At 50.2% G+C, this 66420-nt stretch overlaps 10 protein-coding genes across 10 annotated transcripts; 3 read left to right on the top strand and 7 right to left on the bottom strand.

Moving 5' to 3' along the window:
• Positions 1-9119: 9119 nt before the first annotated feature.
• On the top strand, positions 9120-11537 carry GGS23DRAFT_600458 (dual specificity phosphatase; the record flags this gene model as incomplete). Its single annotated transcript, XM_051519069.1, has 1 exon — positions 9120-11537. One exon carries the CDS (start codon positions 9120-9122, stop codon positions 11535-11537), a length of 2418 nt encoding a protein of 805 aa, XP_051368039.1.
• A 1574-nt stretch (positions 11538-13111) lies between these two features.
• Positions 13112-14696, bottom strand: GGS23DRAFT_600457 (UAA transporter; the record flags this gene model as incomplete). The annotated part of the gene is made up of 3 exons (XM_051519068.1): positions 13112-13353; positions 13533-14335; positions 14458-14696. The coding sequence occupies 3 exons, from the start codon at positions 14694-14696 to the stop codon at positions 13112-13114; spliced, it is 1284 nt and encodes a 427-aa protein (XP_051368038.1).
• Positions 14697-16265: 1569 nt separating this feature from the next.
• Positions 16266-18000, bottom strand: GGS23DRAFT_322381 (uncharacterized protein). The gene is made up of 3 exons (XM_051512889.1): positions 17371-18000; positions 16735-17306; positions 16266-16661 (listed from the first exon to the last, which is right to left on the bottom strand). The coding sequence occupies exons 1-3, from the start codon at positions 17774-17776 to the stop codon at positions 16524-16526; spliced, it is 1116 nt and encodes a 371-aa protein (XP_051368037.1). The 5' UTR covers positions 17777-18000; the 3' UTR covers positions 16266-16523.
• A 4843-nt stretch (positions 18001-22843) lies between these two features.
• GGS23DRAFT_322121 (uncharacterized protein) lies at positions 22844-25229 on the bottom strand. The gene has a single exon (XM_051512888.1). It carries the CDS (start codon positions 24998-25000, stop codon positions 23084-23086), a length of 1917 nt encoding a protein of 638 aa, XP_051368036.1. The 5' UTR covers positions 25001-25229; the 3' UTR covers positions 22844-23083.
• A 517-nt stretch (positions 25230-25746) lies between these two features.
• On the top strand, positions 25747-27394 carry GGS23DRAFT_585880 (uncharacterized protein). The gene is made up of 3 exons (XM_051517408.1): positions 25747-26023; positions 26105-26198; positions 26270-27394. Exons 1-3 carry the CDS (start codon positions 26006-26008, stop codon positions 26962-26964), a joined length of 807 nt encoding a protein of 268 aa, XP_051368035.1. The 5' UTR covers positions 25747-26005; the 3' UTR covers positions 26965-27394.
• Positions 27395-27756: 362 nt separating this feature from the next.
• Positions 27757-30506, top strand: GGS23DRAFT_616228 (RabGAP/TBC; the record flags this gene model as incomplete). The annotated part of the gene is made up of 6 exons (XM_051520775.1): positions 27757-27779; positions 27893-28010; positions 28089-28250; positions 28304-28830; positions 28894-29036; positions 29088-30506. 6 exons carry the CDS (start codon positions 27757-27759, stop codon positions 30380-30382), a joined length of 2268 nt encoding a protein of 755 aa, XP_051368034.1. The 3' UTR covers positions 30383-30506.
• A 1196-nt stretch (positions 30507-31702) lies between these two features.
• On the bottom strand, positions 31703-36150 carry GGS23DRAFT_616224 (Pkinase-domain-containing protein; the record flags this gene model as incomplete). Its single annotated transcript, XM_051520774.1, has 4 exons — positions 35815-36150; positions 35440-35647; positions 32025-35104; positions 31703-31968 (listed from the first exon to the last, which is right to left on the bottom strand). Exons 1-4 carry the CDS (start codon positions 35846-35848, stop codon positions 31703-31705), a joined length of 3588 nt encoding a protein of 1195 aa, XP_051368033.1. The 5' UTR covers positions 35849-36150.
• A 1784-nt stretch (positions 36151-37934) lies between these two features.
• Positions 37935-38534, bottom strand: GGS23DRAFT_585843 (uncharacterized protein). Its single transcript, XM_051517407.1, has one exon. The coding sequence runs from the start codon at positions 38486-38488 to the stop codon at positions 38324-38326; it is 165 nt and encodes a 54-aa protein (XP_051368032.1). The 5' UTR covers positions 38489-38534; the 3' UTR covers positions 37935-38323.
• Positions 38535-39676: 1142 nt separating this feature from the next.
• On the bottom strand, positions 39677-42743 carry GGS23DRAFT_321845 (HD-domain/PDEase-like protein). The gene is made up of 4 exons (XM_051512887.1): positions 42369-42743; positions 41450-42313; positions 40778-41373; positions 39677-40710 (listed from the first exon to the last, which is right to left on the bottom strand). The coding sequence occupies exons 1-4, from the start codon at positions 42526-42528 to the stop codon at positions 39748-39750; spliced, it is 2583 nt and encodes an 860-aa protein (XP_051368031.1). The 5' UTR covers positions 42529-42743; the 3' UTR covers positions 39677-39747.
• Positions 42744-51924: 9181 nt separating this feature from the next.
• On the bottom strand, positions 51925-57400 carry GGS23DRAFT_600449 (UCH-domain-containing protein; the record flags this gene model as incomplete). The annotated part of the gene is made up of 6 exons (XM_051519067.1): positions 51925-52766; positions 52826-53597; positions 53672-54023; positions 54081-56451; positions 56505-57249; positions 57365-57400. 6 exons carry the CDS (start codon positions 57398-57400, stop codon positions 51925-51927), a joined length of 5118 nt encoding a protein of 1705 aa, XP_051368030.1.
• Between the last annotated feature and the right edge of the window lie 9020 nt (positions 57401-66420).

Genomic DNA, 66420 nt, shown 5'->3' with positions numbered 1-66420 from the left:
GACTACAAATAATCTGGAATGTCTAGACTAGCCTCATATTTCGTGCCTACTACATAGTTTGCGCTCGCAAGCTCATCAACACAGGATGCGCCTAAATGCCAACATAGGCGCCAACATACCTCTCTCATAGCAACATAGGCACTTCTAGACAACGGGTTGGGCTTTTGGCCAGTCATCTCGCACTCGCCCTCCCCCCTTTCTTTTCCCGCGCAAGGGGCGCACATCGCGAAGGCCAGGACCTCTCCGGCACCAACTTGCAGTTAGCCACTGCTAGTTACAACCGGCAAGGCCTGCCCTTACGCCAGCGAGTGCAGAAGACGCTAACCATCTTAACTTGGTGTGGGACGGAATGGCCTCTGGGAAGGAGGGGAGGAAGCCACAAGACTGCAACCGACGCATGTGTGGTGATCCGACAGAGGAGGTCCGTGAGCACGAGACGGTGCCCTTGTACATACGCAGTTATAGGGTACAGCTTATTGTCTCCAGCTATTAGTTCCTCTTCTGGTTCTCGCCCGTGTCCCGTCCCGAGTCCCATGTTGATTTTCAATGAAAGGATCTGCAAGCAAGGTTTAAGAATAGGTGCAGGATAAGTTCAGGGGCTTCTTTGGAGGGTGTGGTATGTGCTGGTATGTGCTTTAACACCAATTAGGGTGGCGATGGATACTTCTTATTATTGTTTACGAAGCGGGGAGAATATGTTCGCTCATAATGCCCAACTCAATAGGTACGAATAACGAGTGGCCCACATATAATGGGTATACGTACAATTTTTTTTCCTTCCTTTTTTTCCTCCCGCGAATACGCAGTACCTTATATGTGACCTACCTGCCTATATTTGAGCTATCTTCCCTAGAAAGCGGTGTGTAATTACTAGTAAGTCGGACAACGTTAGGTATCAATGAAGAGCGAAAGAAAAAAAACCTTGCAGTAGTTCATGCTCGGTAGCAAGACGGCAAGATATACCCAATCATTGCTATCAGCGAGATTTGGTGCGCTCGGAGACAGTACCGCATCGGACGGGAAAGTTGCTGCAGCCAACCAGAAGCGTTGATTGTTGGACCTGAAGGGGCGGGGCGCGAAGAGTGGGAGATGCGGGTCAATTGTTGACCGTCTCGAAGAGCCTGCCTTTACCCAAGTTTCGAAAACGAATAGGTGTGTAGATAGGTAGGTATGCAGGCGTGTACATGCATATCTAGGTATATATAGAGGGAGACTACCTGCCTTGTCAGGGACAATCGTTGGCCTGCGCTATATTATTGTGGACGGACCTCCCCGGCTTGTATTAAATAGATAGCGTTGTCGCATGGAATCTCCAGGGCGTTGGTACATATTACATAGGGAGAATGCGAAGCATGCGGATTATAATGTGTGTTTACTGTAGGCACGATAGGTAGGTGCCTACCATGCACCTGTAAGTACACGTCAGTTGTGTTTACTCGGAGGAGACTCGGCACCATACTCGGTGGGTTGTCGGTGGGCATTCGGCCTACATACCTGTACATGCATTTACGTATACCTTTGTAGGTGCGTTAGGTACCTACTAGGTCTCTTCGCAAAGTTGTCTTTGCATACCTAGGTACCTACCTTAGGTACATATACCTATTAATTGCCAACTCCCCAGGCTTTTTTGTTTCGTTGATTTGCCTGCTTATTTCCATCTCTTTTCCCCTTCTTCCCCCTCTCTACCCGCCCCTCCTTGACTATCACCACCCATTCAGGATGCGTATAATCAAGGGCACTCTGACTTGCGGGATACCTCAGTCACGTTGAATTTTAGTCTGCGGAGTCCTGCAAGGAATCAACGGTCGGCTGCAGGTAACGCCCCTCAAGCCCCCTACATGAGAAGGGCCCGGCACGATTTATGGACTACCAACGAAAAAAATTGCGAACCGGCGCAAGCACTGTCCAGGTGATGGTTGGCCGATAGGTCGTCGCGCCGTGTTCTGTGCATTGCATCTCATGCTTGGTGTTTAGTGTGTAAGCACTATCCGCGTACATATGTAGGTCCGACGTGGACCTCTATGATGATGTTCTTGATGCAAGGAATCGTCTCGCGAGTCATTGCGGAGTTTGCGATCTCCTTTCCATCGACTAGGCAGCGATTCATCCGAACTCGGGAACGTGTTTCTTCTCTCTCGTCATCACATATAGGCGGTTAGGCTATAATACATACGCATATGTGAGTACGGCCGTTGGCGCCTGAGTGTGACCTCTGCCCACGATCGGAATCGCACTTCACCCCAGCCTCATCAACCCCTTTTATCCGAGCCGCGTAGTCATAATCGCTCCCAGAATCCGGGTGCGCAGAATTTTGAGGGGCGCAATTTTGGGCATGTGTGAAGAGGACCCTCGGCCAATTTTACCACGGTCGATCAACGCCACCTCTTTAGCGAGGAGGCGTAGGGGGGCCCCGGGCTTCTCTGATCATAAATCGCAATCGCAGGCACCACAAGCGGAAATACCAGGATCTGGCCCCTGATCTTGGAGGAGATCAAACACTTAGCTAAAAGCCCCTCCGGGTCCGTGACAACAGCACCATCCCTCACCTCATCAAAACACGCGTTCTGATATGTTTCAGCAGAATACCGAGTTGAGCCTCATGCATCCCCTTTCTTATCTCCCCTGTGCTCGAAGAGGACTGATGAAACTCTGCATCAAATTGACCCATCACGTAGATAACGGACCCGTACCTATGCACAGTAAGTCATTGACCTACATTTGCTAGATGCTTCAACTATCTCCTACCTCGTACCAACGAGAGCATTGTACACGTGGATACCCGTAGGTGCCAGTTCAAGTGGATCAAGCGTCAAGCATAGCGTCGCTCCGTATTATGCGCATTGCACTGCATAAGAGCATGGGTTACGTAACACCTCTTACCAACGCAACAACTATGTAGGTGAGTATGTGAGTGTACCTACATATATATGCATGTACACGTATACCTAATATACATGCCTAAGTACATGACCTACTTCTATACGTCCATGCTGTACTACAAAATAGGCTAGGTACCTACTGACCAAATGCCCTATAGGAGGTACCTAAGGTAGCTTCAGTAGGCTCAGGTCTGAGAGTGCCAATATGCGATGAGATGGAGATGGACATACGCAAGAGAACTGATGCCGGATTTCAAACAGATCCTAGAGAGCCCGTCCCCGTCAGCAGGGGCAGATAACGTTGGAAGACCTAGAGGACACTGTTTCATTCTTTACCATAACCACAATGAACCGTAGGTTAGACGGGTTTAAATATATCCTAAACTCGTAGTCGGATCCTAAACTAAGGTAGGCACATACTATATGTAGGTTGATATGTAGGTACTTTTTAATCTAGTTAGCCCTTGTAAGGCTTACGATATACCTATATTTATATGAATCTGGCATACATACTTTCACATTCTTTTCTATTACACAGCCGTCATACGTAGATCACATACACATAGGCATACACTCGTTTATATACTTGATCGTTGAATTTGCCTTCTTTATCCTTACTATTTATCATTTCGCCCAACTGCAATTTGCAGCTGGCCGATCGCTAGATACAGCTGTTGTTCTTATTAATCAGCACCCTAAACTAGTTGCTGGCAGCTGTGGTCGTTTCTATATATAACTCTTCTAATAGCGAGTCCAAGCTGTCTTTCTTCAACATACAAAGATACTTTCTCCTCATATTACTACATACCTATGTATACCTAACTACCTAGGTACCTACATACTATAAAGGGGGGTGTCTATCGATAGCATGTCTACAGTAATGACACTATCGAATAAATATCACTAATAGGTAGCATTGCCCTATCTACCTAGATGTGTTTCGGGCATACAGGGCCTTTAATGGGCGTGATAAACTAGGATCGTCCCATTGGGAAATTCCAAGGCATTCACCAAGGTTACAATGTCAAGTTGGCTAAGTGATTGAACTCGCCAAGTCGGCGATGATTTCTAGGGTTCTGGAAGGTCGAAGCATAAACGCATACCTACATAGTATAAGCATGACCTGCACTGCATATTATAACGTGCTAGGTAATAATGACGTAGTGTAAGGCGTGCCCTTTTTCTCTTTGTTCCAAAAAAAGGAACCAATCACCTCGTCGGCTAGCAAACAACCAGTCGAGGGATCTCTTTCCCAAAGTCTTGATGGCTAAAAGTTCCACCGCTTTTGCAGGGCCGCTTCCACAAGGTATTAGTATTGATCCCGTGCGGGTTGATGTCCTTCTCGCTAGGAACTGGATGTGTCTTCCCTGGACTCCTTCCTGTGCCGGCGCTGTACGGTGGGATGTGTTGAGAGGGCGTCTGCGAGAGATCAGCTTCGATGCGTCGTGGTCCGCTACGCCGAGCGAAGTGTGCGCAGGAAGACATGTTTGCCTTGGCTGTTATATATGGTGTAACATCCCAACGCCGTGGAGAGTGGTTGCTAAGAACTTAAGTTAGAGAATGGAATCTACAAAGCCTCGAAATATATACGGAGCGAAGCTCGTCTCGGGCATGCCTCATGAGGAGCCATGTGCGCTTCAACACATGATACGCTAGGCGCTTTCTCATCGATGATTCCCCAGAAAGTTCACCTGTAATAGCTTCCTGTAATCTCGGAACGATGTTTCAGAAACCCAATTGCAAGAAACAAAGAGCCGGGTGTTAACAAACGAACTCTGCAGGGGAAATCCCTCTTCTCCAGGGAAACTCGAACGCCAGATGCCTATAGAGAAGCCGGGAGGATCTAGGTTTCTAACTATGTGTCACGTAATAGGCATGCGCCTCTAGTGAATCCTCCGTAGAGAGCAATCTGACTTACCTGAGCTACTTGAGCATGTATAGAGGCCGCTGCTAGATTCGCACTCTTTTCCTTTCGTTTCTAGCCAGTTAATACAACACTTCTCACCTACGTCCCATTGCCTCCTCTGCCCGCAAACCTATTGAGCCATGCGTTGCTTGGGGATGGCCACGTCACACTGTGTGTACGTTAATGCATAGGTGTTAAGAAGTTGCTCCCTCAAAATGGGTATATATATAGCCGGGTTGGTGTTCAGGAGCGAAATCCATAGATGAGAAAGACATGTGATGGCACGGCAACCACTATGGGCACGCCTAGGTTCCTAGATAAACAGTCCGACCTAATAAGTCCTAGCGCCATGGCCTAGGGACCGCATGGGTCTCCTATCCATAGCGAGGTTTGTGTGTACTAGGTAGTATGTACCTACGTAAATATCAGGTATTTCTCGCGTCGGTTATTAGAGAAGAACTAATACATAAACTCGGGCGTTTCAAGTGCGGCAGGGGTATAGCCATCTGAATACCTACCGACATATGGACAAAGCGCAACACAATACTACGTTTCTAATGCTCTCTATGGTGTGGACATATATTTGCCGGCTAACCTGCCGAGTTAGGTATGTGTATAACGTATACATTCGTCAGATACCTACGACTTAACATGAGTGTGCGTGCTTGAATTAAGGGCATCTTCCTTAGCCACTTACGGAGGAGGTACCTCTGGGATGCAGGCAACGCAGTTGAGATGTAGCACATATACAGGTACATGTATATAAGCGTCAGGGTTGAGCCTGCCAGCGCGTAACGGGCACTTGTAATTTCCCGTGTATGGCGACAATCCCTATTTCAGATCATCTCCGTATCTCGCTAGCCTCCTACCCAGAGTACATCCCCGAGCGGACCACCCGCTGGCTATTGGAGGTTACACCTAATAAGCGCGCCTCGTGGAAAACGAGCCAACCTCGTGTCGCGCGTGTCGATAAAATCAAGAGGGTATGGGGGCAGACAGGCAACATCCCTTACATATCGAGATCGACCTCCCGGCCTGGGTCGGTGCCGCGTTGTCGGTCAACGTGGGGGTGAGCGATCTTTGAAAACATCTATGTAGCACGCGGGATACCCCCCATAATCTCTATCTTAGCGCCAAGTGATGTCGACTGTAGGGAGATATTAGTCCCCAGAACGACGTGGCGATCCGTTGTTGTACATGCGCCGTGAGATCATGGCCGAGCTTGGGCGCCTATGTCGCAACCGGCTCTCGTAGCGATTTCTCTCATCGCTCTTTGGGCAAGCAAATCTGCCAACAATAGATACTCCCCTAAGTCTGGTACGGTATGAGCCATCGTTTGGCGGCTTGGGCCGGAAACTCCTGTCAAACTCGACAAGCTGGCCGAATAGGCTTGTCTAGGGTGCCCTCGATATGCTACTGAGTATACTTGAAATGCAGAAAAAATAATTGGGAGTTGGCATGAGACAACCCCTCGGTAAGTATAGATCCCACGTGTCAAGACGTGAAGCGCAAGCAATTTAGGCGAAGAGAAAATTCCGCGGCACCATCGTCGTTATATATAGGTATAGCATGCGGGAGTTCCTGGTAGGTAGCTGTTTTGTGGGTTGATTTCAAGGAGACGCTGAATCTGCTGAACACTAGGTCCGGCAGCTTGGGTCTGGTCATTGGTCTCGTTTCTTTGTTTCTCGCCTTGGGGGTCGTTATCTGCGTATGTATATGTACGCTGCTAGCGCCCATCTTGTCGCGCCTTTGTGGGTTAAGAGGATTGACGAGAAAGGCGAGCCAGCTTTGGTCCGGCAATATCCAGTTACCGAAGCATCATTCTCCGGGTCCAAGGTAGGGAGGCCCGTCGGCTGCGAGGGGTTGAGGGAGGGAATGGATTTCCTAATAAAACGGCATGCTTCAAGGGCAGGCATCCGTTGCAACTACGCTCACATTGTACCCGTGCGGACGTAGGTACATAGGAAGACATATAATCTTGGACATCCCTAGGTACACGTAAAAAGACCAGCTCTTCATCACGACGACCTCGAAGAGAGAGAAGGCAAGGTCAAAAAAAAAAATCGACGCATCCTACATGCGTTCGATCTGGCTTAAGGCCTCACCTGGAGCTATCGCCACTGGACTGCGCAGCGTCCGTGATAATGCTGCATTTCGAGCAGAGTCCTCGACAGCCACCGAGAAGCCAATTCCCGGCTTATGCTTGGCATGACCAGATGTGATTGGCCCAGCGAAATTATCAGCTGCAAGACCAAATTTGGCACGGGGCCTTGATTGGCTGGTCATTGGCGCCTACCTGCTGCAAGGTAACTGCAGATGGCTATTAATAGAATCACCACCACCCCTGTCGCGCTGTCTCGGCCACCGTCTCTCGTTTCGCAAACGCCGCAAACGCAGAGCGCCCCCCCTCCCCAGGCCCTGCCACGACGGACCAGTCAGATGTCCGCACACATCAAACCGTCAGTAGCGCAGCGAAAGCCACCCGACGTTCGCGTCCCCGTTTGTGGGCATAGAGCAGATGTTGGTATCGCGGTCAAAACTGCGCAAGCGGAAGGGAGAGTTCACGTATGAGTACTCCTGGTTGCCGCAGTCGGTTTCTTCCGTCTCGTCCATTCCCTGCTATTGCCGGGCAGGCATCTTGGGAAATGTAAAGTATGAGCAGGAACCTACGTACTATACGTATATTGCCTTGTCACCTTACATACCTGCTACGTAGGGGTCACGTTAGGGACCTAAAGTTAGTGTTAATGTTCGGCATTATGGCTAGGGATCCGATGTATCGGACGTGTATCGCGCCGCGAAACCGCGCGTGCGAAGATACCGAGCGGTACTTGGAGCCATATAGTACCGACGAACATGAAGCTGAGGGAGCCCCACCGGGTCGAGGTTTGTTAGGTAGCGCCTCAGGCCGAGGGCAAGTAGCGAACTTGTTTCAAACACTGCCATCGGCCATAGTGGCTGTACCCCAGCTCTACCGCTTTCGCCGGGTCCTGCGCTAGAGAGGCAGGCCCGTGATGCAGGTTTGTCGGTCGCCCCTACCTGCCTAGGCATGTATGAGAGGTTAGGTAGGCATGCACTGAGCAGGCAAGTACCTGCCTACCTGCCTGCCTTCCTACCTACCTACACTCATACGTACGTGCCTGCCGTCCTTGTTATGAGTATAATAGTTCTGTGTACGAAGTACCTGCCTTAGGTACCATGCCCTCTTAGCGCAATCTCAAATCCCAATCCCATTCCCTTCTTTCTCCTCCCTCCAAATTCGCCCATTCACCAGTCAACACACTCGCAATCCCACAACCCAGATCCCGCCCTCCACCGCAGCTTGTCGGTCTCCTCCTCCCTCCTACCTACCCAACCGAAACCTCCTCTTCTTCTTCTTCTTGCGCTCACCCCCAGATTTTCTCTCCGGCCTTCTTCTTCCTGTTTCCGCTGTCAGCCGACTGACTGACAGTGACTGTGTGCGTGAGAGACAAGATATCGAGTGCAGAGAGTGTACAGGTGCTGGTGTCTGTGTTTCTCTCCCTCAACAACTCTCCTGTCCCGATTCGTTCTATCCGAACGCTTCCCTTTTCACCTCCCTTCCCGTCTCGCATTGCCGCAGCCTCCAGTTGTATCGCCAACCGCTGCACTGCCTACCTCACACGGGGCAGCCGGCCAATTCTCCTCCTACGCCCATATATCCGTTGACCCTAGGTGGTTGGTAGGATGCGCTGACCCTCCGATGGCTGCCACTTTCTAGCGATCTGTTCCGGGAAAACAAAACAAAAACTACATCCTCTCACACTCTCTTCTCGACCCTCTTCTCTTTTCGTCGTACACCCCCTCCGTCTTGCACACGCTTCGTTAATTATTAAGCACTTGGTTCCCCTCTCGTCTGCCGGTGCTGCCCTACACACTCATACACGCACCCACCCACCTGGCTACGACGTACGACTTCCATTCCTCCCTCCCCCCCCTCTCCCTCTCCTCCTGTGGTTGTCGGTCGCTGCGGAATAGGTTATGGGTGTGATTGCTTCGGATTGAAGGAGGAAGTATACCGAGGCGTTGACGTTGAAAGAAGAAAGAGAAGGAATTTAAGAGGAGGATAAAGGATTCAGCAGCGCTGTCCAGTACTACGAGGCCTCAATTGTCGAGCCACATCGTCGCTCATTACCAAGGTCCCCTCATCGTGGAGTTACTCGCTCTTCTTCCGACCGATTGATTGACGGCGCGACGCCAATCGAGCAACCGGACCTCACTTCGACGCGGGAGGAGGCAATTCGCACTTCGTTAGGTCTGGTGGTGAAGAGCGGGAGTAGGACGACTCGGGCTGCTGGGTGGCTTTGGTGGTAAACATGCCGTCCGCCACAGCCAGGCGACACTACGAGGATCAGATACCCTCGTTCATGTCCATATTCGATCCCGACGCAGACGGCAATATCGATGCTAGGGGGTTGGTGACTATGGTCGATACCAAGATGATGGGGATGGAGCCGTCGTGTGCTCCGGCACAACTCCCAAATGGACATGGGTTATCGCCGCAGCACGCGTTGCGATCTCTACCTGGAGATCCTGCGCATCGCCACCACGATAGCACCTCGACACACAATTCGGAATCCGCCGATTCCTCTCCCACAACCACCCTAACCACGGACACCTCGTCGCTGTCAGACCCTTCCCCGTCATCTTCTCCAGATTCGCCCGTTAACTTGATACCCCTAAATTCTTTTCCGGCCACCACTTTTGGAGGCCTACCTTCGACGATGAACAATCTCACCGTAAACGATTCCGCCATCCGGGAGCGCCCCATGACGTCGCCTTCCCCGAGGAGGGCGAGAAACATGAAGGGCTTATCGATACAACCGCCGTTTGCTACTTCGTTATCGACGAGTCTGATCTCGGAGCCTTCGTCGCCTTCTTTCATCAAACCTAAGATTCCAGCGATGAAGCGGAAACCTAGCCAGCTGAGTCTCAAGACCGATTCAACGGGTTTAAACATACGCCCAGCCATTCTCGAGGTCCCATGCTCACCTGCTCTGCCACCGATCTTACAGCGACGATCTCTGAAGCACTCGACTTCGTCCCCACACATGCTTTCGGGATTGAAATCCGCAACGTTCGGCCCGGCTGGCGGCATGACTTTCCCTACGGTTCTTGAGCGTGGTACTTCGGGTCTGTCGGAGTTATTACGCCCATCGAAGCATGGAAACAATGGCATGGGCTTCGATACCACGATTTTGGAGGAGGACTCGCCCATAAAAACCCAGCTTGCCAATCGCGCTGCGATGGATTTCGAGCCCTTTATTGAACCTGAGAATAACGAAGACCAGAAATCGCCGGGGTATCCCGATGGGCCTATCGCGATCTATGGGGACAACGTGTACCTCTACCTGGAGCCTACCGCGGAGGAAGCCTCCAAATTCGATGTGGTAATCAACGTTGCGCGCGAGGTACATAACCCGTTTGAGGCGACAACCAAGGAGAAGAGCCCAGCGGGTACCAATATCGTTCAAGGTTCGTCACCGATACCAGATACTGCCATGACAAATGACAGCTTTGCGACGGCCTTCGAATTTCCACTTTCGGACGGCAACCGGATGGAGACTCCGACAACGCCGAAGCCAAACCCTATATCGGAACCCGAGTATATTCACATGCCGTGGGACCACAATACCAATATCGCGACGGACCTGATGATGCTTTGCGAGACAATAGAGAACCGAACCAAGGATGGGAAAAAGGTGCTCGTCCATTGCCAGCAGGGTGCGAGCCGCTCAGCTAGTTTGATCATCGCATACGGTCTCTACCAAAACCCCGGCTTGACTGTGAACGACGCCTATTACGCTGCTCAAGCGAAGAGCAGATGGGTCAGCCCAAACATGCGATTGATGTATTGCCTACAGGACTTCCAGAAAGAGGTGACGAAGAGAAAGATGCCCCTTCGATCCGCCGTAGGTCCCCGAAGCGGAAGAAGTCCTACCAAGCATCATCGTCTTACCCTTTCCGCAAACGCCATCGAAATCCAACCCAAAGAGCCGCTGACGGCGCCGTTGCCCGATGAGAAACAGGGGGCTACTCACAGCTCTAGTCCGGACCGCGGGCCAAGCCATTTTCGTGGGAAGTCTACTCCAAACTTGGAGTCTATATCGCCCGGGCCGTCGTCTGCCCCCTCGACCTTCTCCTGGTCTGAAAAGGAGGATGAGAAGGACCCGGGAAAGCCCGGACGCTTCAATTTTGGCGATTCACTCGAGCCGCCCAGGTTCTTCGAGCCGCTACCGGAACCACAATCAGGCCACACCGCGTTACGTCCTCCCCCCTCGCCGGGATTTTTCCAACCGTGTCTATCGCCATCGTTCAGGCCTCCGCCGTCTCCAGGCTTTGCCCCTAAACATTTCGTTGAGGGGCACCAGAGCCTAGGCTTCTCTAGTATGGATCTCAGGACGGGCGGCTCTTTCTTAGAAAGGCGCAAGGGAGTAGAAGCAGAGAGGGAATTGGCAATGGCGCCCGCTTTGCCAGATGACGACGCTCTTATGTCGCCAAGGGCTGAGACCATGACTAACAATCCGCTGCGCGATTCGTACTCGGAATTGGCTGGCATGAAGTTTGTCGAGGTGCCACCGACGCCCAGCGAGGGGTTGTTTTCTCCGCGACAGACCATGTTCCCGAGAGACCCGTTTTATCCGTTCGGGCGGCCCCCTCATATGGCCGACCCGAGGAGCCCTCCAACCAAGGGAGAGACCCCCATCGTCCGATCAATTGATGACGTGTTATGATCCAGCGAGGCAGCCTAGAACCTGTCCACCTGTCGAGTCCGACGGCCATTACGCCCGTGACCGACATATAATTAATAGCTAGCTACCGATCCCCACGCAGACCCCGTCGCACGGCATCTAGCCTGCATTGCATGTCTCCTCACAGTACTGTTGGTCTCTGCGAGTCATAGAGCCACCCGTTATTGTGTTGCGGATTAGCTATCTGTAATTTGACTTGAATCAAATAACGCGATACACGACGAACGCAATCAAGATCTTCATACGCTACTATTCATACAAACAATCGTTTACAATGGGAGGACGTTAAAATAATCCCCTTTTCTTTCCCATTTGTATTTTTTTTCTCGAAAACAAACCATCAAAGCTCATCCCATCGTTTTCTCTTTTTTTTTGTCCTCTCTTACATCACACGCCGAACTGTTTATCCATCATCGTGGCGGCTTCAGGGGGTTGTCACAGGACGGCGGAACCGAATACCCGGACGGCACAAATCGCGACGCGCCTATCCAGAAAAAGGGGTGTTTTGGAAGGCACGCGCGGTCGGATTCTTGTCTTTCTTTGTTTTTACGGTTTTACTTCGTCTTAAAGCCGGCTGGAATTTGCAATGTATAATTTTGTTGGGAGGCGGAAGAGGGCCGGAGAGGTACGGGAAGAGAGAGAGAGAGAGAGAGAGAGAGAGAGGAAGAGGGAGGCGTGGAGGTGACATAGTAGAGATAGAGAGTAGTTATTCTCTAGAAGAAGAAAAGGGTGACAGAAGGAGAGAGGAGAGGGGTGAAACCGAGGCGGGGGTATGTCAATGGAGAGAAGTTTATACATACATTACCTACATTACATGTACCTAACCTACCTACCTTACCTTGCTCGAGAGAAAGGGTGTACCATCGTACTACTATGGATACCGGGAGGGAATCACACAATTTTGTTTTTTCGGTTAAGGCGGCGATAAATCGAGAGAGCATATATGCCTGTGAACATCGGAATGCGACACCCTAGACGATAGCAAGCAGGGCTCCGAACCTTCGTCTCTCGCGCTGGTGGCGCGTACACGTTAGAACTCGCGAGACCCTTACACTAGCGGGCAGGCCAGCCGTCCTCGAGCGAGAGCGTCAAGAGCAAGTCGGGAATACATCTCTCTCTCTCTCTCTCTCTCTCTATATATATATATATGCCTGTGTTTTCATACTGCTCACGCAGTATGCAAGACGAACCAATTTGTGGTTAATCCCGTTCTATAGCTATAAATCCTCCTCTACCCAGCCGCGAAACTCCCAACCCTACCTACGCTTGCTCCAAACACCCCGACGGAGAGGAAGCCAACACTTGACGGGAGAAGAAGGAGAGGTCGGTTGCGAGTGAATGGTAAGCCCACCCACGTGGACATGGACAGAAAAGGTTACCTACCCGAGTTTTGCTTCCTCGTCCGTAAAATTTCAATCAAAATTTTCTCTTTTTTTCTTTTGTCTATCCCGTTTTTTCCCCATATCATCATCGCGCCCCCAAACTACCGCACGAATAAGGAGGAAAAGGCCAGGGAGGAATCAACCCCCAGATGGCATAGAAGAAAAAAAAAAAGCTTACTGTCCCTTCTTCTCCGCCTCCCTCCTCGCTCGCTGCTTCGCCTCCTCCTTGGCTATCTTCTCGCGGCGCGCGATCGCCGCCTCTACGCCGATGCCGCCGAACACGAGGCCCACGCCGAGCACCTGCATGCGACTGAGGCGGTGGCCGAACGCGACCACCGATAGGATCATGGTAAACATCTTGCGAGTCACCGTAACCGTCACGAGTAGCACCGAGGAGAAGGTGGACAGAGTGTAAACTTTTTTTCCCACCGAAAATCCCTCGTTAGCCGATCCTATCTTTGATACGTCTGTAGCTTGAGGGGGAACAGATGTAGCGTTGGGGACGCGTAGCTCCGCAGCTTCCTAAGGAGAAAGGGGGCCTACGAAAGGAGAGGGAGACGCGCCCTGGAAAGAAAAGGAAGACAGAGGAACTCACAGATGAAAACCTGCCCGACGGCGCCGCACGCCGAGAACCCCAGCACGTCGGCCCATACGGCGGGGTGTCTGCGCATAAAGGCGAGTGCGGCCTCGAGCTCGCCAGCACTCCCTGCAACGTCGACACCCATACCGAACCACTCGCCGACGCCGGTGCGCGCGAGCCAGGGACTCAGCACGAGGTAGGCCGCCGTCACGGCGGTGCTCATGAGGTTATTGGCGCACATCATCTGGGGACCGGAGTAGGGCTGAAAGGTGCCGAAGATGTAGTCCTGGGTGCTGTTGGTGAGGCCGTCGAACAGCAGGTTGATGCCCAGCAGCAGCAGGCCCCAGGCGCTGTTGCCGGCAGGGCCGCCTCTCCTGCCCTTCTTGCCGGCCGCGCCCGAGTGCAGCGTGAAGACGGCGACGCCGGCCGTCACGGCCGCGACGACGAGGTACTTGTAGAGCGGGTAGCGGCGGCGGAAGACGGCGACGTGCAGCAGCATGACGGGCAGGAGCTTGCAGCTCTTGGCGAGGAGGAAGGTGATGTAGTCGATGTGTGCGAGGCTCGCGTAGCCGAAGGGCGAGGCGAGCGAGCTCGTGAGCGCGACAAGCAGCAGCGGGCCGAGGATGCCGCGCGACGGGATCACGGGGGGCACCGCGGCCCCGCGCGGCGCGCTCGCGTACAGGTACAGGAATCCCGTCGTCGCCGCGAACAAGGACTGGATTGTGTTCAGGAACACCGGGTACTTGAAGACTTCGGTTGCACCCGCAGGGCCGTGTGGCGTTGTCGTGAGCTTCTCCTGCAGGTACGCCCACGTGAGGCTATGCCGATGATGTAAGGTCAGCGATCCGGCCCGCTACATCAATGTTATCGCTTTCTTCCTCGCGACCCAGGAGAATATGAAGGAGGTAGAGGCCAACTCATCGTCACCATATAAACGTACAAGGACCCATAAATCCCGGCGACGGCGACGACTAGTTGAGTCACGCCCGCGTCCCCCTTCGCTGCCGGCGGCCGCGTCGTCGCCGGCTTGCTACCCGCAGCTCCTCCATCGAACTGAAGCGCCACCTCGTCCTTCGTCTGCTCGCGGACAATCTGGGGGTCCGTCTGATGCTGACCCGCGACGACGTACTCTGATGAGGTTTGGCGCTCAATGGGTACCGCTTGCTTCACTCGCGCCATGACGAATATGCCTATCGAAACATAAATATAGAGACGGGGTGGGAAGTTGAAGAAGAGGGGGGTGACTTGAAGGGAGGCGAGTTGGTTATCTTCGATTGAAACTATCTGTCGAGCTCAATGGGCTGGAATAGGGGAACGAAGGAAAGAATGAAGTCGTCTACAACACCCATGGCGGATGGCAGATTGCACACGAGACCCTGGAAATGCAGGGCCAGTCCAGGTGGGTGACGTCCTGAGGCTAGTATTATGTACGGCTTCGCAACTGATGACAGGTTGGCCATTCAGTCCCGCTCACCTCTCATCCCCCACACACATTCGGCAGAATTATCCCCTGTAGTTAGGCGGTGAGACATACGAAGGCACATACTAGGTACCCACCTACCTAACGTAGTGACCCAACGTACCTAGGTACTTGAATGTGTGAGTATCACATCGGCAGGTTGGCCGTTACCTACCTTGGGTACTTGGTACCGATACTTCGGAGGCAGGCGCCTTTAGGCCAGATATGCTGAATGGTCAGATACATAGGTACAATTACACGAACAGGTGGCTATCTTAGGTACCTAGGTAGGTACCTACCTGATGTATTCGGAAAAAAGCACTGAACGTACTGGGTACGTAGCATGTACCTGCCTTCAATAGTTGAGGAGGGACCATCGGAGGTCTACGTCAGAATGCTCCGACTTTGCCACAACGCCATACCTAGGTACCTCTACTGCATTTTCTGGTCGACCTAATCGCGACGCAGCCACAAGCGAAAGAGAACTAAAACAACCCTGATGGTCATGCGCGTGATTTTTTTTTTCTTCCTTTTACTTTCCTCCCGTCTACTGCTAGATACTCCTTCTCTAGACATCTCTTTTAGAAGATTGGACCCATTTCCCATTAGTTAAGTTTCAAGGGAATGATTTGTGACTAAGCGGAATGCTAGTAACTAGGTTCCAATGCCTCTTCTTCGATATCAGGAAAGAATATACCTCCTAAACCTGGCTGCCGTCATCACTGCTTCCTAAGCCGTTCACGCCACTCTCTCATGGAGTCCCTCATCTTTGGCTGGAGCCTCCTCGAGAGTAAATTCCACAGCTTAATTGGCGACATGGCGTCGCATGAGGGTGTGTGTGATCTGGGCACAAGAGATGTTGAGAGCCATTTTCTGCTTGCGGCATTAGGAAAATGAGATATACTCGAGGGTATCCCGGGCCGCGGGCAGGATGATAGACGGAGAGTAGTTTTTGCATCATGACAAGGAGAAAGGCTGATGGCTCGTAAGAAATGGAGGATATTGATTATGATAGGAGCGTGTGAAAGCATGATGATTAGGCCGTATCTTGCATCTTCGAGGCAAGTCGATACAGCGAGGGTGTTGACACATGGGGGCGGATGTGTCAAGTGGATTAGAGCTGTTCGAGGTCCCGCGCAGCGCTCAGCTTACGTATCGAAGTTGACATTTCGAGCCGCCAGCGGTAGTCTGCCATGCATCATGGGTGGTCTGCCTGTGTGTTGGTGTATGAGCGGGTGTTGTGAAGGACTCACATGTCCATAACTTGTTGGTTTTGTCAAGAGGAAAATATTAAGGAAAAGGGGGGTTTTAGCGAGGCGATAATGAGATTTGCCTGAGAGCGAAGGAGGGGGGAGGGGGAATCGTCATGTCGTGGGGAAACCGCCCAAACCGAGGGGGGTCAGCCTTGCGGCCAGTCAAATCTGAAGTGCCCCTGAGCGTAGGGGTACGTCACCAAATCAGACCCAGCAGTAAAAATACTCCGAACAAATATGGGGAGCCCTAGCCCCTTCGTGATAGCCGTGCAGTTCGAGCGGGACGGTATTGGACTACTCCGGTGGTTGCGCCTGGCTACGACGCATCTTCTCGGCCTCGAGGTTTTCGTACAGCAGGAAGAGGGCGGATTCGTTCGCCTTGGCGGTCCCCATGATGGTGAACATTCGCTCACCGGTGTCGTCATGCGGAGCCTATGGAGCCCTATTAGTCGTCGTGTCGCAAAACACATCAAGAACAGCAATCGATGTCTGGGAAATGACTTACTTTGGCAATAGATATGCGAGCGCCGGAGGTCTTACGAATCTCGCTAATCTTGCTCCCCGCACGGCCAATGATGCATCCGACCATATCTGCAGGAATGCTGATGTTTTGAGTCTGAATTTCCTCGCCGTTCTCGTCGTGCGTGGGTGGGCCGCGGGTGCCGGCATCGGAATCCGAACGGCGATTATACGGGCGCGAACTACCGTTACTGAAATCGGCACCATTTCCTGTTCGCATCACACGGGTGCTGGAGTAGTCGGTCCTGTTGGACGAGCCGTAGCCCACCCCGCTAACAGACCCCGCACCGCCAGGCGCGGTTCGGACAGCAGGATTATAGAGGACCGTGCCTGTACCACGCTGCCAGTCATCTACCAGGCACTTGCAAATCTCCCAAATAGCTCGTTGGATGCCATCTGGAGTTCCCTGGACTTCGACAACCCGTTCGGTTGATTGCGGTAACATATCCTTCTGCGCAACCATGCGTACGCCCGAGACGTCCTGGATATGCTTGATCTTAAGACCTTGCCGGCCGATGATGGTGCCCATCTGATTGTGGGAGATGAGGAGTTTGATTTCTAGATGTTGGGAGTGTATGTTAGCGTCGCGTGGCGAAAATGAAATGTTTGAGAAAAAGCTCACGATGCGTGCCGCTAGTCTGGATGACGCCTCCCATTCCCACCGCAGGAGCGCCCTCCAACAGCGCTCGGGCGACAATGGCATACGCTCTCGAGATGGGATCGCAGCCGCCCGAGATGGTCAGGACTCGATCATGGACACCTTGCACGACCTTGCTCACTCCAGCCCTGACTCCAGTTTCATCTCGCAAGTCTGCGACATTCTTGCCACCCTTGCCGATGATGACACCGGCTTCCTTCGAGGAAACGATGGCACGAAGGGTCAATTGGGCAACAGCATATTCTTCGTCCGTCTTGGGCGCGGGCTCGCCGTCCGGACCCAAGCGGCCCTCGTCATCTAGTTTGAGCTGATCCATTGGAGGAATAGCGTCGTTGCCATTTTGCGGGATACCATCCTGAGAGACAGACATGTTGATGAATGTAAGGTTCGGCGGGAGAGAACGGGCAGGTGATATTATGAAGAGTAGGCGGCGAGGTGGCAGAGTTCCAGTTCACGGGACCAGAGATTAGGGAGAATCGCGCACGCAGGAATCTTGTTGGCCAACGTTTAATGGGTGGTGTGCGTAGAGTAGAGGGGAAAAGTGGTACGGGAATGGGTTGCTGTGAGCCTCAGATCTGGTGTTTGGGCGGACAGGCTGCACACTGATTAGCTTTGGTAGACTGCAGTGGCAGCGGGGAAGTTTTTCCGCAGAAGTAACGTATGGAGAGGGGGGGGGGTGAGTAATATGAAGCTCGTGACGGTAGAAGAAAAGAGAGTTGAGATGTTCAAGGCAGTCGACATTTACATACAAACTGATCTATCTCGTCAGAAGCTCTCGCATCTGCACGATTCCGACATATGGATGTAAAAAATAGAAACTAGCTGCCAATGCAGAAAAAAGCAGAAACTGCAGAGGGCTTTGGGTGGAAGAAAGAAAAAAGATAGAGGGCGATGCGAAAACGGGGGTTTGAGTCTGCGGGGCACCGCATACCACTCGAACTGACTGACCTTACGTCGTAGGTAGTACCTGTGCTTTGCACGCTATCGCGGTACGTGCTTTCAAAGCCTGGTCTTTCTCCCGCCCTTCAATGGCTGCCTTTTCGCAGTTGTGTTCCAGGAGGAAACCTTACTGGTCGGGGATGCGGGGTGGGGAGGAGGGGAGTTTTTTTTTTCTTCCCTCTCCTAGGTATCTTTTTTTTCCCCCTCTCTCTCTCTTCGCTTGCCTAGCCTAGGGCCCTGGTGTCAGGCAATCCACGCGAGAACGGGGACTTTTATGGGAAACAGGGGCCGGTGTTGTCGGCGGCTGGGTCTCGGCACAGGGTGGCCGGGCCAAGGTGGTCTAGGTTGCGTAGGCAAGGACTTGGGGCACACCCGAGTACTTGGCCAGGGTTAGATAAGCGGTGATGGAGAAAAGCCCCAATCGCCAGAATACTTACGTATTTGGCAGGCGGTGCTTGTTTTACTGTCCTGGTCAAGGGCAATTGGCGCCAACAAGACAAAGGGCGACGAGAGCGGATTGGCTTCTCGGGAGGAAAACAAACGGTTGGAGAGGGTGGAGATGGCGAGGTGAGGGATTGAAAAAGAGAAGCGATGAAGGTGAGGGAGAGGTTGGCGGGAAAGGAGAGCGGGCAGTCGGAGGAGCGAGAGGGGAGGAGGAGACTGTATGTAAGTGTGTGTCGGTGGTGGTGTGGCGGGTGGTAGAGGGTAGTGATGACGGGTGGTAGTAATGGGGGGCGGCGGGCGGTCGATGGTTGGTCGAGAGGAGTCGAGGAGCGGTAGATTCGAGTGGGCGGGAAGGTTTGTTAAGGGGGAAAGGTACGGGCGAAGGAGAAAAAAAAGAGGTGAGGGGGAGGGGGAGAGGGGGAAAAGATTCAGAGAGAGAGAGAGAGGGCGGGAGAGAAAGTTGAAGAGGGAATATGTGGTGTGTGCCTTGTGTCTGTGCCTGTGTCTGTGTCGACAATTATCACTGCGACTGGCCGGATGGAACCTGGGGCTACTCCTTCCTCTGCTACTATACGTACAAAGCTGCAGGTGGTCTTCGATGATTCGGGAAATGGTCAGGTGCGGCAGACATCTCCTCCTCCCTCCCCTCCCCCCTTCCCTCACCCCTTCCCTCGTCCCCTCCTTCCCTCATCCCCTCCTCATAAAAGTTACCTAGGTAAGTACCTAAGGTGTGCGTACATGCGTGGCGCGTGAGTAAGTATTTGTACGTGGAGCCGTGTCCTGCAGGCAAGTACCGTCCGGTGTAGGGCTGCCTACCTAGGTAGGTACCTATCTAGGTAGGTACCCAAGTCACAGCGAATGCTAATCGGATAGAGAGGGAGGCTATGTTTAGTAGGACGTGGAGCCGGATGAAAACAGGTACGCAACGCAATGCGACGCGGATAGCTGTAGATGGGGAAGTTGGAATGCGGGTAAGATGTACGCCTCCCACCAGTCCGTTGGTAAGGGCGTTTCTGAAGAGTTCGCTGTATACCTATCCTACCTAGCCTATATAGCCTACGAGGTAGCTACCTCCGGAGCCTATTGCACCCATCTTATATAGAAGTAGACGTCCCAAGGAGCGTGCTATATGTAGGTATATAATTATCTTATTCTATTTTAATAAGTTCTTTATATAAAGAAAGACGTTTATATAAAAAAAACCCCCTCTCTTTAAGTTTAAAATATATATAAAACAGATTTTAAATATAAAATAGATTTTAAATATTTTCCTTTATATATATTAATATACTTTATATATTTAATATATAAACTTTTATCATTTCTATATTATATATATATGTATATACATATATTATTTAAAGTATAGCTTGGTATTTTATATACTAAGTAGCTTTATTAATAAAGAAGTAAGATAGCATACATACTATTAGCCTTAGATCTTTTATAGAATCGAGCCTCGAAGTGTATTGAGCAAAACTAGGAGTCTCTCTATATGTGGGCAATAATTACCTAACCTCCGCATCCCGTGTGTCTATGCATATGTATCTAGAATGTAGCTTCCAATGCAAGTACCTTAGGTAGGTGGACTCCGAACCTGGGCACAGGTAGGTACCAGGTACCTACCTGCATACAAACCTACATTAAGTTAGGTAAACACATACATACATATGTAAAGCATGCAACTCCCTGGTTCCACCTTCCTACCACCCACTTTGCAGTGAACGCGTGGGTGTCTTTGGTTAAATCGTCCCCGCCGGCACGGAGGCAATGTGTAGATATATTTATACATATATACCGTTGGAGTGTTGTGCTCCAGTATGCTTTGTATATTTCCTATCCATACTGAAGTCTCTATTTCCTAGGACTCTTCGATATATGTGTATCCCGGTTGCCCACTATTGGAAACCCACAACATATTCTACTATTAGGCCTTCAGCTGCCTGACTTCGGCATGCCATTCGTAGTTTGTCATGTAAGTCATACAAATATCACCGATATCATGTCCCATTTTGCACTTATTCCCGTGGGGGCTTACGTCTTTCAACGTGTACGCGCGAGCACACACACATAGTGTGTACGTATCACACGGATACGCTGAAGCACTTATTTCCGTGCTACAACAATCTGAAAGGTCTATTATTCGCTGTCTGCCACGTGTAATATATTGTCCTGGTGGCGCAATGGTCTGGACTGGTGCTGATATCTGGTCCAGTCTCCTAGACAGGATAGTTAACTACCGCTCAACAACGTATACCTGACGAGCTCACGGGTTTGGTCTGCGTAGGATGTGGCCCAACTTCATACCCGAGGCTCCCCCTCGTCAACTGTTAGCTGGATTTCCTTTCTACGGTTGTACCCTGGGTTGCCTAGCTATTAGATTGAGAATAAGGCGAGCCTATTAGACAAATCTCTGCTTTACGTGTACCTATCTACCTTCTCTCTGCCCGCGATTTCCTCATCTCTACCATTACTAGGCACCAAATATTTTAGCAGCAGCTGAACATTTACAACCGCTATCAATATGTGCTACGTAGGGAGATTCGGTCATCTTGGATGCTTGCATTCGCTAGAGTGGTAGCGTTGTCGGTCTAGAAAGAAGATCTTGAGAACTGCTAACGTGGAAGTTTGGCCCTCTGTCATGACATTGTGAATAGCAATTTAGTGAGAAGGGTCTCAGTAGATTTTTATTTAAGAATAAGAAGGAAATATTAAGCAGATTCTCTTTATCCGTATACTTTTAATACGTCACGAGAAGGTTGCCTTCGGGAGAAAATTCGACTAAACGAGATCTTGGTCGTCACGAAAACCAACATTTAGCATACGCGATTCTCCCGGCCTGGCGTTTTGATATAACGCACTGTTAATTCTATGACTTAGAATACATCCTACGGGCGAGTAATTTAGATAGCTGTATGTCGGCTTTAAGGCTTCATTCCCGGGGTTGAGAGGGGACGCGTTGATTGAAGCCTACTGTTGTGTGGACCATATATTGGCCTGAGACCGATAAGAAGGGACGGTTAGCTGACAGCTTTGACCCGTTCCGATATGGCTCTACTGCTTGGGCTCATCATTTCTTCGCAACTTGATCCAACCTCCGCAATGAGGCCGTCAAAGTTCTCACTACCATCCAATAATCGAGACGTTGGCGTCGTATTGGTTGCATTCTCATAATTCAGGGGTAGTCCCAAGACCAATCCCAGCACGCATTCACTCTTGATATGCAAGTCAGGGCTCGCACCGCTTCACGACTGGTCCTCCATCCCAGTAGAGGTTGGAGGCCGTGTCGGGGCTTTGGAGGACCCTCGTGCTCTGTCTCTCGGGGGGCCAGCTACACAAACATAAGCGAGCTTGACGCGGTCAAATTATAGGAGTTTTAGCCTGGTCAAAGAGCGAGTTATCGTCTACCCGACCAAAAACGGGAGCAATGTTTGAGGTTCGCCGTCTGTGATATCGAGGGAGTACGTTGTTGCGCCTTCAAACCCACCACTGTGGCTCTGGGGAGCATGGTACTCGCCATAATGGACGACGTACCAAGCACTACGGGCCTCTTACTCGTAGACACCAGGGTTGAGAGAGCTATTCTTGGTGAGTTTATTTGGAATACCCTGCTTGATTCTTGCCTACAGGCTCGTGAACCGGCCAGGAGACACACATGTTGTGTGACCATCGATTCTGCATATTCCCTAGGGCGGCAAAGGCGGGTAGATAACGTAGATGTGGTGACCGGGGAGATATGTGCGTGCTTATCCCTGGGCCTCACCCATCGCCCCTCTAGGTTGCCAGTGTACTCGCACAGTGATTGGCGTCGATGAAAAGGGGGTGGGGCGTTTCCAAGATAGGTATTCGATACAATCCGTGTCGTCGTCAGAATCTATAGCATAAGCCCATTTGGCCCGGGAGCTATTATATAGTTAGTCCAGTCTGAGATCAATGAAGGCTACTATAATCAGGTGGTTGTGGGGTAACATGCTTGGGACCATTGGATTGTCCCTGCCAGGCTGAGGCATACAGTCCGGCTACGACACATCGGTAATCCTATGCAGTGCGGTCCCCATCCGCATTCTGACAAGGCACAGGGGGGCAACGGGCAAGGCCAATGATATATCTCATGGCACGTCGAGGATGCCTCAAGACCGACCACGTTTCCGACGCTCAGCTAGTGTAACCAAACTTGGCATCGACTACCTTGATGGAATGGTCAAACCCCATCTGATGGCCCTTCAAGGCCTGGTAAACAGCCACAATTCTTGTCTTGATAGGCGACTGCTCAGAGGCCGTTGGCTCACAAAATTCACCGCTGCGGCAGGGCGCTCTCATGTTGTAGCCAAAATCTCTTGCAGGTTAGGTGCCCCCAATGATCGACCCACCATTCGCCAAAGCTGTCCTCGACCTGGGAGTCTACCTTAGACACCCTCTCGTTGCGTTTTAGGCCGCACACAATGCATGCTTTAGACGCAGTTGGTGCCATCTTCTCGGTTTGTATCTGCATTGATCCAGAGATCTCGGGGATCACGAGCTGCTCCGCATTGTTCTTGATTGAAGAGTTCGCAGCAGCAACTGCGGATCGAAGACGACCTACGTGTTCTCTCCAACTAGTCACAACGTCAACGGCCTCTCGATCTTCACGGGCAGCTTGCGCCTTGTCCACACCAGCAAGCTTCATCCCCTTACTCCCTGCAGCCGATATAGACATTGCTTTCGAGAGAAATTTGTCTCTGTGCCATCTCAGCTTTCGCCCAGCGATGATATGGGCCGCAACCGTCGACAAGGCTAGGTACCCCTTGAGATATTCAATGGTCTTTGGATCTGACAGGATGCGGTTTTTTATGGAGAAAGGCTGTCCACTAACAGGTTTATACAATTTGATGTTTGCTTGTTCGAATAGCTGGGGGAACAAGGATAGTAGGACGGAAGGAGGGGGGATGTTGATAGGTGGTAAGTCTCCTTTTAGCTGACCGATATCCATTCCCGCTTTAGGGTCAACTAGGTCCCATTCCCACGAAGGATCATGGGGCTCTGGCCCTGTTCCTGCTGGCGGCCGAGGTTTTTTTTCTTTTCGTTGAGCCAGCTGTGACGAGTCCCAATCCCAATTCGAATCGGGGTTACTTGGTCCAGACTCAGTCTGCTCATCAAGAAAATCGTCGAACGGGCCCCAGTCGTCACCGGCCCCGTCACTCCTACTAGATTTTACGTCATCGATAGAAGGCCACGCGGTCTGCGGCGATGCGGCTGATTTCTTTATGACTTGCTGCTTGTCTTTCTTTTCAGGCGGGGCGACACCTAATCCGGGAAAAGGGTTCCTGTCTTGGAATGACGGAGATCGGGGTGCTTTTGGGTAAGGGTTCGGTTCACTTAGATTCAACCCCGAGAGCATCTGAGAGGCACGGGTCTCGGCGACCTTCGAAGAGCTCCCCTTCGGAGGGGATTGGGAGTCCAGCGTTACTAAAACAGCCGAAGCCACCTGCACTGGGGAGGCCACTGTCTCGAATTCTCCGAAATCGTCATCATCAATCCCTCCTTGCTCTCCCCCGAAGTCGTCCGCGTCGAAAAGGACGTTGGGGTTTGTACTCGGAGTGCGTTTTGACGTTTTTTCAGAAGTGATGTTGGGGGTGGGTATCTTGAACTGCGCCAGAGGTCTTTGCGTCTGTAGTGGCTTCCTCTCCCTATTCTCCAAGGTAGGCGAATTCCCTAGGTCGAGTAGATTGTTTGTCAGGAGATCTATTGTCGGCGCCCGCACAATCCTCGTTCGTCCCAACGACGGGTTCTGCGGGTCCACGGCAGTCGCTGGTTGTGGGTTAATTGTTGTTGGTATTGTAGATGTGAACACCTGCTTTGCGCTGGGTGCAACTTCAAAGTCACCCCAACCATCTTCCTCCTCCTCGTCCACGCCTTGATTAAACGAAGAGAAAGGCCACGGGGGTGTGGCGTTGCTCGGGGTTCCTACCCATCCTCTTCCACTCGACCACTGCTGTGTATTTGGCTGCTGACCGCTTTGGGAGCTTGCATGGGAATCATCGCCCCATTGTTGGTGAATGGGGAGTTCTTGAGGATGAATGTGGGAACGAAAGTTTGTATTATTGTTGCCCTCAAGGGAAAAGGGATCGGCGGAAAAGGGGGACGGCTTGGGGAGCGCCTTCGAAGGCTGGCCCTGTGATGGAGGAGGCGATCGGGAGGCGTCCTCGAAGGCGGCGAAGAGATCCGCAGACATGTTGATATGGCAAATTTGTTTGGCGGTCAGCCGATTTTCCACGGGTACTAGTAAGATATAATAGAATTGGACATTTTAGAACAGCCGTCTTCTATTCCGGCGAGGTAGGTTCGGACTAGCCTTGAGTGAAGCGTGGTAAGATGTGCGTGTGCACCGGACTGAAGAGGTAGGCAGCTGAAGTGTTAGATGAGGCTGAACTTGAGAGATGACAAAATATACATCAAACTACTCCACCTCGCTACTTTAAACCTAGTTTAAAACATGCTTTAGGGAAGCTTTAAGGGCTTTAACTAAACTCTTTAACTTGAAAATTTTAATACATATTTAAAAAAAACCCCCTACTTAAAATTATAAAAATAGATTAACTATTTATATAAAAAAAGTAATTAAAATTATATATTTATATAATTTCTTTATATTGAAATATTTTAAAAAAGGAAAAGTAAGAAAAATATATCTATAATAAACTATATATAATAATATAACTTAAATAAGTAATATAATATAAAATATATCTTTTTTATATAAATATAATATATTTTAATATATAGTTTAATAAAATATTATATATAAGATTAGCTATTATAAACTTATCTTTATTAGTCATAAGGTATAGGCGTTTATATTTTATACAATGTTATCATTTTATTATAAAATTTTATTTAATATTCTTTTTATGATATTTTAATATATATATAGTCTTCATTTTAGCTTCTAACTCTGTTAATCGCGTACGTGTTACGTGTTTATCAACCTTCAAGTTATAAAATATCTAGGTACCTAGGTAGGTGGGTAACCTGCCGTCTATAACCTGAAGCGACTAGTAACATAACCCTGCAGCTTACCTAGATAGCTTGTTAAGTAGCAACAACGGACCCGGGACATGGCTACGGACCATTGGATGACTCTATCGAATGACCCTATGTAAGCCACTTACATACACATCGTTCCGTCCAAAATTCAAGCTAGTTCTAGTCGTTTACCTATGAACCTGCAGAGGTAGCGATGCCTACACTACCGGAGGTTAGGTCGACCACGAGATATCTTTTCAAGGTATTTACAACGGTAGAATGTTGTCTAGTCACTAACACAGGAGAGGCACAGGCACAGGCACGTGGCCCAGATGAGGACTGGTCTGGTCTCAAGGATGCCAAAGCAAGACGCAGGTTGCAAACCCGACTGAATGTCCGCGCGTACCGTAAGCAACTCGGCCTGTCCCTGCGCGTCGAAGCCACTCCGAGCCTGAACACTCATGTTGGGTTACAATAGGGAGACGGAAAGCGTCACTTGGACGGGAGCACATTCGTACGGGGCACGGTCCACCCGGGCGACTCCATGGACCGTACCAACCAGAGAACCGGCATGAGCAGCATCGTGCCAATTCTCCAGTCGCTGCGTCTTCGGGTCCGCTACTTGCCGTCCACCCTCGCAATACAGACGGAGACCGGCTGCATTCCTTCCCCTTGAGCCTCGATCACTTGATACCTCTTGTACAATACAACTTCATCCGCGGTGTCCTTACCAACGTGGCTATCCTGGGTAGCCAAAACGCCTTTCCGCCGCCCTGTTCCCGGCGCTGGGCGAATGTGCCTCTCTTCCCGGCGCCGTCCACCATCCCCGAGTCGCTTGAGCCGACGGCCCTGCAGCTCAGTACGCCGCACGAGCCGTGGATGGACCTAATACCGGACAAGCAAATGCGTGATAACGCGATCCTGATGATGGGGGTATTTCAGCGCGAGGACGTCGAGGAAGACGTGACCCGTTCCCTGTATGAGAACGTGCAGCCACTCGAATTCAACGGGGTACTGGTCTGGAACCAGCCTTGGCGGCCTGAAGGCTGGGAGCTGACGGAAGGCTTTATAAAAAGGTGGCCTTTCCTCGTCAAGGGCTGCTGGGCCATGCTCGAGTCGACAAATCGGTGGAGGGCACTCCGGGGCGAAGACCCCTTGGTCGTCGAGCTGTGATGCGATAAGAACGACTAGGCAATAGGGACGGGTGTCATGGGACACGTGGGACTATTACGTAGAACGGGGTACATGTATGTGTCCAACCAATTACTTCCGGCCATATACATATCATACCAAAAAAGTAAATATATCCGCAGCTGTAATTGAGGCACTCGGAAACGCACACGAGTATGGTGAGGAGAGGTTTGCTGTGCATGGGCAGGGGGTAGTGAGATCCGCTGACAAGCGCAGCTTGATCGCTGCCAGCCTTTTACTTTGAACAACAAACCGGCAATTTGGGGGGTTATAAAGGGGGAATATAATTAGGCTAGAGGCTTATTAGGGAGTCAACAGGAACGAAGGAGGCGGAGGTTCTAAGTTGCTCTTATCATGACAGGTAAAGTCACTACCTTCGAGAGAGAAGAATCGTGTGAAAGGTTGTGGCTCCGATCTACCTAGTAGGTACCATCTAGATTGTGTCTATAGTTACCTTAGGTACCTATGGTATCTAGGTACATAAGGTAAGTACCTTGAGGGCTAGGCGCCCGGGGACCCAACTACGATCCTTTTTGTAGGTAATCGCCGACAAAAAGGCTGGCTTGCCAGCTGGCAGCCAGCCCTCTTCCAACTTCAGCCAAGTTCGTCGTACATACCTACACCTACCTACATTGGCGCTATCCCTCTACCTCCTAATCCTCCTCCAACTCACCATGTGCCTACCTACAAAGAACTCCATGCGTATGCGTATACAACTACGGCCATCCCACCACCAAAGCCTCTGCCTTCTCTAGGTAGAGTGACGCGATCATAATGAGATCTTTGGTTGACTCGAAGTGAGTCTAGCTAATTTCGCCATCCTTGGTGACCCTTGATCTAGGTGTCCCACCCCTTCTCGTATCCCGTCTCTTAACAACTGTCTCCTTAACTAACCCGTATACCCGCTCAGGACACGGTGGCAGGATACTCTCCAGCACAGCTCCAGTCTCTCGGACCTTCAACGGGCCGTCAAGGAAAACGGGCCCAACAGCCCCTGCATCTCAGGATGTAGATCTGTCTGCTGGAAAGTCGGTCGCCGTACCTAATGCAATAGATACCCTACCGGGAAGAGGCCCCCTAGTTAGCTAACTCGGATCGGCGCCTAGGCCTTCCTGCTGGGTCAAATCCCCGGCAACACGGATTGGCCTCCTGCCTTACTCGAGTCTCGGAGCACATACTCTGATCTGAGGGACCGCTACTTAAAATTCATCAATCACCCCGAGTATCTCACTGCCGCCTCGAGCGATCCCTTAGCTGATGATGCTGATGTGAGGTTGATGGCCCTATGGAGCCGTGCTTTCTGGGTACTGACTTAACCTAGTCCCCTTGGAGTACGCTTCGCAGTGATGAAGTGCTTAGAGCCGAGATTCTCCAAGATGTCCAGCGTCTGCCAGATGAGCCCTTCTATCACCAGTCTCATATCCAGACGCTCATCCTCGACGTGCTCTTCATCTATTGCAAGCTTAACCCGGCAATAGGGGGTTACCGACAGGGTATGCATGAACTCTTGGCTCCTATCGTATATGTCGTCGAGCAGGATGCTATCGATCCGGTTGAGGCCGCCTCGGACGTTTCGGCAGACCCGGGCATGATAGTGATGCTAGATGCCTCCTTTATCGAACACGACGCGTTCGCCCTCTTCTCAAGGGTGATGAACCACGCAAAGGCATTCTATGAAGCAAACGAGACCACCGCAAATACACCTCTGTCGACGTTGAGCCAGCTGCCCCCAACACCCTCCATCATTCAGAAGAGCCAATATATTCATGAAGTTTGCCTATTTAAAGTCGACCCCGAACTTTCAACTCACCTTAAGAATATTGAAATTCTCCCACAGGTCTTTCTAATGTGAGTTGCATCTTTTTGCCCCTGAAACCGAGCTACTAACAAACATGTCGCTATTCGTTGCAGCCGTTGGATCCGTCTTCTATTTAGCCGCGAATTCCCATTTCACCAGATGCTCGTTCTTTGGGATACCCTATTTTCTGTAGATCCGTCTTTTAATCTGATAGACCTGGTTTGCACAGCAATGATAATTAGGATTCGATGGGATCGTGAGAACTACCCACCCTGCAACATGCAGAGCCCTCTCTAATGTTTGACAGTTGTCGATGCGGATTATACCGCCGCATTGCAGCTACTGCTCAAGTACCCGCCCCCTCAACCGCAGTACGGTCCTCATACTTTCATCGACGACGCAGTTTATCTTAAGCGCCACCTAGACACGGCTGGGGGCTCTGCACTGATTCTTAAATACACCAAAAAAGCACCATCTCCACTGGGGTTCATCTCACGGCCAACCTCTTCTCGGATATCAGCCTCAACCATACAGAAAAAACTGGCTGGCTCCAGGTCGCCCATTTCCCCTCCTCGCGTAAAGTCGCCGCCTGCAAGCGTGGAGGCGTTGCTTCAAGGCGCGGCTAAGGGGGTTCTTGAGAGGGGAGAGAGGCTCGGTATCAACCAAGCGGTGCGCGACGCCATGGTGGAGATACGCCGCAACGTCCAGGAGGCTAGGAGCTCCATGAAGGCGGGCAGGGACCTCTTTGCCGAGCCGGGCCCGAGCCCGACGGCGCGGGCGTTTGCCGCGATGGACCGGAGGAACAGGCGGCTGGCGGCTATGCTGGACGAGTCTGTATCCGCACTGAAGAGTCTCGGGACCTCCGACCTGGATGACAAGGAGAGGCTCCAAAGCTCACTCGAGCTTGCCGCCGCCAAGATACAGTTCGTCAAGGTCCACCTCGAGGACTCCACTGTGGCGCTCCCAGAAGAAGAGGAGACGGTCTCCTCGCTACCGTCGGCGACCCCGCCCATTAGCGACGGCAAGGCCGACACGGGACCGCTGGGTGACGCCGCGGCGGCGGTGGCGCCCACCACGGCTAATGACGGCCCTCGCGATCCTACAGATGCGAAGTCGTCGTCCCCCTCCGGCTTGCCCAAGCCTAGCAGCAATCCCGATAGGACAGACCCGACGGACCAGCCACCCGAGATGACAAAGGCTACGGCCACTGCTGCAGCGTCGGCAGATAAGGCGTTCCCGCAGCGCCCGCGTGCACTAATCCCGACGCGGTCGTCCATCGCGCAGTCCTCGTTCTCGTGGATGCTGGAGCCCGACAGCACGAGCGCCAGCTCCGTCGTCGGCTCCTCTGCATCCCCCTCGTCCGCGCTGTCCCAGCAGCCGCTTATCTTCCCGCCCTCTAGCGTGCCGCTGACGGCGGCGACGGCTGCTGCGGGGACGCACGCGCACCGCAAGAGGCCGTCGGCGAACGCGAAGCGCGAGCGCACGGCGTTCCTGTTCGGTGAGGCGGCGGTCGATAGCGGCGGCCGCGCCGCCTTACCTGAGGGCATCTTCGGCCTCGAGGAGCTCAAGCGGAAAGGGGTTGGCGACGCCGGCGGACCTTAGCCAGGTTGAATCGGAGCTCGCCTAGCTCGGGGTCGTGGTGGTGTGGAAGGTCAGGGTGGATATTCATAGGGTATACGGCTAACTAATCGGGTTCCAACCCCGTCGAGTTGGGCTCAGGTTGGGTGAGAGTGTAGACATATCTGGCCACGGCGTAGTATATGCAGGATACAACGCGATATATATACACCTATCGCTACCGATCTACACCAAGCGTATAGTACTTTTCCGTTTTTGTTCTCTTCCGAGGGATGGGATGGGGGACCTCGGGGTGGTTCTTAGGTATCACATTTGTGCCGTCGAACAGGCCGCCCGGTAGAGGGATTTGCTTGTTTGCGGTAGCTTCGGGGATGGGAGGCGCATACGGCGGATCTCGCCCGGGTAGGTACCTACCTACTAGAACGCTCATCGCAACGAAGGCCCCGCCCGGCGCCCTGAGACATTCGGGGGTCGGCCATTCCCCCCCCTTCCCGCGGAGCGGAAACAGGGAGGAATAATAGCTTTCGATGGCGAGTTAGAGTCTGACGGATATTACGTGCCGTCCTCCCAGCCCCGGCCCAGCCCAACCCAGCCCAACCTGGTCCCCGGCCCAAAGGTCGACAACTCATGCTTAGTCCCAGCGACTACGGCGTGACATGGCCTGACGATGGGTTCCTGGTAATTCTCTCTCTCTCTCTTCCTAGCGTAAGAGTTAGACGAGAGAGAGAGAGAGAGGGGGAGGGGGGGGGGAGAAGAAAGAAGCAGGCAGCGGTTTCCTCGACTCTTTCCGTCCTCGTATATCTCTCCTCATCTCACTTCTCTTCCCCGGAATAACATCAAGCCTATAATAAGCGTGACAGTCTTTTGAAAAAAAAAAAAAAAAAAAAAAAGTTGGATTCATCCTATATTGTGTTGTTGGGTATCATATCGTGTAAGTTGTGGTAGGAGAGAGAGAGAGAGAGAGAGAAATACCAAGCAGTAGGTAGTAAATAACGAACATTCTCTGAACGAAATTTCTCTCCTCCCCTACCTCCCCCCCCCTCCTCTCAAATTTTTTTTCCTGCCGGTGTTTGTTCGTTTTCAGATGATTTAAAGACGAATAACCAAAACCGAATCCGCCCACGCCCCCTCCAAGTCAAAGTCAAGTCATTAATCCAGTCAAGTGTCTAGTTAGTCTAGTCCATCGCAACTGACTAAGCAGCTAGTCCAACCAACTCCAAATAAACTCATTTATATTCGTTATCACCTGTCCATGTACTTTGCATACTTCATATCTCGCTTCACTCACATTGTGTGGATAGATCAGTTGTCCTCGTCGTAGCCTTGTCTGCTTGTGTGACTGCTTTAATCCAACTGGCACCACGGATGCTGAATAACCTGCTCGATGTCGTAGCGACGGGAGACGTTACGGTCGAGCATGCAGCGGATGAGGTCGATGCTCTCCTCGCTGATCACGTAAGGAACCCTCAGGTCCCGATCCATGATCTCATCGATGCTGTAGAACGGATTCTCTTTGTAGATGATGGTGTAGAGGAGGATTCCTAGCGCCCACACGTCCTGCTCCTTGCCGCCGTACGGATTCCCTGCCAGCACCTCCGGCGCTGCATAGTCTACGGAGACATCGAGGTTAGTCGTAGAGGGAGAGGGAGGGGGGTGATCAACGTACCAATTGTGCCCACAAACACATCGAAGGGCCCGCTCTTGATATATGCCGCACTTCCGAAGTCGATAAGTTTAATATTTCCCTCGCCGTCCAAGATGACATTCTCGTCTTTGATGTCGCGATGGACCACCTTGGCCTTTATGTGCAGGTGATGTATAGCCCTTGCGACCTGGACAAATATGCTGCGACATTCATCTTCCTCCATATTGGTGCGGAGCTCGATATAATCAAACAGGTCCATCCCCGGGTACCCGTGGGGCACCATTTCGATGTAATAGTTGGTCTCGTCCTCGAAGAAATCTTCCATCTCTACGATATTAGGATGCTTGAGTCCGTCTCGTCGAAGATAATCCAAGACGTGTATCTCGAGGGGCACCGTGCCGAGGCGCCGATCCCGGGTCCACGTATCGACGAGAATTCGCCTTTTGGTCACGTACTTCAAGACGACTTTCTTGCCGCTGTCGTTATATTTATGCCGTGCTAGCTTTACCTGGCCGTAGGCACCCTGCCCCATATCTTCCAAGATGGTAAAGTCATCGATCGTTTTCTTCCGCGGCGGCGCTTCGGTTGGGGTGGCTAACGGGTTATAAGGGGTTGTTGGCGCTCCGGCAATTTTTGCGGCCGCATTTATCGCAGCTATCTTGAGCTGCTGTGACAATACGGATGCGGCAGAGGAGGGTCGAGACTTTCCTTCCTCGGAGTCGGAACCGATTTCCTGTGGCGTGTGCGCAGGGGTTTGGCCGGGAGAAGGCTGGTGTAGAGGCGACACGGCCCCGGAGAGCAACGGAGATTTGGGGTCGGCGCTGGCTGATAACTGGGCGTGAGATGCGTGTAAGTGCCGGGAATAGGTGACCCACAGCGCATAAACCATCTCCGACTCGGTGCTTTCGCTACCGTCTAAATCATGGTCGTCACCACTTCTGTTGGCATCGTACGCCGACTGCTTTTCGCTCTTAACTACCCTCATCTGGACGTCGATTTTCAATTCCGTTCCGTCGCGATGTTTTGCCGGGAGGCCATCGGGGTTCAGGAAGCTGGCAGCGGCGTCTGGCCGGCCGTTGTGGATAGCCAACAAGGCCGACGCCTTTCTAAAACTATGCTCGGGCACAACGATGCCCTCCCCAAGCAGAATCCCATCGTGATCAACCAAAATTTCGAGAACCTTATCGAAGTCCGGTATTAGGTCATTGATCGATTGCCCCTCGGGCTTCTCGTAGCCAAATAGAGCCCCGCAGAAGGCTGAATTCGAGCTCGTGATTTGGAGCGTCTCCGGAGACACCACAATGATTCCAGCAATATGCGGGAAGCTTGAAACGCGAAGCTCCGTCAAGCCCCTCGTCTGAGAGACGGAGGCCGGGATGTTGGTTTTCTTGCTATGTCGGCAAGTAAAAAATTTCCGTTTCGCGATTTGGGCGTAGTCGATAGCGCCGTACCTAGGATCGATTCCTTGACGCGGTATGCGGGTGATGAGTCTGCCAACGTCCATGCCCGGCCGCAAGTCCTCTTCTCCCCATATTGGGCCTGTAGCCCCCGATATTTTAGTAACGATTCCGTCTTCGTCGAGGCTAAGCAGGGCCACATCTTCGTGGATCTCCTCGAGTACCCAGATCAGGCCTGCCTTCTTCTCCTTGACCCATAGACTGGCGGATCCCGTTGCGCCGTTGCGCTTCTGTATGGGGACGACGTCGCCGCAGAGAAGGACCCCTCTTGATTTGGAACTGCGGTTATTCGTGCCCCGAGACTTAGATGGTATCGTGTCCCCACTATGAACGGTCTGCGCCCGTCGAGTCGGAGTCTTTGGGGGCTGTGATCTCGAATTAGGCTTACTTAGCAAGTGCGCCGTAATCCCCGTACGGCCGCCTAGGAATGATGAGCCGACGGAAGAGGGAGAAGGCTGGTGCACATCTTCTGTCGGTATCGGACCCAGATCGTCAGACTCCGCATGAAGGAGCTTGCCTTCAAGCCAAGCCCTCCTCTCCTCCTGCACGACCTCTAGAATACCTATCTTGCGAACTTCGGCTTTCGTTACCCCAAAGACCAGGCAAGCTAAATCATTTGCGGCTAAGATTGTCCACGGTGGCCTCGACTCGGTCGTGAAGATGGCCTGCGCCGCAGGAACCCATCGAGTTGCGTGGCCGTGTACTGCGGATCCGAGGGCCCCGGGAGGATTGAGCGACGAACCCAAAGCCAAGGACGGGAGGATCGGGGATATCAAAGCTTCAGGGTATATTTCGGACTGGCTATTGAGGAACGGCTGTGTCATGCTATCCATGAGCTTTTGTTGCATGGCGGTCGATGTTACATCTGTAAACGTCCTGCGTAGGCTCGGGCGCCTAGTCGGCGGCGGCGACGTCTTGGCGGTGGTACCGCTCTCGTTCGTCGGCGTCCTCGAGGAACTCTCGAAATCTGCCGGGTCGCCACCTTTGCGGTCTGCCGTCTGGGCAGGAGTAGGCGGTATCTCGTCTATAGTCGGTCCCTGGGGTGTCGTAGGGGATACGAGCGGGGCGACGAAGGGTTCAGGGCTGCTCGTCCGCGGTATGAAATCTTTATCGAAGACATTCTCGTGCGAGATTTCGGCAGGTCCGGTTAACGGACCGGAGGCCACGGAGGGGCCGGCGTTCGGCAGGGTCCCGCCCTCGACAAACTGTGCCCGGGCAAGTAGGTCGAGCACATTCTGGGGCTCGACGTTATCGGAGATGCGGCCTTGTGCGGAGGCTACGGTGGCGCTCGACGAAATAGACCATCCCATACGGTCCTTCATAAACTCTATAGATCGCTTCAGGACATTCTGGCGGTTACTTATATACTCCTCGGACTGGTGGGCGAAGGAGAAGGAATGTAGGGACTCGGAAGGAAATCTCGACAGGTCTTCGGAAAAATTGGGAGAGATAGAACCGGGGGCCAACGGGGTATGGTGCGGCGAAGGCAGCATCATGGACATGGAGCGAGGGAGGCCGGCCGACGAGCTTCGAGAGGAGACCGCACTTGAAGGGATGGTCGGGGTTCGCGGAGGCGGGTGTTGGCGGATGCGTCGGAGACCAGAGATGCCCAGCCCATGGTCATGTTCGGTGATGATGGGAGATCTGTAACGTCCAAGCGACTGCAGTATTAGTCGCTCGTAGCCCTAGCACTAGAACCTGGTGTTTCTGCCTGAAGGATTGGCCGTTTCTTTTCCTCTCTGCTCTCGCTCGGTCCCCCTTTGGCTTATAGGGATTTCCCTTCGGCGTGTGCGTAGGTACGTGTGATGAGGCGGCTGAGCATGCATGTGACGCGAGTTGTAGGCAATCCCGTCTCATCTCATCCCGTCCCGTGCCTTCCAACCCCCCCCCCCCCCCCCCCCCCCCCCGGCCTCCCCCTTTCCCCCATGATGGCGGCGTGTATGGTGCACATCTAGGGAGGACATAGAAAAGAGACGTACCTCGTGATCGGGTCAGACTCTGTCACCCCTGATCCGGTATCGAAGGAGAACCTCAGCCGCGTTCTTTCGGGAAACTCGGCGACCAGGGCGAGGTTCCCGGTGCTGCGGTTCTTGGGTATTCGCAGCGGTGCGCCGAGCTTGCTACTCCTGGTGGAGCCACGTCCGCGTTGGAGTTCGGGTTCTCCATCTTGAATAATATTTTCGGCGCCTGGTAGGTGAACAGTCGGATAAGCGGTCTTGAACGCTGATGTGTTTCCAAGTATGCGGGTGTCTCTCCCTTTGCCGTTTTTTTCTTTGTAAAATTTTTGGATCTCCTCACCCTCTGCCTCTCACTCCCCCTCTTTTCGGTCAGAACGGGGGCGGGATTAAACTTACCGTGGTCCTGGTTTCCACCATGGATATGTTTCATAATTGGCGGATAGGGATGGGATGCAATGCTACGGCCCGCGCGCAAAAGTTAGAGTGGAGAGAGAGAGAGAGAGGGAGGCAGGGAGGGAGTATGCGAGCGAAGTGGGAAGTGGACGAAGGGGGGAGAAGGGGAGAGGAGGAAAAAGAAGAGAAAAGAGAAGACGGTGAAGGAGAAGAGAATCAGAGGTCCTAAAAAAGAGTTGCAGTACTAGCTTCAGTCAGAGTCGCAACAAGTTTCGGTAGCGGTGGTAGTGGTGGTTAGCAGTCGTAGCAGCACCGGCGGCGGCACCAGCAGCAGTAGGAATAATTGGGAGTAACCGGCGGATGAGGAGCAAGAGAGGCGGGGGGTGGCAAGCAGCGGGTGGAGGAGGTAGGTAGGAGGTAGTACTGAGCTATTGTACGTATGTAGGAGGTATGTACTACTTAGGTACTACCGGGCCTCTCTCTGTCTCTCTGTCTCTCTGCTCTCTCTCTCTCTCTCTCTCTCTCTCTCTCTCTCCGCTATCTGCTCTCTGCTCTTCTGCACCGGAAGGATCCACGGGAGGCCAATTATCAGCCAAGGTCGGAGGGCGATAGGCCAATTACCAATCGATAGACACCAGTGTGGCCTGCCGGCCAGTCGGGTTAGGCGTGTGAGTAGTTAGGTGTCTAGGGTATCTATGTAGTGCCTGTAGGTAGGGAGGTAGGGGATTAGGTTAGGTGCCTAGATCAGGCTGGTTAGGTGCCCGTTAGGTGGTTAGGTAGGTAGGCAAGTACCTCGGTACCTAACTTCAGGCGCCTACGACACGGGTGTTAGGTATTGCCTAGGTACGTAGACACATGGAATGGGATGGGTGGGATGAAGGAAGGAAGGGAAGTGTGCGTGGGGGCAATGGAATTGGCGCGTGAGTGAAGGGAAGGAAAAGAGAGAGAAGGGGAGGAGAGGGGAGAGAAGAGAGAAGAGAAGAAAATGGATCGACACCGAGTCTGAGAAGCGCAGTCAGGGAAGAGAAATGATTTGATGCTGGGTCGGCGGGAACTCGAGTTGTCTGGGTCGTCCCGTCCGCCCTTTTCTTTTCTTTTCTTTTTCTTTTTACCTCTCCCTCTTAAGGCTGTCCCCTTCATATGGGTAACATACAGCCACACATGGACCACCTGACTTCCTTTCACAAGTTGGACTATTCACCTCCACCTGACAATGGCCTATTACCTTACCTCTGGCGGTAGTACCACCGGCAAGGTATGGACGTGCACATAGGGCATGTTTCACACTACCTAACTTCGGCGGAGCGGGTACCTTGGTCGGGCGCGTAGCACGCATGATTCGGCTGGTATTCCGGATAGAGAGGCACCGGGTATCTACAGTAAAGTAACGAGGGCATTCGGTACCTACCTAGGTACCTACCTACTGCTTAACCTGGATACCTCCTAACCTGCCTGTAAATGCCTTAAGTGCCCAATCCAGGTACCTACAGCCAACTGCAGCTTTTCATCGAAGGCAGAATCCGATGCACCTAACTTGGCCTAACCTGACCTAATGCTTTCATGATTCATTACGCTGGATTCGGGGGCGTTTAGGGGGAGGTACCTACATTTCGTCGACGGAGACCCGTCTTAGACACCAAATGTATGTATGTACTTATGTAGGTACTTAACCGCCCGCCTCTACCTAGAGGTATACCCTAGGAGGTACCTCAGGTAGTTCCCAAGATACCGTACATAATCTGCCCCGGTCGGCTACCTGGTGTATGGTGGGATCCTGCCCCGATTTGGCCGTGTCCTTTCGCTCCCTATGAGAGTGTGATCAAAGCCCGCCCCAGCGCGCACGCACGGTGGTCACGGACCAGAGAACTCAGATGAGATCCCTGGCCAAATCGAGTTGTGACAGACCGGCAACTGGCTCGAATTGTCACTGGCCCCCTGTTCGCAGCCCGTGTGGCGCACGTTGTTCGCGAAAGCTGGGGAACCCTTGGCCTAGAAACTCGTTGACGGTACTTACCTAGGTACCTCTTATAATGCCAACTCTCCCAGGTTAGGCCTCTTGAAGAACTAAGCAATCCCGCGTCGACCCCGAGCATTTCTTCCCCTTCTCCTCTCCACCTATATTTGCGAATTAAAAAACACGAGGAAAAATAGAAAAGAAGGAAACATCACTATCAATATCTGGGTATATCAGACAAGACCCTCGTTCCCATACTGGGGAAGGGAGGGTGGATAGTGGCATCTGCTCTCCTAAGTCGCCTTGCCTCGGACAAGTTACCTACATACTATAGCACACATACCTACGCCGTAGGTGAAATTCTCCCGACTGAGACGCCGTTACTTCGGCTGACAACTGACGAGCAAACGAGCTTCCGGGACCTCCTCACGTAGCACAGATTCCGCCTAATGGAACCCGTATTTCCACGCCCCCCAACGCCTCGACTTCTGATTTGAGGTAGTCTGCCTCATTCACCTCCACCGCTCCCCGCTTCTCATCACTACCAGGGTAATACATCTATATAGGTAAAGAGAGAGGGAGAGAGGCAGATGGTGGGGTGAGAAGGAGAAGAAGGAAAAAAAAGAGGACCGCACGTTTTCCACACCCCTGACACGGGGGAACGCATAAAACAGCCACCACCCACACCGTTGCGGAGCCGACTTGGGACCCGTGATCTAACATGGACCGACCGCTTATGATGTCAACCAGCAGGGGGAGCACACAGCCGCTTCGACTGCTGATTGGCAGCTCTGGCATAACGTACCCGCTCTTCCTCTCTTTTTTTTTTCCCTTCTCTTTTGCGGTCGAAGGATCCGTCTCCTGAACAGCCGCCAGAGGCGCTAAACCTGGTGACGACACACGCTCAGCAGGACCAACAGAAGTAATAGTGAAAGCGGCGGCGGCAACAAAATCACTAGTATTAGCGGTCCGAGTTCGATACCGATGCTAGGTAAACAAGACAAGAAGGAAGGTATCACAGCTAAGTTCTCACGCCGTGGCTCGTGTAAGCCAAGTGGCTGGATGCGGTCACTTGCATCAGTCGTGAACGCGCGGGGAGTCAGTCGGTTTCCCGCGAGCGGTTTCGTTGCACACGCCAAATCTTTCTCAAGAAATATAAATATTCCTGGAAAAGTAAAAGCTGGTAAGATATTGTAAAACTACTACCCGCATCCGTCTGCTTCTCTCGCCTCGCTGCTTGCCTCCCATCACCTGCTCGCGTGCTGATACACCGGAGTAGTAGGAGTTGGTAAATTTCACCCAAATCAGAGTGGTGAGGATCGGCCCACTTACTGGATTTCGGTATAGGAGACATCGTTATGGGCGCGCCTCTACCTCGTATCTGCTTCCCAAGAGCCTCTCTTGCAAGCCGTAAAGGCAGGCCACGGACCGCCCCCCTTCCCTTCCCTTCCCTAGTATATAACTCCCGTCCAAGAACGTAAACTCCGTGGTTTAACCCGTCCCACGTGTACACTTCCTCTCACCTGGAGGCTCCATGTCCTGGCCCCGCAACAAGCCCATTTTCCTGAACGCCGTGCATGCATGCATCTGCGGTGATGCAACCCCACCTGTCGCCGCCTCTGGGTTCCTATTACACAAAGCCTTCCCCCCCCCCCATCCGGCCGCTGCCCGAAAGAAAGAAAGAAAGAAACAAACCAAAAAAGAGGTACTGGCCCGCCGGGCCCCCGGGAGGTCTCCCCCTTCTTCGCTAGTGTACACTATGCGTATATTTATATATACATTTTTGCGGCGGGCGGGGAATTACTCTCGCCGTGGGCCGCCCAACTCATTTCGGAGTTGAAATATCAGTATGGCCGTCGCCAAGCTGATCGGGTATAAATAGCTCGTAAACGCCTTGTCGATGCTCTCGTGTCGTCGGATCTCATAGGATCGTGTGCCTTGTACCGTGTTGCCGTCTGATGACTGCCTCCTCGCGCCTGTCTTCAAGAACCGCCGGATGACGGTGAGCTTGCGCCCTTGTTCCGCCGGAAAAAAGTCGAAACGTTCATCCTAAATCTGCTAGTCTTCTTCTTGAGAACCTTCTCCGGCTTGAGAGTATTCCCATTGGAGTCCTCCTCTGAATTGGCCGAGTCGAAACTTGCCATCGGTGTTGCCATGTAGCATTCGGGGGCTGCTGTGACCGTGGTCACAGGAACGCTACCCGGACGGTCGAGAGACTCTTGACTAACGATACTGGTCCCTTGGGTGCTGGGCGAGAGAGGCATCTTTCCTGTAGTAGCACTAGTAGCTTGCGACTGCCAGTCTCCGGGTGGTACCGAGTTGCTGCCGTCGGTCGTCTCGCTAGATCGTTGTTTTCCGTTGTGCCCAATCGCCCGGTTCTCCGACTCATGCATGTTAAATGGATCGCTTGCTGAGAACTCCGCAACGCTATTCAAGGTAGACGGTGCCCCGTTCACCTCTTTGTATCGTCCTGGAAGACTAGAGACGTGATTTAGTTGATTGGGGGACGAGGGTCCGGCTTTCCTCAACTCAGAGTTATTCCGGGCTAGCTCGCGCTTTGTGTCGTCTGCGAAGTCGCTAACGTCGTCGGATCGGATGGCTAAGCTCAAAGAACGAGGGGAGAGTATGCCTTCAGTCAGCTTCCTTCTTCGCTCCTCGTCCATATTTGGAAATCCCTTCAACGTTAGTTCGAATAGGGTCTTGTTTATCTGGAGCTCGTCGACGGTGTATTGCATCGCAGGTAGCACTTCGGCAACACCTTGAAATAGGGGGATGGCGAATATGTTCATAAACCCCATTTGGGCCTTAGCTAGCGATACAAAATCCTTCTTCGGCGGCGAAATGAGAGAAGACGGGATGTTAACATCACTCTCCATTGCTGCTTGCCTCGAAAATTCTTCGTAGAGGATATACATCCATTGCAGCGCAGCTTCGTACTTTCGCGCCTATCGCTATGGTCAGCCTCAGTGGGACACTCAAGACAGGGGAGGAATTCACGAATATGCCACATACAACGTTGCTGATATCGGCGCACTTGATCAATAAGGAGCATAGGATCTCCCTCTTCTCTTCTAACATACGCCCGTGCCATCCGTCAGTCGAACCGTCCGCGCGCAAATTATCCTTGAGGTTACCGAGCTTGTCCATATAATTGGAGTGTACACCCATATCCGTTGCCAGGATCGAACTGATTATTAGGGTACGCATCTTGGTATCCTTGAAGACCTTCGGCCAGTATCTCCGAAGGATTTGCGAATACGCCGCGCAATGAAAAGACTCGAGGACGGATCGGTCGTTATATAGCTGTGCTAGCGGAGCATTTAGCACAACTAAAAATCCGTTGTTTACACCGGGGTGTCCGACATCGTGTCCGATTGCCCCTATAAGAAGAGCTAATGCCTCGAAGGGTCCAAGTATAGCCGCAAGCGGGGATTTCCGCGTCGACCCAGAGGGAGAACCCGGTACGTGAGGGTAGGGTGCCAAGGACCCGATTTGAACGAGGAAGTTAAAAGTAGCTTGAAGAACATCAACGGCATGCCGAAAATTATGGTAGGGCACAAAGGTATTATAGGCCGCTCGGGTTGCGACGAGGAATGTCGTTAGTTGGTCTAGATTTACGTGGCAGGTCAGCTCGGCGCTCGACGAAGACGGTGGTGAGCCGCGGGCACGAGTATGAGCACTCACCAGTTGGAATCCGCCAATGTTCCAGCTCAGGCATGGAGAAGGCGTGCCTAAACATGATGATAGCCGCGACGAGGAGGGAGTCGTCGCAAAAATCGGGAGCACAGAAGTGCCACTTGCCCACCGCCTCAGCGATCTCAGACCGACGTTCAGAGGGCACGGTAATTTTGACGCTCCCGATACGGTCTTCGGGTTCAGCTCCCGAAAGGCAGATTACCCTCATCAGCCCAGATACCATGGCCTCTCTAAGGTACGCGTAGGGTTGCTCCTCGTGCACCCCGACCCACGACCTCTTGCGGCCTCTCTGAATCTCTAGCACGGCCTGCTGTTCCCTAGCGGCTTCTTTGTGAGCTCGGTATGCGTGAACCTCTAGTGTCGTCAAGGTTTTGATATGCAGCGGACTGGCCATCACATCCACGGCGCCAGAGTCCAGGCATTTCCTGAGTAGGGCGCGGTTGGTTAACGAGTTACCATTTCCATTGGGCGCCTCTGAGAGATATCCAGCATAGGCCGATTGCATTGGATCATCGTTCGCACCGTCGCTAGCCGGCGGGCTACGCAGCAGGGGGAAGCTGATGACGGGAATGGGTACGACGAGTCTCGATAGGCTTCTAAGATGGGTCTCGTATACGATTCGTTGCAGGAGCTTTAATCCGTATAATTCGGCCTCGGGGTAGTCGTCGTTTTCCTCTGCTTCAGAGACCTCGGAGAAAGGGGAATAATCTCGTTCGCGTAGCGGCGATTCTACTACCCGTTCGTCGTGTGGTGTATCAATCAGTACAAGCGTCGGTTTCAGCTCTACCATAGAGGTATCATGGAGGCGAAACAGTCTGGATATACAAGCAGCACCACTGGCGCATACGTGCACTGTAAAGCGTGTTAGTCGTCCGTTGAACGCAGGACTCCGGTGCTATGAACTGACCGTCGCCGAAAGCGTCAAGCAAAAGTCCCAGATTAGCCCGAAGCTCACCAGACTCCGATAGCTTTGCGCTCGAAAGTCGCAGTATTCGGTCTTCGTGCACATTACGATCAACGTAGATCACATTACATGTCGCACTATCCATAACGGCGGGCAATGGCATCCAGTCTGGCGACCGGAGCGCTTCCGCCAAGGGTAGTTCTGTTGTCGCAATTGACGTCGCAACCGGAGTCGACTGCGGGAGGGGAACGATTGTATAGAAAAGAGACGTGATTGATAGGATTGCGAGGAGACGCCGAGCAATGTCCCGGCTAGCAGTTATACTAGTGTATCGTGTGTATGCGACAGTAAGGAAAACGATGATCGAGGCGCAAGGGCGGGACTCGAAACTCGAAGGGTGCTTCCACGGCTGGCCACTCAGGTCAGGACTGGGTCAACGGTCCAGGGATACCAAGCACACAAAAGGCGCATGTAACGGGCTGGGTGCGCTACAGCTATTGGCTACAGGTCGTCGAAGGAAGAAGTCGAGGAATGGTGGAACGGATTAGTAACATGGACTCGGGGCAGGCGAGAAAACGCATACGAGTGCTGCGATGGTAGTATGGGGAAACGAGTCGAAGGGGTTAGCTGGTCGCCTCACACGATCCTGTGCTTCTGGAGAAAGGAAGATGTTACACCGGGACGGGAATGACAATGGTTTCGCAACGTCTGTGATCGAGGGGCCTCGCGATAATGTTTGGTCTGTATGGGTTTGGTGTGGTCTCTGTACGTCAAGAAGATAGAGGAAGGATTCGGCCGTCGGGGTTGGTGGTGGTAGCGATGGGTGTTGGTGGGACCCAGAGAAATACTCGTCAATTTTGAGCATATATATATATCTCTCCTTTTCTTTTTCGGGAATTCGTCTCTCTTTTTTTTTTTCCCTGCTGCTCCCCGTAGGTGTTCTAACGATGAGATAGGTCGAGACTCTGTACAAGACACAAGGGAGGTTTGTCGATGAATGGAGGGAAAGGGATATGGTACAGTTGGATCGAACCAGACGGTTGGACAAAATAAAAGCTAGCGAGGAGATCAGATGTCTCGAGGGGGGGCAAAAGGATGACGAGAATACCAAATGATGGTGCGAAAAAAAGGGTGTAGTCTTCGAAAACCCCAACTGGGCTGTTAATAGGAGGAAGAGGGAGAAAAAGGGAAAGGGAATGAATTGGTGAAGTCGGCGAGTCTGCGATTGATCCAGTGTCACCTTTAGTGCGACGGCAATGAGCTTGCTAAGGTTGGAACTCAGGTGGAAGGCCCACTAACCTAGGCATGTACTCAACCTAACGGGCAATGGAGTCGAGCAGGTTAATGTACCCGTGTTGTGTATTGACGTAGGTAATTGTACAATGGATAGATACTGGAATTAGCTCAGGACCCCAACCAATGTGCTACATTCAGGTACTTCTATATATACATCAAGAACAGGCCAAGGAGGCTAGCTTCGATACCTCCTAGACATATACAGTACACACCTAGATATATACATTCAGCAGGTAATGTTACATACCTTAGGTACCTCCTACCTACCTATGGTTAGATGTTAGGTAGATAGGTACCCAAGTACCTAAGGTATCCACCCAGGCGATACATTATGTACCCGCCTAGAATACGTCTTATTAATTTGAATCAACCCACCTTTGAATGTTCCCTATGTGTTGTGTGCATATACACATCAGTACCTATTCTACCTACCCTCTACCCTGCAGCGCGCTCTTCTAGATGTCTTCGATGGCAGAGGCAAGGCTAGGGGATCCCGCCCGCTTCCGTGACATCCAGTTAAATCCATCAACTGCGAACCGTCTGGGTACAGGATAGAGGAGGCTATATGTACCTGCCTAAGCTAACAGCCCCTAGCCTATATGCATTAGGTACACACACATATCTGAGAATGAAACCAACCACGATGGTTTTACATTATCAAACCTGGATGGGCCTATCGAGGCAGTGGCCCCTCTCTTTGGTTGGGGAAGTGTGGCCAGGCATGTAGAATGATAGAATGATTCCATGACAAGGACATTCAGCAGATACAATCTCAATTGTATTTCTATCAGCCCATCGTCTATAACAGCTCCTTCAGCCATGTAGCGACCCAACTCAAGGTTCTTAATCGAACCTATACAAAATGTACCACGCATATGTTAAGCACCTTTAAATACCCACCTAGTTTGTATCTCTATTCCCCTTCGCTTTTCTCTTGATATATACCTGCCTAAGAGGTACATATAGCTGCCCACGATATATACCTAGGTCCTTAGGACCGTGGGTACCTACCTCTTCTATTTTGTTGCATGTGTTCAGTATCGAAGGCAGGTACCGACCTGGTAATCTAGCTTGATCTACCTCTTCACCGCGGAGCTTTACTTTCTTAAGCAAAGGCACCTTGGGCAGGTACTTCAATACATATGTACACTAGGTAGGTAAATACCCACACAGGTAGGTGCATGTGTACCTATGTATAGGTAAGTATGTTCAATCTACCCTAGGACCTACCTAGGTAGGTAGGTAGGTAGGTAGGTACCTACCTAGGTAGATGTAAACCTCATATCTACCTAAGATACCTCGGACGGCGCATCCAGTCAGCCCACCCACCTTCCTGCACTACGATCCTGCCGCTGGATTCTGACCGGATTCTTAAACCTTGCCTTGCAAGCGTACCCGTCTCAGATACCAGAATGCCTGCATTCTGGAATCGGATCTGCTCCCCCATGAAGACGATTAGGTACCCGGATACATCTCTATCTTTCTACCGCGCACGGAACGCCTGATAGCGGACATTAGGTCCGCAACCTCCACCTAACGTACGCGGCCCCATGCTAGCCCCTCTCTTGCTAGGTAGGTCCTACAACGTTGGAACCTTCCCGACCGAGCCTATGATGCTATAGCGGAAAGTTTCTACGAGCTCGCCATCCGAGGTGAACACTACCTCCAGGCAGTGTTGCACTTTGTAACGTGTGGATCTCGCCTAGCATTGGGTGCCTATATGAGGTAGACACCTAACATGTACTCGTAGGTTATCTTAACCAGCAAGATGTAGAGGCAGGCCGGTATCTCCCCAGGTATGTTAAGTACCTCCCACAGTAAGGTTCCCTTTCGCAAGAAGCAGAGGAGGAGGTACGCTAGGAAGGTAGGTACCGGTACGAATACCGGAGACATTGATTGTGTCGCAGGCCCCATCTAATTGGCCGCACGATGTGCATGTACACCCACGCCACACGAGGTTGCCGTACACGTGGAGTTCAATTCTTTCTCGTCACTGCTGAAGCATCCGTGCTGCTGATCGTAGGGTGGAACAACTTCCCTACGTGTACTGTACTTTGCTCAGTATCGCAACCCGCAAAGCCGATGGTGAAATAGATGGTGGAACTGGCGAGACCGCCTAAACCTCAATAGGAGGGAAGTGGAAAGCAAAGGGGAAAGCGGAAGAAGAAAAAAAAAAAAAAAACAAGGTCAAACAGCGCCTAGCTTAGGATTTCGGATTTTCGGAGCTGCCGTCCAGAATCCCTCGACTCAGGTTCACGGGCTGCTTACGTTTCTCTTAGTCCATGCATCGTAAGCAGGGGCTGTTAGAGAGACAAGCTTCAGGGAACAGGTGGATATGACTGGCTGCAGCACTGCAGTTCCCTGCGTGGTGGCCCGGGTGGCCCCTGCCTGACCGAGCAACCCTGCGCGGTCTTGGAGGGCTTCTAGCTGGCTTCGATGGCTTCGAGAAGGCTTATCGAAGACTGTGGCAACCATGCCTAGAAGGGCGAAGGAAAAAAAAAGATGGGTGGGTGAGTGGATAAAACGGGAAATGTAGATTCACCCAGCCAATGGGAGATGCATCGTACAGATTGCCTGCTCAAGGTAGGTATAATAGAGAGAGGTATGTATATACATCAGGCGCCCATGTACATAGATAGGTAGGTAGTACCTATAGGATGGAACACATAGAGCGCGTGGATGTATACACGTATATACTATCATATGCATTAGGTACCCCCAGGACATGTATGATTGCGTCCATAGATGGATGCCACATGTACTTATAGAGGCATGTTGAAGTACCTAAACAGGTACCTCCTACCTACCTAGGTACCTAGGTACCTACCTATGCATACGTGTATTGGGTCTGTGGATGCAATCTGCCTCTAGGTACGTGTTATGAAGCAGACACCTAACGGCAGGCATTAGAGTAAATGTAGATGTGTACCTACATATATACCTCCCAAACATATGCAACTCTCAATCCACTTTGCAACCGTCTGTGGGTGGATGGATGACTTAACTTGATAAATCTATTCGATTTTGATTTTCTGTTGCTTCCTCTATGCACGCAGGCATTCTACGAGGTACCTAAGGTAGATAGGTAGGTGCGTTACAGTATACCTACCTATGCAAGTCCCTATGGGATAGTCTAGATAGAAGTACCTCTATTTACGTAGGTACAATACCTCATACCCGTATATGTATGTGCCTAATGTACGTACAGGAGGTACCTAGGGCGGCGCCAGGACAGGTACGTACCCAAGGCCGAGGAAGGCAGGCAGACGACGGTCGGCCAAAATCCATTCACACTCGAACCCACACACCATCTAGATCCCATCAATCGCAATTCGATATGGCTCACGCTGCAGATCCGGGCCAACATAGTGTGGGTATAGCATCTCTGGCGGGTTACAGCAGGCGGTAGTGTACCAATGCCTAGGCAATCCATGACAAACATGTACTGTATTCGTTATCATTACCATGGTCTCTTTCCTATTCCCATTCGACTTGATCGTCCTCGTTTTTCCGCCCGAGGCGTGTCACCTCTCCGTCTGCCTGCCTACCTACCTACCTACCTGTCTACCACATCGACATGCCTGCTACATGGTCGGCTCCATCGCCTGGCCGCCTCCAAGCCTCCCAGGGAGAAGACCTACATGCATGCGGGGGCCATGGTATTCGACAGAGTTGGGCCTCGGAATGCGTGCCATGTCACGGCACTCTCTTGTCCCAACAGCCTGGCCGATCGAGACAAGAGATTGCTGTCAGAAAGAAACGGTGAGTCCTTGGGAAAGTAGATGAGAGGCCCCCGGTTCCTCCATCACTCCCTTACTACGAAGGACTCCAGTGAGGTCATACAGCCCGCTCATGGCCAGCGAATCCGGTGCCAAACGAGTCAGCAACAACTCGACGCGCCGTCTTCACCGATTAGCAGGTTCTGGCTAGGAAATCCCGCGAATCCTGCACTCACGTCCGTCTCTGCCCTTGTTGCGAAGACCTACGACGACGGAAACCACGACGACGGCGGTAGGAGTGGCGATGATGCGAATCTCTTGATCGATGCCCGGAGGCTTTGCCTACGGCCAATTCGCACCCAGCCTCAGACGTATAACCCCATTGGTGAATACCTCCCGGACTTGGCCATCGTATCGCCTCGCAAGAGGGAGGTCAGGACGATATCGCTTTCCGGCGGTATTAGTCAGTGGGCTGCGTCAACCCCAAACAGCAGCTCTGCCGCCGCTTCAACGACCTTCCTCTTCGAGCTTCTTCTTTCCAATAAAGACTCCCGCCGGATTTCTATCGACCCCACACAAGCGAAACATCACGAATCGAGGCCGCCGGATCTGTTTTTCCACGGCTTCGTTCCTGGCATCCAGGACCCTTGACCGAGCTTAAATGTCAACGATCTACCCATTTTCCCTGTCTACCTCCCTGCTCCTTTTTTTTTTCTCTTCACGCAGCTATTCCCACCCTCCCACCTGCCTCTCTCGGTCTACCTTGGTTTGCCTGGCTCGGGACCGCTGACAATTTGTCCATCATAAGGGGTTCCCCAAGCGACTCCTCGCATACATGCGCATTTCCTCCAGCTACCTTCTTCATCTGGTCGGGGGCTGCGGCCGGATTGCCGGAACGTGACGCGATTGACGAAGCAGCAAGGCTAAGCAAAACGAGATCCAGTTTGTCTATATCGGAAAATGCGACAGCCGCCCCAAAGTGCCACGGCCAAATACACGCAAGCGGGCCTACCTAGCGTGGGTGGTATTACTACCCGAGGTGTCGTGCACCCTCGCTCTTTTGTCTATATTGTGCTGTGCTGTACACCACGTTCCAGCCAGACAATTCCCCGGGTTTCACGAGTGAATACCATGCGGTAAGAGTATAGCACTTCTGGTCGCCGGGTTAGCCCATCCCCGTTATCCCCCCCCCATAGGCGAGAATGTCTCCTAGCTGTCCGGAATTTACGTCTCGTGTACTGGCCACTATTGGTAAAATCCCGGTCCGCGCGGCAGCGAAGGGTGGGTGAAAGAGAGAACTCAGGTGCTGAAGCACACATGCGAGGATTGAGAGTCTGTTTGCTGTGTACTTGCGCCTTTCAACACCCGGAATCTGGAGCTCCCGGTCGTTTCCTCTCCCGCCCCCCGCCCTTTCGTGATGCTGCTTCCCCTGCCAGGCTTTATTGTCCTCGTATATGCATATGAGGCTCTCACCTTTAAGCGAAAGTACGTCGCTTATCGGGCATCGACAGAGTTGAGAACGAAACGATGACATCTGATACCCTAAACCACAGCAGCTGTGAGGGGAGGAGGGTCACAGCTCTGCGCGGCATCTTCACATCGCGCCATGATCCCAACCATTTCGGGCTCGAAACCTGCCCTTCGTGTGGTGCGGAATATCCCGCAACTCCCTCTCTTTCCCACTGGCTTGCTCCCTGCCTTGGTTGGACTTCGCTTGGATCCTCCGCCGCCAAGAGTTGTCCCAGACGTCGGCAAGGCGTCTGCCTATAAGAGGCGGCTGCCGTTGCCTTCCCACCATTAATCTTGCGTCTCTTCGATCGCCTACGCATTCTTCTATATTTGTCTCATCTAATAGCGACCGGGAACAACGAGCTGTCGTCGCGTGACTGCTGTTGTATCCCCGGTCCTGCGAACCCTGGTTGGCCAGGCAGTTAGGAATAATTCTCGAAGGAGGGTTTTGGCCGGTTTAGACACGGCTTCGCTGTTTCTACACGCCGACGCAAAAGAAAAGAGTGCCCCCCCCCCCCTCCTTGCACGGTTGGATCGCCGCCCATCACCCACCGCTGGCACTAGAACTCCGCCACAACATATTTCCATCTGCCGTGTGGAACGAATCGTCATCGGGAGGTTGACGTGTCGCCTCTATGAGAAAGACCTATAATAGGCGATTACAGACGCAACCGCTGTTGCATATCGGGCTCGGGATACTCGCTAGGGGATACTCGCTAGTCCTGTCTCCTATGGCCAAATGTCACGGTTTCTCGTGATCTAGAATGAATTTGGGGCGGAGATGCCCCATGGGGCAAGCACCGATCGTACGAGCCACCATGCTCCTCCCACTCACGCGGTAAACTTGGGCATTGAATATAGCCGTCGCGTGTCTATGGGTTATATCTAGGCTCTTAATCTTTTACGGCCAGACGTTTCAATAGCGTATGTTGCCCCCAGTACCCTCTGTCCTAGCGGAAGCCCAAACTCCAGCTCTTTCGTTCCGCCGTCCGTACGCATCTAGCCCTGATTTTATCTAGATATTCCGGACCTACTTACGCTGTGGATCTCCCCACGACTGCCAAAGTGATTGGTCCCGGACCTAGCCTCTTTTCTGTTGTCTCATCTCCTATTTTCTTGACACGTTTTCCCGTAGTTATCTCCACCTGGTTTCTCGGGAATATGTTCTCTCGCGATTGGCTTGCAGAAGGTGGCCCTTATAAATATGCGGACGTAAAATGGAGGGCCAGTGATCCGGAGCGGCCAGCCTCATATGAATGATGAGGGTGAGCGGAATCCCCCTCCCGCTACTGGCCAAGGAGGAAGACATCGGCTTCCCGTATACGAGCTGCCCTGTGCTTACAGACGGAGTAGTCGCGCTCGAGGTCGTCGGAAGGGCCCCGAGCTTACCGTCTACTACGCCTATACATACCATTTTGTCTATCGATTCTCTGCCGACCGCGGGTCGTCCCGACCATGTCCTACTCTTCTAGCGAAGAGCTGGGAGACAAGCAACCGTCCCTTCTGGTCGTCTCCGGCCAAAACCGCTTTGTAAGAAGGGAGCGAACCAGGTATCGTCTGTAAGGAGCAAGAGGGAGACGAAGCCTGGATGGATTCTGCTGGGTCTGCTTGTAGGGAAAAAATACACACACTCTCTCCATCTCATCGGAGTGTCTTTCCGGTTAGAAGAGATGCGTCGCCGACAGTGGCGCCCACGCGTAACTCTTAGCTCACCACGACCTAGTTTGCCTTCCCTACTTCTTTGGTAGACGCACGTAGCAGCCGGGGCCAGAAACTCGCGTCTCGGCCGCTTATTCTGTTCTGCCGGGCCGGACCGATAATGTGAGGCATGTTACCCCCCTCCCCCCTTCCCCCCCCGAAGCCGGGCCTGTTAGTCGGTAGGTAGCGGTAGCCAGGCGCAAGACGTGCGACGGATTGTAAATATGGAAGCGCCTGTTATCTTAGACGCCGAGACTAGGGCCGCGATGCCGCTGAGGGGCGACGAAATGGGGGAAGACGGAGGGGGATGCGGGAATTGGGCGTCATGCGTCTTCCTCTCGACATAGGGCCTCCTTCTTGACACCCTCCCCTCGCTCCCCACCACCTTCGGTGTCGGGTACGTCCCGACGGGCGAAACAAGGGCCGAAACCAAGAATATAAAAGGACATGATGGTGGGCACTGTACTATTCCTCAAACCAACATCGCCTACCGTTACTAGCACGCGGGCTGAAAGCAGAAGCGAGCAACGGCCTTCTTTCTCGGTTACGATGATGATAGCAATGACAGCTACATTAAGCATCGTAAGCCTCGTACAGGCGCAAATTTACATGGACGCAGGCGCACACGCGAAACCAGCTCAGTCAGTCTATTGAAATAAACTCCATTGTATGTATACTCATAAGACCGCGCCGGCAGGCCTCTTCCCCTCTCAACTGTGCTGCCCTCACACGCATGACCCTCGTATGCAATGCTTCCCCCCCCCCCCCCTTCTCCTTCCACCTACCCCGGAGGTTGACCACTACAACGAAACCGGCTGACTCGAGAAGTTGGATCGACTTTTCCTGTATCGATGCGAGCTCTCCCTCTCCCTCCCTCCTCGTCTCCCCTCTTCCCCACAAACCAACGCGAGAACCCTCCGTCCTTTCTCTCGTGTTTCACCTACCAAGAAAAAGAAAGAGGACCGCGTGCCTATATCGTATCGCAGCATTCGCATCGTGTAGGCCACCTCTAAAATACGCCGAGGCCTATGCATGTCCCAACGGTCGTCAATTGCCCCCATTATGAGATTGTGCTGCACCAAGCCAAGACGCCTTATTGCGTCATTCTACCCACGCGAATCTACTCACGAATCAAACACTGGGTTACCCGCGCGACTGCTCGTAGGCTTCCGGTTACTAGACAGTCCGCTGGAATGAAGGCACACCCTATTTATAGCCTCATGTCATGGATCGAGGTGCTCTTCGGGAAAGACTACCGGTATCAGCCCTAGGCGGCCCCCAGAATAGGTCCCAATGATAAGGAGAGGAAGAAGAAGAAAAGAAACCCCAGTTAGACTCTAGCCAAGCTTGAGATTGTCGTCGAGCTTGTCGTCGAGCTTATCGCTATCGTCTAGGTGAATCTCTGCGGCGGCCTCAGATCGTGTCTCGATCTCGCCCTCCGGTGGAACTTTGTGAACCTGCTTTTGATCCCATATATGGTTCATGTCGTCTCGAGTTACCTCGCCCCGACAGTCGGGAGGGGGAGGTTCGCTGTACGATGGCGGATCCGCGTCAGGCTGCGAAGGCAGCTCATAGTGTGCCATCCCTGGGAAATCCTGCTCGAGATCTGGTTCGAATTCCACGTCCATGTTGTGAGGACCCATCACTTGTTCATCGCCAGATGAATCGTGCTGTGCTTCGTCTGTGGCTGCGCCCGAATCAAGGGGGCTGTCGTGTTCATAACGGAGACTTTCGCCCCCGAGACTGTCGAAATTCCAGGAATTGTTTCCAGTTAGGGGTTGAAAGCCTGTAGACCGGGCCGTGTCCTGGGTCAGATCTACCCCTTCGTCTTCCTCTATACTCCGATAGACGCCTTGGGACAGGTTTGGGAGCATGTTGTGGACGGGTCCGACCTCGCCAACATCCCAATCATTATTGCCATTAATCTTTCCTTGCTGGCGAAGAGCTTTGGCTTCTAGTGACGCGCTCGACGACCCAATTCGGGAGAAGCACTCGCCAAGACGCTCGCCTTCCCCCGATCCTGGTAGCTCATCGTCGGAAGACTCTTGGTCAACGAACTTTTCCAGGATCTGCCGAAACCTGGGACCGCCCAGGGGTATTTCCGATCGGCGACGGTAGAAGAGCAAATACGCAGCAGAATCAACGATCCTATCTGTTGATGCCTCATTTACAATGGAGTCTGTTGTTATTAGGGTTAGCGCATATGTGTCGAATTCGGGTCGACGAAGTGACGCATACCGTTACACGTATACCATTTACCATCTAAGAAATTCTTCGCATGGGCAGTGTAATGGCCACCTCCTAGGCCGCCCCAATGATTGTCAACCCCGATCAGGTCGTACACCTCTTGCTTCCCGGCTTCCCTCTGTAGCACACGGGAAGTGATGTCTAAATTCTCCAGAGGGAAGTCGACGAGGACCTCTAGCTTATCTCTCCTAAAGCCGCTAGAGCTAAATCGCTTAAGGTGGATGATTAAGATGTCTGGAGTTTTCCATAGATCGAATTTCTTGCTAGCACGGCGATGCTCCTTGCACCGGGGACAATACCACATGTCTTGTTCGGACAGAATTTCTTCCCGCTCAAACTCATCTAGGCAGGCTTCGAGAGTAATACCGTTCTTACGGCGCCTCGTCCGGGCAGCTTGGGCCTTGTCGAGGTCGGGGTCCGGCAATAGCTCGCATTCGTCCCAGGTGGCCAGCGAGTTGGTGGCTAGGGAGTTGTGGCGAGACGGAGAGCGGCTATCCACAAAGAGCTCGTCGTAAGCACGACCGGACCAGTCCACAACGAGGGCTTCTCTTAGACGGATTAGCGGACCTCCGTCGGGACCAGCCTCATTCGTGCTGAATATATCCTCATGTTCCAAATTCAGGGATCTCTCCTTATGATGACGAGGACGCATTCGCTTCTTGTTGCCTTTGTGGGACTTATATGTCTTCTGCTGCTTTTGGCCATATCCGTGTTTACCTTTATGTTTATTTCGCCCCCCTTGTTTAAGTCGGGGGGGCACGGCCTAGGTAGCTGTTAGCAATAACGTCTGGGGGATAACCAGCGTCGAAACCGAGCGGGCAGGATCCCGGGGCATACCTTGACTACTGGGCTAACGCCTTCGTCATCGCTCTCATCATTCATGCGAGTCGAGGTTTGCTCTAAGCTTTGTCGGGGCGCTTCGTCTGAGCTAGTATCTTCGTTCGACGCGGTGCCGTTGGTTGCATTATCAAGCTGATCCTCTGATGAAGGCGACGCAGGAGGGGCTCGTAGAGAAATTCTAGGATAGTCCTTGTCATCGCTGACGCCATTCATGCCCGTCGGCAACCATGCCCCTGACTCGGAATAATATGAGAGATCAAACAAATTTTGAAGCTCGGGTTGCAGGAATGCCATGGGGTCGACCCAGGCCGGCCTCTTACGGCAGAAAATATGTTTCACGGCGGGTTTGCTGAAAATAAGTTAGCGCTCTCCCTACCTTTCACAATAACCCTCTCATGAGACGCACCTTGGTGTGCTACCCTTAACACCAAAATCTTTCATCTGTACATCTACTATATCGTCTTCTCCTTTGACGGATTGTGCGATGATCCTTCCCTCATTCGAAGAACCGGCATCGGAGCTGCCCACGCCGATCAACTCTAAATCGGTGCTGTCGGAAGCGTCTGTGTCTTCAACACTGGAAGTGATGTTTTTCTTCGTAAAAGTCGCTACCTTTTCTAAAATTTTACGACGAATGGCGTCTTCACTTCTAGCTTCGTCAGGCGTCACCACGATGAAGTGAGGCAAACAGGCGGACGTCCACCTGGATGACTGGAAGGGGGTCGCTTTCTTAGATGGGCGTCGATGGAAGACAGGGACCAGTAACCTTGCGGCCTGTTCGTCATCCCAAGATGCCGACACACTATGCTCCCCTTCGTCGACCATGGACCTAACCGGCAAGCCAAGCTTCTGCTGCCTGTGAGGCTTAGTACCGTAGTTGGTGGGTTTGGCCTCTATCTCGAAAATCCAAGCGTTGTCATTGGCACTAATCTCCTCTGAGGCGCACGCGAGGTCGGAATAGTGCTTATAGAATTTCCCTTTCCATTCCTCCGCGCCGAACAAACGCTCTACCGGCACGCCCGTTCGGGCGGACACGAACTCCTTGAGGGACTTGATACTGCCATGTTTGTCTAGTTCGACTCTAATATCGACTGGTCGGTCGTTCAGAGGGAAGAATTTGATCGTATGGCTCCACTTGTTCTCCACGGGGAGAGGCAATGTTAGATTGTTGAACGGGTCAAAGGTGATGCTAACCTTTTGACATTCCGGGCAAACTAAAGTTGACTTGTAGAGACCAGTGAAGAGATCTGCAATTACGGAATCGTCCCGTTTCTTCGTAATATCCCATACTTTTTCAGCCATCTGTCGGATCGCATCGGGGTCGTTCACCATCTCGTCCGTGGAATCGGGTTTCTCGATGTAGGGCTTCTTTTTTATTCGACTAAGGTCCTCCTGCAAACCGTCGAGCAGGAATCCGAGAAACTCTTGGGAATCTTGCTGGCCATAACCGGAGAACCCTGCCGAGTATCGTCCGATGGTGTTCTTGAATTGGCGAGGCGATATAGAGCTTGGGCTGGGATCCCTGTATATGTCCTTTAGCAGCTGGGCATACGCTGCGGCTACATCGCCGTTGTGCGCAAGCAAGTTCTCTTTATTCAGCTCCTTTTCCCACTCTCCGGAAAGGAAGTATTTGGTCAACTCTTCAACGCTCCTGACACATTGAAGGGCGGCATTCATATAACAAGAATTTCCTAGATTTGCCAATCCGACACAGCCGGGAATTTTGTCCGACTTAAGCGATCTGCCACGCGTTTGGAGGCCGTGTGACACAGGGCTAGTACGTCCACTCCTGGAATTTCGATTTTGCACAGTCAGGCTGGTGGAATTATTTCTGGTCGGGAGAGACGTCCTCGTCTGAAAAGGCACAGGGGTAGAGGTCCAATTGTGGCCGCCTTCGTGAACATCGAGTACTATGGCCTGGTCCTGGCCCAGGCCCAAGGAGCTCAACGTCTTAGTCGATGGGGTATCTTGGCGGGTGAGATCCCCAAAGTTGACCAATTCCCTGGCTAAAGGACTCGCATTAAAAGAATCGACGTCTAGGAGAAGATGCCTCCAGGCTTGTGATGAGGCGGGAGGCTCCCCCCGGCCGTCCTCGGAGGCGGGAGGGGTCGGCACGGATGCGCCGACGGCATCTACATTTGCTACCGGCTGTGGAACGTTCCACGCCCGAACCCTCTGGGCTAAGTCGATACTCGCTACTCCTTTGGCCTGTTTCAAAAATTCTTGGAATATTGTGCTGCGACTGCGGACAAGCCTCGGAGGCGGCGGGTTGCTAGCCTTGAGGGAGGCCTCGACGGGCATCTCACTAGTCGCAGACCAAAGCCGGTAAATGGGGAATACAGGCGGGTGCCACTCCCACATGATATTGGTGCCATCGTCGTTCGTAGTTTGAGCCTCGCGGATGATAGGCAACTGGCCATCCTTCAATCCAGGCCATTGCATGAGTAAGCTCCACGCTTCGGGAGGTATCGGCTCGAACTGTTCCGTATCATAACCATGCTTCAACCGTACGAAGTTTTGATTCACCGGATCGGCAACGTCATTAGCGCAAGGATCCGGTATAACTTCGAGGATGATGTCCGAATTGTCCACCGGGGGCACCGTAGATAGGTCCTCAGCGGTATGCTTGGATGACGATTCATCCAAAACTTTGGCGAACCAGGACCTTGAGACTAAGTAGCAACGCTGACCCTGCGTAAGGGACCCGGCGTTCTGCTCTTGAATTAATGTCCTGATGGTTTTAAGATGGGCCTCTAAGGACGGCGGGGGTTGGTGTCCTGTATTCCGTCAGTCAGCTTACGTATTTGACATCCGCTAGCAGTCAACGTACCAGACGTTGTGTCGGGTATTGTGCTAGATGTTGCACCAGCCGGCGGTGTGGCTTCGTCCGCTGCATCGGCCTCTGGCTCGCCCACAGCACCTGAGGCTGGACTGTCTGCGGGTGTGCCATTGGGTCGTTCCGATGTAGACAGGCGTAAAGCCTCAGACGGCGGGGCCGTAATCATATCGACATCCTCCGAAGCATCCTGGTTTACAGGATCCGGGTCCATGCTCGAGGCCCGCCGCTTGAGCGGAGAGGAGGATCTTTCTGGAAACTCAGCAGAACCACCCATCAATGCGCGGTGGTGGGTGGTTTTAGGGAAAGGCGAAGTGGCTCTGCCGATAGGGTAAAGGTTGGGGACGGCAGAGCCTGAGCCGGGATCGGGTGCTGGCGTATTGGTACCACGGTCGCTGCTGATGGTCAGATCGGCGTAGGCAGCGGAGGGTGAGCTCGCAGTCGAGGAGGCGTATTCGGCGTAGCTGAGGGAGCTCGTGCTCGTCTGTAGCCGGGGAGGGAGGCTCGACGCAGGCGGCAACGAATTAGCCCGGCAATACACAGAAGCAGCAGGACTGACGATGTCGGAGGAGGCAGAGAAGGAGAAGCAAAGATCGGGTTCGTGCTCAAAGGACGGTATGGGCGTGTCTGGAGAGCTGCTGCTATACGTCGAGGGTTCGTCCTTGGTGGCTTGTTGGCGGGCTGAGATCTTCCTTTTCTTTGATGAAGACGTCTTGACGGTGAGCTGCCTGGAGCAGCTCTGGGGGGAAGTCGGTTTAGAATTGCTGGGTGCTTATACCACCTCTACCGGCAGGGAGGTAGCGGAGGGGATAGAGAAAGACAAGAGGGTTCATGCGAGGAGGGAGGAGCGGGACGTTTCTAGCCTGCTCGAGGTCTTGGGTTCTGGTCATATGCTGCTGCGGAATCTAACCTCTCTCTCACGTACGTGTCAGACACGTTGTGTGCGAGCAGGGGAACAGAGAATCCGGGATAGGTAAGATCGGGGAAGGGATGCCAGCTGGGCCAGGCTCTTCGGCAGCTGCAATAGCCGGTGCCCTTTTATTTACTGGGAAATGTCAGCAATTTCTCTTCCGGTCCAAGAGACAGTTCATTCGCGGAGGAGAGGGAAAAGTGATGCACGCAAAGTTTGCCGTGCGCGCCTATGATGAGGTGTGCTGAGAGGTGTGTGGTAATGTGGGCGGTGATGTACCGAAATATCTCGCCTCAAGAAGAAAAAAGCCCCAGCAGTGGAGACGGCTTGTGAGCTGGAAGTACCCACATCTGTACCTCATACGCACGCAGTAAAAGGCAAGAGTAGTGTATAGAATACTAAGAAACAGTGGGGTAAGTACATACACTCACCCTTTTAAAACTTCTACATTTTACTGCTTTATACATAGCTTTATCTTTTTATTTATAAAACTTATGAAAATTGTCTTTTTAAATTTATTTCTAGTTATCTATATAAAAACATATTTTAGAAAACTTTTTATAATAAAATATTATATTATAAACTATTTTAAAATAATATAATTTGCAACAGTAATATAATTAACTTATGGTAGTAGAGTTAATTTAATTATAGTATTAATATATTACTAAAAGTATTAATATCTTTATAATAGTAACTATAATAATAATAATAATAATAATAATAATAATAATAATAATAATAATAATAATAATAATAATAATAATAATAATAATAATAATAATAATAATAATAATAATAATAAAATTAATTTAAGATAAGTTATAAAGTACTTAGGCTAGTTTATAAGAAACTAAGGTTAATTTATAATACTAAAGATAAGAAATTATAAAAGGTTAAGAATATATATTTACCCTCTTGTTTCTTAGCATCCCACCTATACTACTTTACATTTCACTATATATATTAATATATTGAATGCGTCTAGCAATTCCAGCCAGGGTAAGGCGGTACAAGGCAGGTACCAGTACCTAGCGAGGTATCTTAGATAGGCTGCGTAGGTACGTAGAAGGTAGCGCGTACCAGCTCTACGTAGCTATATAAGTAGGAACTGTGCACGTACACAAATTGACAACACTACCTAAGGCAGGTACCGCGTAGGTCCCTAAGAGGTAGGCAGGTGGGAACACAAATCAGAATAGACGTACCCATCGCAGCACTATTACACAGGTACCTGCCTGCCTAGGCACCTACCTATCTCCTACCCTTCAGCGAGACGAACCTTACACCATCAGAGGTACCTCAGAGGCAGTTATAGCAGTTAGGAAAGAGGTACCTACCTTAAGTACTTTAGAGTGCGCTTACTGTAGTGCTGTAGTGCCGACCGGGCTCTTGCTAGCCTTAAGTACCCAGGTAGACTACCCTCATGTTGTATCTGCTATAAGAAGGTAGATGCGCAAAAGCAAAGTACAAAAGAAGTGAGATGTAAAAATAATATCGACATGCGCGATCGAGCAAGGCGCCCCAGAGCCGCACCGACTTTAAGATAAACACCACATACTATCCGACATAGGTAAATAGACAGGCGCTCTCTAAGCCAGTTGAGCTAGTCTTGCATGAGTTTAGTTAGGTACCTACCACCTTCGTTAAGCAAATTAAGAGGGGCTGGTGAGAGGTAGGTACATAGTGGGATAAAGGAGATGGAGCCCACTGAATCAAGACCAAGAGAAGGGAGAGAATAAGTTAGGGTACCCCTTCACGGACCACCCCTTCGCGGACCAGGCATTTTGTATGGGGTTTACATACAAAAAGCTTATTTTAATAAAAGCCATAAAAAATCGGAAAAAAATCGGAAAAATCGGAGATTTAATTACGTAATCTGATTACTTAATAAAAATAACATATGATTTTCTTGATTTTTTTGCTTATTAATATAAGGATTTTTATACGAATTTCGTTTTTGAAAATTTTCATTAACAGTTTTACATATAATTTGTTAGTAAATCTGTTAACTATACACTATATCGCCTTCTTTACGTATTTTATTTATAGTAATAAAGTAGGGCTATGACCTAATGATTTTTATGATAAATAAATAAAAGGTTAATATTAGCTAATCTTATTTTTTTTTATTTTTCCGATTTTTATTGAATTAAATATTAATAAAAAATACTAAATTTTGAGGTTATTTTTTGAAATTACTTTGTATAGAAAAACAGCTCCGTTAAAAAAGTCGAATTCTTACTATAAAAATAGGTACAAAGTAGTCTTTAAAAATAACCTCAAAATTTAGTATTTTTTATTAATATTTAATTTAATAAAAATCGGAAAAATAAAAAAAAATAAGATTAGCTAATATTAACCTTTTATTTATTTATTATAAAAATCATTAGGTTATAGCCTTACTTTATTACTATAAATAAAATACGTAAAGAAGGCGATATAATACATAGTTGATAGATTTACTAATAAATTATATGTAAAACTATTAATGAAAATTTTTAAAAACGAAATTCGTATAAAAATCCTTATATTAATAAGCAAAAAAATCAAGAAAATCATATGTTATTTTTATTAAGTAATTAGATTACGTAATTAAATCTCCGATTTTTCCGATTTTTTTCCGATTTTTTATGGCTTTTATTAAAATAAGCTTTTTATATGTAAACCCTATATAAAATGCCTGGTCCGCGAAGGGGTGGTCCGTAAAAGGGGGGTTTAGCTTACGTAATGAAAGCCAAAAGTAGTATACCTAAGGTATATGGCGTACTAAGAAACAAGGGGGTAAGTATATATCTACGACCTTATTTTTAAAGTCAGCCTCCTTAGCTTAATTATTCCGTAAGGTATAATTAAATTTATTAAGTATAGCGGCTCGTATACGTTCCTTAATTAATTAAAAGCTACTTAATTTAATTAAAGGCTAATAGGAAAAGGTAGGAAGGTCTCGGACGGTAAGAAATAACGAGAGTAAACTATAATAAGTTAGTAGCCGCTAACTATAACCGTATCCTAAACCTAATTAATTTTAACTAACTAGGAGCGTAATAGTTTAACGGTATCGATTCTTATGGTAGTCCTTATAGTAGTCCTATAGTCCTCTAATCCTTAGTCTTTCCGTATATACGTAGCTAGCTAGGCTATATACCGGTATACCGGGAAGGCAACCATAAGGGTCCTTAAAGTAAAATAACTAATCCTATTCCTATTTCCGTTTATCTAGGCCATTTCTCTTTTAACATATAATCGATCCGTATATCGTAGTCTCGTTTATATAGGTCGTTAACCTAATCGGTACGTCCCCGATTAAATTCGTAAGTATAAGGTATATCGGTATCTTTATATGAAATAAGGGTATCGTAATACCTTTTAATAAGTAAGGAGAAACCTCTCCAGGTATCGAATTATAATAAGGGAAAATAAAGGGAATTAAACTACCCGTAAGCCTCTTATAACTAAAACGTATTAATCGGTAAGGACTATTTACCTTTAAGCGTATATATAAAAGGGGAGGTCGGTTTATTAATAATATAGCCTACTATTTAGGTACTAAACTAAGTAAATATAGGTACTATTCCTTTAAAAGAGATAATTAAGTAATAAGAACGGAATAGTCCTCCTAATCGTTAAACGAACTTATAGGTTAGCTAATCAAAAGCTAGCGAAAGAATATATGGTTATTATAATGGTTCCCGTAGTTATCGGCTCTCTTTATTAATCCTACCTAACGTGAAAAATTTCGATAGTAAAAGTTATAAAGACGGCTCTGGAGCCACGAAAATAACTCCTTATTAGCTAAAAGTTAGGGAATTACCTAATCGACGTTTTTTAAACCTATCGACTATAAAAGAAACTACGTACTATTAATAATAGGTCGCTCCTAAAATAAGAGTAATTAGGTTACTAGGTAGCGCTATTAAAGAGAAATAGCGTAAGCACGTTATTAGGGGAACCTAGATAGGAATAAGAATAGCCTAGCTACCGATAACTAACCCAGTGCTAATTAAGTAGGATTATAGCTATAATAATAATTAGGAGTAATAAGAAAAGAAATATAGTAGACTAAGAGGTTATAATAAGGAACGGATAAATAAATCCTAGTAGGTAATTTATAATAATAATTATAATAACTATAGGTTTAAGTATATACGATAGAAATATAAGTACGAGGCCTATATAAATACTTATAAAAAGGCCTTCGTAATCTAGTCCTACCGTATTACTATATTAGGTAGGTATGCCGTAAATCGCGTAAACATAGTAACGCGGAATAGCTATAACGAAGGCTCAAAAAATATACGCTTCTATTCATTTATAATCGTTTATATAAGGTATTTTAACGCTATATTAAGCTCTTGTCTTAAAAACCGTATATATATAGACTTATTTTTATTTAAGAGATTTACGTAGGTAATACGTACCTATATATAAAGTATAGCGGTATATAAAATAATGATTAAGTAAATCTAACGGGTTCGCTAGGAAAGTTATCGAAAGAATATAACATAAAGTCTTATGAAGGCCTAAAGATAGAAGATAGAATAAAATAGCCGTATTAAATAAGGTACGTTTGTTACGGTTTTAAGAGCTATTCGTTAGGTAAAAGCCGTATGTTAATAAACTAAAGCTAACCGAGGAAAAAAAGAAGAAAAAGGAGCGCCGTATAAGCCGCATTTATAATAATTAGCCTTATCCTTCGTAGGTATTAATTACGTACTAAGCCCTAGTACTAGCTAAGGCCTTATAATAAGTATAGCTTATTATATAAGGTCCCTTCCCGGAAAAAAAAAGTACGCCTTACCGTCCTTTTCTTCGGCGTTTAGCCTTAATAATCTAATCCGTTTTCTCCGCGCCTTAGGATACGTACCGTATCCTTAGGTACTACCTCCGTTCCCTAGGATATGCTACTCGTTCCCCGGGTTATTACTTCCGCCTTTTAAGGTATTAATATATTTCTAAGCCTCCTCCTTTTCCTTCGTTCGTTCGTTTCCCGGGGTATTAATACCTTCCGGGTATAGCCTTATCCTCCTTCGTTTCTTCCCCGGCGGTTATATTATATTCCGGGGTTTCCTTTTCCTCCGTCGTTTCCTTCCCGGGGCCTTTCGTTTCCCGGGGTATTATACCGGGTACCTCTAGCCTTCCGGCGCTCTTTTCCTAGGTCCTATTCTTCCCCGGGATCTCCTCCTTTTTTTCCTTAGGTCTTCCGGGTTTCTTCGCTTACCGGGTACGCCTTTCCGGTAGTTATTCCTCCCGAAAGCCCTTCCTTCTTCTTCTCTTCTACCGTTTCCCGGGTTACGTTATCCGTTTCCCGGGTTATTATTTTCGTTTCCCGGGGTATTATTACTCCTCGAAAACTATTAATCCCGATCTTCTTATTAAACCGTAAAGCTTTAAAGTCCCGCGTACGAAGTCGCTTATAAGCGTTTATTAGGTCTAGCCTAACTTCCGTAGCTACGGAATCGTCGGTTTATTTACCGTTATTTAAAGACCTTCGTTTATCTTTCGTTCGCGGATCCCGTCGGATCCGCTAAAGGACGTATTAAAGTACGCCGTTTAATTCGTTTAAAGACCATCGTTTATCGTCCGCTAACGGAGCTAAGGGCTCCGCTTAATAACGTATTAAGGCGCGTTCTTTCGTTTACTATCGTTAAAAGGCCTACGGCCTCTTTTACCGTTTAAAGGCTAAAGGCCTATCCGTACTACTAATAAAGCCGCGAGGCTCCGCCGGAGGACGTACTAAGGTACGCCGTTCCTATTCGTTTATAAACTATCGTTTATCTTTCGTTAAAAGACGTATTAAAATACGCCGTCCGATTCGTTTAAAAACTATCGTCTATCTTCCGCTAACGGAGCTAAGGGCTCCGTTTAAAGGCGTACTAAGGCGCGTCCTCCCGTCTACTACTAGCGCCGCTAACGTCTTTATCGATATTACTAAGAAACCGGTAGTCTTTCCGAAAACCGCTAATACCTTTAATATCCTTATCGAAATATTATTATCCTAGCTTAACCTATCGTTTCGTCGCTATTTTAACGCCGTTCCTTCTTATATTACGCCTCGGGCGTTCTTAATTCGTCGATAAACGCTATGCTTTAGCGCTTTACTATCTTTCTCCAGAAAAAAATTTTCCGCCGTTTTTAGCCGTATTTTTCGTCGTTTTTATCTCGAAATTACCGCTTAAATTTACGTTTTCTCGGGATCTATCGGTCGTTTTCTTTAGCTATCTTATATCGGTTCTCTTTCGTAGGTATTACCGGCGCGTATATCTAAAGCTAATACCGCCTTTCCGACTACTAGCTTAATACCGCTTTTCTAAGGGCTATATCGTCGTTCCTATTATTAATTCCGTTAAAACGATAAAAGAAGGTTAGTTTAGCTTTTTGTTACGGTTTTAAGAGCTATTCGCTAGGTAAAAGCCGTATGTTAATAAACTAAAGCTAGCCGAGGAGAAAAAGGAGAAAAAGGAGCGCCGTATAAGCCGTACTTATAATAATTAGCCTTATTCTCCGTAGGTATTAATTACGTACTAAGCCCTAATACTAACTAAGGCCTTATAATAAGCATAGCTTATTATAACGCTTTAACCTTTAAAGAGGTATAAGCGAAGGTAAATATATTAGATAATCTTATTAAGTAAAAAGATAAGCCTCCTCGGTATAAGTATACCGTATAAACGTAAATAAGGTAAATAGGTTAGAAGGTATAATATATCCATACGATAGGTAAATAAATATTTCTTAATAAGAGATCATATATATAAAATACGTCGAAGCGCTCTACGCTTTTCTAGGTTTTCGTACCGAATTATAATAAGCTATGCCTATAGTAAAGCCCTAGCTAATGCTAAGGCATAATACGTAATTAAGCCCTTAGTACTTACGGAAGATAAGGCTAGCTATTATAAGTACGGCTTATACGGCGTACCTTTTTCTCCTTTTTTTCCTCGTTTAGCTTTAGTTTATTAATATACGGCTTTTACCTAGCGAATAGCTTTTAAAACCGTAATAAAAAGCTAGACTAACCTTCTTTTATCGTTTTACGGATTAGTATCTTAGCGAGCGGAATTAATAATAAGAATAGCGATATAATACTAAAGGAAGCGGTAGCTAATAAAGTTAATAATCGGAAAGGCGGTATTAGTTTTAGATATACGCGCCGGTAATATTTATAAAGAAAACCGACGAAATTAATATATCTTAATACGCGGAATTAATAATAGCAAAGGCGATATCGTACGGTAAAGTTAATAATCGGAAAGGCAGTATTAATCTTTAGATATACGCGCCGGTAATACCTACGAACGAGGACCGATATAAAATAACCCGAAGAAAACGATCGATAGATCCCGAGAAAACGTAAATTTAAACGGTAATTTCGAAATAAAGGAACGACGAAATCGACGAAATTTTTTTCCGGAGAAAGATGGTAAAGCGTTAAAGTATAACGCTTATCGATAAATTAAGAACGTCCGAAGCGTAATATAAAAAAGAAACGGCGTTAAAATAGCAACGAAACGATAGGTTAAGCTAAGATAATAATACTTCGATAAAGGCATTAAAGGTATTAACGATTTTCGGAAAAACTATTAATTTCTTAGTAATATCGATAAGGATATTAAAGGTATTAGCGGTTTTCGAAAAAACTACCGGTCTTTCGGTAGTATTAATAAGAGCGTTAGCGGCGTTAATAATAAACGGGAAGACGCGCTTTCGCGCGTCCTTAAGCGGAGCTTTTTAAATTCCGTTAGCGGTATATAATAAACAATAGTCTTTAAACGAATCGAACGGCGTATCTTAATACGTTTTCTAACGGAAAATAAACGATAATCTTTAAACGAATAAAGACGGCGTACCTTAGTACGTCCTCCGGCGGAGCTTCGCGGTTTTATTAGTAATACGAAAGGATAAGCCCTTAGCTTTTAAACGATAATAAACGAAAAAGCGCGCCTTAATATGCTTTTAAGCGGAGCCCTTAGCTCCGTTAGCGGAAGATAAACGATAGTTTTTAAACGAATCGAACGACGTATTTTAATACGTCTTTTAGCGGAAGATAAACGAGGATCTTTAAACGGCGGTAAACGAACCGACGATTCCGTAGCTACGGAAGCTAGGCTAAACCTAATAAACGTCGATAACGACTTCGTACGCGGGGCTTTAAAGCTTTACGGTTTAATAAAAAGATCGGGATTAGCCCCGGGAAATAATAATATCCCGAGGAACGAAGATAATAACCCGGAAAGCGGATAACGTAACCCGGAAAACGGCGGAAGAGGAAAAGGGAGAAGGGCTTTCGGAAGGAATAGCTACCGGGAAGGCGTACCTGGTAAACGAAGAAACCCGGAAAACCTAAGGAAAAGGAAAAGATTTCGGGGAAGAGTAGGACCCGGGGGAAGAACGCCGGGGGGCTAAAGGCGTCCGGCGTAATACCCCGGGAAACGAAAGGCCCCGGGAAGGAAACGGCGGAGGAGGAGGAAACCCCGGGATATAGTATAACCGCCGGAAAAGAAAAGGAGGTAATAACTTAGGGAACGGCTAACGTATCCCGGGGAACGGAAATAATACCTAAGGATACGATACGTATCTTAAGGCGCGAGAAAAAAAAGGGTTAGGTTATTAGGGCTAAACGCCGAAGAAAAAGGGCGGTAAGACGTACCTTTTTTTTTTTTTCCAGGAGGGGACCTTATATAATAAATTATACCTATAATAAGGCCTTAGTTAGTATTAAGGCATAATACGTAATTAAGCCCTTAGTACTTACGGAGGATAAGGCTAGCTATTATAGGTACGGCTTATACGGCGTACCTTTTTCTCCTTTTTTTTTTCGTTTAACTTTAGTTTATTAATATACGGCTTTTACCTAGCGAATAGCTCTTAAAACCGTAATACGAACCTCTCCGAAGGCTAGGGAAAAAGGGGTAAATAGGAATCGACGCTTAATTAAACTACGAAAAGGAATTAATAATCGACTTTTAAACGGAGAAAACCTAACTTAGATTAAATAGA

This window comes from Durotheca rogersii (assembly GCF_024521655.1).
Source record: "Durotheca rogersii strain YMJ 92031201 chromosome Unknown GGS23scaffold_33, whole genome shotgun sequence".
In the NCBI taxonomy this organism is placed as follows: domain Eukaryota; kingdom Fungi; phylum Ascomycota; class Sordariomycetes; order Xylariales; family Xylariaceae; genus Durotheca; species Durotheca rogersii.
The sequence above is the reverse complement of the archived record's forward strand: the minus strand, read 5'-3'. Positions and strand labels throughout refer to the sequence as shown.

Coding starts and splice junctions, on each gene's coding strand:
- GGS23DRAFT_585843 (XM_051517407.1), bottom strand. CDS start 38,488: ATGTTAGATCACGGGTCCCAAGTCGGCTCCGCAACGGTGTGGGTGGTG.
- GGS23DRAFT_321845 (XM_051512887.1), bottom strand. CDS start 42,528: ATGCCATTGCCCGCCGTTATGGATAGTGCGACATGTAATGTGATCTAC. Junction 42,314..42,368: donor GCTTGACGCTTTCGGCGACG/GTCAGTTCATAG, acceptor CACGCTTTACAG/TGCACGTATGCGCCAGTGGT. Junction 40,711..40,777: donor GCGCCGATATCAGCAACGTT/GTATGTGGCATA, acceptor CCATAGCGATAG/GCGCGAAAGTACGAAGCTGC.
- GGS23DRAFT_322121 (XM_051512888.1), bottom strand. CDS start 25,000: ATGTCTGCGGATCTCTTCGCCGCCTTCGAGGACGCCTCCCGATCGCCT.
- GGS23DRAFT_322381 (XM_051512889.1), bottom strand. CDS start 17,776: ATGTCTGTCTCTCAGGATGGTATCCCGCAAAATGGCAACGACGCTATT. Junction 17,307..17,370: donor CCAGACTAGCGGCACGCATC/GTGAGCTTTTTC, acceptor CCCAACATCTAG/AAATCAAACTCCTCATCTCC. Junction 16,662..16,734: donor CTCGCATATCTATTGCCAAA/GTAAGTCATTTC, acceptor AGGGCTCCATAG/GCTCCGCATGACGACACCGG.
- GGS23DRAFT_585880 (XM_051517408.1), top strand. Junction 26,199..26,269: donor ACTGAATGTCCGCGCGTACC/GTAAGCAACTCG, acceptor GGGTTACAATAG/GGAGACGGAAAGCGTCACTT.